The sequence below is a fragment of the Chroicocephalus ridibundus genome, chromosome 2, assembly GCF_963924245.1.
Source record: "Chroicocephalus ridibundus chromosome 2, bChrRid1.1, whole genome shotgun sequence".
Taxonomy (NCBI): domain Eukaryota; kingdom Metazoa; phylum Chordata; class Aves; order Charadriiformes; family Laridae; genus Chroicocephalus; species Chroicocephalus ridibundus.
The window spans coordinates 35,001,495-35,073,583 of NC_086285.1; the positions used below are offsets into that span (position 1 = coordinate 35,001,495).

The 72,089-nt window shown below is 40.7% G+C and overlaps 1 protein-coding gene across 2 annotated transcripts; it reads left to right on the plus strand.

Annotated features, from left to right (window-relative positions):
* Window positions 1-12,099: 12,099 nt before the first annotated feature.
* SP4 (Sp4 transcription factor) lies at window positions 12,100-41,150 on the plus strand. Of its 2 annotated transcripts, none has more exons than XM_063324989.1 (6): window positions 12,100-12,600; window positions 13,277-13,377; window positions 13,855-15,409; window positions 34,352-34,580; window positions 34,816-35,015; window positions 37,320-41,149. In XM_063324989.1, the coding sequence occupies exons 1-6, from the start codon at window positions 12,594-12,596 to the stop codon at window positions 37,565-37,567; spliced, it is 2,340 nt and encodes a 779-aa protein (XP_063181059.1). In that variant the 5' UTR covers window positions 12,100-12,593; the 3' UTR covers window positions 37,568-41,149. The 2 variants fall into 2 exon arrangements, with proteins under 2 accessions (XP_063181059.1, XP_063181061.1); XM_063324991.1 differs by lacking the exon at window positions 12,100-12,600 and adding an exon at window positions 13,095-13,172 and having other exon boundaries at window positions 37,320-41,150.
* Window positions 41,151-72,089: the final 30,939 nt, after the last annotated feature.

The window sequence follows — 72,089 nt, forward strand, 5'->3', positions numbered from 1 at the left end:
TCAGCTTTGGGGAGAGACTCTGCAGGAACTTTGCACAAAGCTTATGCTGGTCACACAAAACAGAAGGTGTCAGGTTTGACTTTGGTTATCCCTGTCATTCCCCTTCTCTGTCTCTGTTCGAAGCAGGAAAAATAGGTAGTGTCAGTGTAGGCATGGGGACCAGGGAATTCAAGCTATGGTATAATTTGTTGTCAAACTGACAAAATATTTTAGCCGCTCGGAGCCAGATCTTCCATCTGCATCACTGTGTCATGACAGCAGCCACTGCCCAGCTGTTTTGTGCCCTTACCTCTCCCTAGTGATTAAACACATGCATTCCCTCCGAGGGAGACTTAATGGCACCCAAAGAGTTGGGATCTCCATGCCTGCTCTTTAGTCATGAGAGGCAGCAGAGCAGTGCTTACTCCAGAGCTGTGAGGTGCCCTTGTGGAGTCTGTGGGCAGACTTTTCTCTAACGAGAAAATCTTCCATTTTTTTAATACGTAAAATATACACATTAAAACAGAAAGCTTATATCTCTTTCTCTTAATTAGCTTTTAATTATTATTTTTCAAGTAGGTAAAGAGAGAAGTTATTTCCATATTGTATTTTATGTTGCGCTTAGTCACTTGTTTGGCAAGTTTAGTGTTTCATTGTAGAAAAAAATACCAAAATATGAAAGATATCTTTCACTATCTAGTAACTGAATTTTGCAGTGCTCATACATTTGTCATTGCAAATATGTATTTCAGCAGGAAACCACACGAGATGAATTAGATTTCCTGTTCAGCTTAGAGAGTAGCAGAAGGCTATTGATGCATCTAGCTGGTTCAGGGCTGTTATCTACCGTTACAGGAGATACAACTCTGACATTAAAACTCTTTAGTTGTTCTTCATCGGAAGACTAAAGCGAGTGGGCTACATGGTGTCAAATTGGTTCTGTCCACTTCTGTGAGCTGCTTGTTGCAATGTACAGATATTGAGGCAGCAAAGTACAATAAATTTGCAGCCTAGGAAAGCTGCCTTTGATGTCAGGCAACTGTGCCTGTGCTCTAAAATAAAAATTTAACCACGCAGCTATAAATTGAGGTGCTCTTCTAAGTCAGATGGAGAGCTGTTCATGGTCACATTCTTTTGCCAAGCAGAAAAGGTCAAACTCTCTTATTTCTTAGCAACAGCATCTTACAGCATCACATAATTCCAAGGAGTATCCAAAAGCGATTTCCTTTCTTCTTTCTCATAATAACTAATACTTGATGAAAAGAGAAGACTTCTGTTATGATTTAGAATGTGACTTTTACACTTTGGAGGTGAATCTTAGCAATCTGCATAAAGCTCTTTATAAAGCAGAAGGGACTTTTTACATTTCCATCATAAATCAACACAAAAACAAGTTAAAAAATACTGAAACAAAATGACAAAAGGTGTCATTTTCTTCTCTGTTTTTTTGACAATTTTTCCTTAAAACAGAAGAAAGAACAGATTCAAGTAATCATTGGACCTTCCACAGCCCATAACATCAAATGGAGATAGCTTTGCTTGCAAGGCCAACAGTAAACAGGTGCTTTCCAGAGAGGTTTAAATTTCACTAACAAAAATCAGTTATGTTTGAAAGGTTCCAACTGTATTTTTTATGTTTTTTAGTATCCAGAGTCCCAACTGTGGCAGAAGAGCTATTCTGTGCTCACTTGTGTGATAAAGCTCACCTGTGTGTGATAAAGCTCACCTGCACACCCACAAAGATCCTCAGAAAGACAGTGGTAGCAGAAAGAACCGAAATAATACCCTTCCAGGCTACCCTCAGGCCCATCGCAGAGGGCTCACCGAAGGCCCACCTCCACAAGCCCAGGGGAGCACAGCGACGCAGGGTGGCAGGCAGGAACCTGAACCTGAGGAACCGGAATGACCACTGAGGAACAAACACCTTGCCCAGTCTCCCCCATGGGCTGTACCAGCAGAGCCTCACACCTGGTATCCAGGTAAAAAACTCATCATGATGAGGCACTGTGAGCGAGCATGTCTCTGGATCACCTTTTGGACAAAAGTAGCATTGCTGCCTAGGGATGCAGGAGAAAAGCAGTTTGGGATTATACAGGACTTACTACGTGATGTTTAGGGGAGGAACCAAAGGTGGGAAAAGGGAGACTTAGGTGATTTGGAAAGGAACAAGAGTGGGAAAATAGAGGGATAAGGGCAGAAAAAAGGCTGATTGTGTGCAAATAGTGTGTATTTCAGTATTTCTATATCTCACTACCTGCATACTAATGTTTTGTTCACCTTTTTAACTCCTTTTGCCCATCAACCTCTTGCCAGTCAACTTTCAAGTAAGCAATTTGGCAACCAGCACTTTAAAAAAACATAGTTTTGGGAAAGAAAATTAATAAGTATTTAAATGGCTTCTTGTAATAACTGTTGGCAATATTTAGAAAGAAAAGTCTGCTATGTTACAAAGAATACTAATGCACTGGTCATACAATTTTCCTTCTGATAAGTTATTCTACTTTATTCCTTTCTGTCTTGTAAATTTAGTCTTTAACAACGCTTACCTAATTTACCTTTTCTTACACCAAGAGTCAAATATTCATTTTAAGCACAGAGTCGTCATTTCTATGTTCACTCTTTATCTAAATATTCACCTTAGAAATTTTCTGTGGAGTGGTTCTAGAATTTAAACATTCATAACGCTTCATTGCCATCACTGTCTTCAAGAATTCATGGAAGATGGGTGAGTCTGAATAGAGGAGAATATAATATTATCTTAAGAAAGAAAGGAGGAATCAGCAGTCAACACAATTTCAGTATCAAGAGCAATAGTCAAATTAATTATTAAACAGCGACACTAAAAGCACCTGGACGGTCAGTGAAAAAGAAACAGACAGTAAGGATTTGTTGCAAACAACAGTTTGTTAAACTGCTGCATTTTCCTTCTTTAATAGACTATCTGGGCTGCAGCGAAAGAGGAAGTAGAATTGATGTGTATTGACTTTAGGGAATCTTTGGGCACTATCTTACATGACATTCTCATAAACAGCGTACAGAAATATTTTATTCTCAGCTAAATTGCTACACAGTAGGTGCACAATTGCTTGCAGCAAATACTCCAAGACTTATCAATATTGTGTTTTCAAACAAAAAGGATATATAATATAGAATTCCGCTGGGGTCTAGCCAAGATCTGATACAATTCAACATTTTCATTCATGACTTGGTTGATGGAAAGGAGCGCACGCTTACAAAATTTGCACAGGATGCCAAAGTGGAAGGGGCCGCAAGGGAGCTGAAGGATTAGAATTCAAAATGACTTTGATAAATGGGAGAAGTGGTCTGTAATCAATAAGATGAAACTCAATAAACACAAGTACCAAGTATTATATTGAAGCAAGAAAAAAATCAAATGCATAAATACAAAATGGAGAATAGTAGCAGCACTGTAAAAAGAGGCCTGGGTGTTGCAGTAAACCACATATTGAATATGAGTCAACAATATGATGCTGATGCAAAAATAGAAAAACTCATCCTGGGACATTTTAATACATGTGTCATATGCAAGACAGGGTTAGTAATTGTTTTTCTTAACTCACCTCTCAGAAGTCTTAGTTTGGTGTAGTTTAATAGGATATTACAAAAAGAAGTTAAAAAAAAAAGTGTAAAAGGTGGACAATAATTGAAAAAGGGAAAGGATATATTTGCTCTAAAAAAATAAAGGCTGATGGCAGGTGTGGATGTGATATGATAACAACCTTCTGATAAGTAGAAGGTTCTCATAAACAGGGTTACCACTGATTGCTCTTCATGACACTGAGGTCATGACAAAACCTAACTGGCTTCAATTGCAGCAGGAAAGGTTTAGGCTAAGACAGGAAAAACTTCTAACTCTAAGGACAGCTATGGACAGAAATAGGTCACCTAAAGACGCAGTATAATCTCCAACATTCAGCTTTCTAAGAAGAGGCGAAAAATATACTCATCAGAGATTCTCTGTTCCTTGGAGCAAGAGGCAAACAGCGCGAGATCCTGCAGTTTTTTTTCATTCTAGCTACTGTTGTTACAGTATCAAAGAAACAGAAACTTGTAACTTAAATTAGCTTTTTTATTTTAATACTAAATATGTTCATGCCAGTTTCTGACAGTGACTTGCCTTTCTTATCTGCAAAAAGAAATTCACACCCTGGTGGTCTGCTTCTTGTAAGTAGTAATGTCTTCAGAGAGGTTAGGTCTGCTGCTGACTTTGATCCGTTCTCTCAAGACAGCTTAATGCATCTCTTGATGCCTGCAGGTTTTTGATTCCAAATATTTATCTTATTTTGGATTTATTTCTGGCCACTTGAATTTTGTGTTTCCCCACAGAGCCCCTCTGATACACACATCAGCTACAGAATTCAGCTGCCACTGTTCATGACACTCCCTCCTGGCGTCACTGGGGCTGCTGTTAATTCTTCGTAGGCTTATTCATTACTTGAATAAGTTATCTAATGCAGTTTGTTTGTTGTTTTTACCATTCTACTGTGGTGTGATTAAATAGTTACCAAGTTCATTTAAGGATTTTATTTTCTTAAATGTTTTGCCTTTGGTTTCACAGCTTTATGCCTTTGGACACTCTTTCTGCAGTTAAGATCACTACACTAATCTTGACTATCTTGCTGCTACTGTGACAGAGGGAGTCAGCTGTAATTACTTCTTAAATCAGATCTCATTTGTTACTTACAACTAAATCTCTTGTGCAACAGCAAAGCTACCTGCTGCTTAAAGCAGTCATTTGTAGTAACCAGAATTTGCTACTCTTAGCTATATCCTTCAGTGGCATTTGAGCTACTAATCCTGGGTACTTGAAACTATCTATTACTACTAGCTTACTTCCATTTGTACCCTTCTTTGTGCAATTCTTTTAAAAGGGTCATTCTTCTACCTCAAAATGCGCTGAGACTTGGATCTACATAAAAATGGAGTCTATGGCTCATGTTCTCAGTTCTTTCACCTCAGAAACTTCATTAAAGTAAAACTGCATCATATTGAAGAGTCGAGATTAGAAAATATATTTGAGACTATGGAATGTGCTTGCTTTGTCAGTTGTTTTTTTTCTATTAGAGTTCAGGGGTAAAAATTCTACCTCACGTTCTCCTATACACCTGCTGTACTTGTAGACTTGAATTTACAGTTATAATAATGCATTTTCTCAAACAAGAACTGCTGTTATTGACATGTCTCTCGTGGAACATTTTTTTTTCATTTATTAATACAAGATTTGTGCAGAACTGGGTCATCAGTAGCATGTAAAAAAAATGGGTCACAAATTGCAAATTATGCAGAGCATAGGATATCCTGCCTATGCTTACCTGTATTTTAGGCATGTTAACTAGTACCTTAGATTGTACCGCATCCCACTTTCCCATCCTCTGGCTCTTTGTAAGCTGCCAGCCCTGTTTCGCGGCAGGGAACAGGGGAGAGGGATCGTGCTTCTGTCTCTGAAGCACACAACAGCTTAAAAAAAGCTCATATAAAATACCACAGAACTGTCACCACACTCACCATCAGAGCCTCTCCATTTTTGCAAGACGAACTGAGCAAGAAGCACGTATCTGGGCACGCAGCAGCGCTTTCAGGGGCAGTGCAGATGCATGCAGACTTCCTGAGACAGAAGCGTTGTTTCCTGCGCACAATGGGACACATGAAATGAGACTGCAAAGTTGGAGTTACATCAGGCATGACCTTCCCAATAGTCAGATATTGTCACTGATGACAAAGACGGGATCCCTTTGAGCGTCGTGCCTGGCTCCATGAGAAGAGTTCTGCAAACCCAGGTGGGGCAGCTCAGCAGCAAAATGAGATTTGTAGAACGGGAAGTACAATATTAATGGTAGATTTGTGATAAGTTCAGCCCTTATTTGGTGAGGCAATCACTAGTATAAGCCTGTTGTTGAACAAGTAGAGTAGGACAACTAGTCATGCAGAGACCCAAAGCATACTTCCACTATATTAGTGCTCCAGCAGTGTGTTGTGACTGGAAAATCAAAAGCAAGGAAGGTTATTTAGGAAATTAAAACAACCATTTCAATAAGAATTGGTAGCAGACTCTTCTTGGATACTTTCTCAGCTGTATCAGGGTCAATGAAGGGGAAAAAAATACTCTCCACATATTCAGGTCTCTGTGCTCGAGATCAAAAGGAAGGAGTAATTGTGTTGTAAGCGTTGAGGGATATTAATTGTTTTGCATAAATAAGGTAAGTTTTAAGTAGAATAAATTACTTAGGATAATAATTTGGTGTGATTTGTGCTGCTTGCTTAGCTCTACTCAACCTGAGCAGCTAGATCTGCTGAAACCTTTAGGCCGTGAGAAAGCTATTCTTCTCAGTACTTTTCCTAGCAGATGGTACAGTGTTGTTTAATCTTTTAGCATGGGAAAGTACTGGATATCATACTGATGTTTTGGTAGTGTTTCTCTCAAGTCCAGGACTCTTCAGTTCCCCATGTTCTGCCAACAATGACAGGTGCACAAGGAAAGTAACCAGAAGATGCAGAGGCTCTAACCCTTGATGTAAACTGCAGACCAACAAGATAAGAGCCTGGCAGCCTGGACATAGAAAAAGAATCCAATTAGATGTTAGAAGACCCCAGACCACAAATCACCATTGGACTAAAAGATGCATGGACAGCACATGAAGGGCATGTGAGGGGCGGGTGTATGGATCACAAGGGTATAATTGCCCAGCGATTTCTTTATTCAGAGTCCCTCTCTTTGGAGGCACCCAGCTCAGGCTGTTCTTGCTGCTGTACCTTTCAATTAAACTATTTTATGAAATCCAGTGCCTGAGACTGCTGCAGGAAACCTAGGGTTGAGCCTGAGAAGGAGGAAGCATGCCCAGGAGTAAGTGTGTGTGTGTGTGTGCAACACCACAAATGGTGAGTGAATGCTTGGGCCGCAGCTTCTCTTTTAGCAATAAGCTGTTGTAGATAACCATGGAAGACAAAGGCAGTGTCAGGTGATTTAGCAAGGTGCATGATGTCAGGGTGTCCTACAGCGCTCTCCCAGCCATATTGACAGAACGAGGCTATGATCCCCCAAGTTTCCAGCATGCAGAGATCAACAGACTGACCCATCAAGAGCCACGGGTGACTGTGCCTGCACCCCGATGTCCAAGCTCATGAGCTCATCCATTGGCAATCTCCACTGAGACCTTTTCAATTACTGCTTCAGTTGCTTGTCAAATGGTAGCTGGATGTGTGTGCTCAAAGAAAAATCACTGATCTTCTGTCAGACTTGATTCTAACTACGGCCTTCCTACCATTTTTTTTACATATTTAACAGTATCTATCTCCTAATTGTGAGGATTAGGATCCCAAGGTTTTTCCTTCCCTAATTAATTTTGCACTAATGATGGTAGGTTATGTCACATCGTTAGCAGCGGGGGCTCTCTGGCTTGGGAGAAAGGAGAAGGCAAGATGTCTGCAGAGACTTAGATTTGCCAGAAGTTAGTGACAGCAGAAGAGAAACCAGACACTCAATAATGACAAGCAGAATCAAGTAGCTCCTTGAGTTCAAACAAACTTTGAGCAAGACTTTATTTTAGTTTTCAAATTTGCAATAGGTCAGGCATAGAAAACTGTACAGAAGAGAATGATCACTGCTTTACAGAAGAGAATGGTCACTCTGCCTTAAGGTATGCACATCACTTTCATGCCGGGTGATGTGATTCTGGGTGATGAAAAAGGACATCTTTGACTAAGCCAGGAGAAGCTCACCAATGAATGTCCTGGAACTGATGTGCATGCTGTGCCTTTGGACATGCTGGATCGCAGCTGTGACAAGGAATGAAGTCCAATATCTTGAGTAATGTCAGGTGGATTCCACTTTTCTACCCTAAGCTAAAAGCTCACTTTTACAATATCTGACACAATATCACACAGTGGTCAGGGTTGATTTGGTGGGCCCTGTCTAGACTCACATTATTGCATAAATTCTGTTCAGAATAAATAAATGCTTGATGCAGTGTCTGAGACAGACCTGTTTTCTCATAATTACCACCACATAGTTATGACATGAGAAAATTCTAGGAGAATATCAGGCAAGAGAGAATGAGGTGCAATGGGCATAGATGTGGTAGAAGGGAAGGGGAGATCTCTGCTTCAGGCTTGGACAAGTTAGGGCCATGGTAGGCAGAACTGGAGCATTTACTTTTACCATTGGGTCTTTCTGGAGGCAAAATTCTTAACCCAGTCCCCCAGGCTGATGCATTTACAAAAAAAACAACACTACAGAAGAATTCATTCCTTGAGTTCCCATGGTGTTTTTGATAGATGTTTTCCACAGAATCCAATCAGGTCAAATACCTCTGACTTGGTCCACTTGGGTTCATGTGGAATAATGCCTATGGAGTGTGCTTGCCAAGTACACGATTTCCACTGTGGCTCTGGTCCAGGCTCTGTCTGATCAGTAACGCTATGCCGTCACCAAATTCTTCGAAGCTCCTGTTGTTGGAGCCAAGACATTTTACAACACAACACCAGACTCCAGCAAGGGCCCAAATAAAAGAAGAAAAATATGCACCCAAACCTGCACGTACACAAGGAAAGTGATTCCTTGGAAACTTTGGGTAGCATGACAAAGCAGCATCAACAGCAAAAAGGGAGCATGAAAGAATTGGCAAAAGAGCCTTTGGGCTGCTGAAGAAGGTTTGTTCAGAAATACCGACATCTGACACCTGATCTTGCATAACCCTGCCAGACAAAAATTATTCCTTCATTTGTTTATTTCTATATTCTTACCCCAACCTTCAATCAAATGGAGTGGTCTTATACTAGTTCAACACCTTGTGTCTAAGGGCTGCAGTATTTTTAATCTAGTACTAGCTACCCTACAACCAGATTTACAGTTTCGCAAAGCCACTGTTTCAGTACTGTCTCTGCTGTTTACAGCTGCTGGCCTCTCGGCTCTCTCTGTCCAAATGCAACCTATGTAAATGCTGGCAGATAGTAGAGAGGGTAACCAATGAAACTGGAGCACGCAGCCAGCTGTCTCTCCCTCCCCCTTCACACCCCCCTCTTTTTTTTTTCTTTGTAAAGATATTTAGGTGTTGTTCTGTTCAGCATTACAAGCCTCACTGTGCTCTGTAGAGCAATGCCTAAATATGCTGAAAAATCTCAGTCAGTGTGCTAGGTGAAAAATCAATGAATGCTAAGAGAGCAAGCCAGAATTAACATAAAGGAAGATAGAAGACAGTTTGGGAGCTTAAAAAAAAAAAAAAGAAATGCAAAACACAGGTAGGAATTTTGGGTAGAAGAGTATTTTTGAGGTGGGGAAAAGAGTGGGTATTAGAACCAGGAAAGAAAGAGGCAAAAAATAATGGGAAAAGTAAGATCCAGGGAGGTAGCTTCACAGGGGAAAAAAATGAAAAAATGGAGAAGATGATGAAATCATGGTACTAAAGAATGTCATCAAAAGATTAGAAAACCAGAAACAAAATGTAGAACTGATAAACAAAGAGGCAAAAAACTGCCCACATGAATACAGAGAAAGGATAATTAAAATACTAAAACCAAGAAGCTAAACTCTTTGTAATTAAACAATACATATATATATATACTATGAGAGATGCCAAACTGTACAGACTCAGCACTAAGTAGATTTTCTTAGTTTGGGCTGTTGTGCAAACCAGCCACCCTCATGTGATACTATGCCTGAGCTACATCTTGCCAGGAACCTCGCATTTCAGTGGGTCTCTGCTCACCCACACATTTCCACGTTGTGCTCTCTTCCTGGGTATCAACACACTTTTAAAGTTCTGAGCCTGAAAGACTGTGGTAATGAAAACCTTTTACTTAATTTTTCCCTATTTCTGATATTTTTCTTTCATCCATTCCAATAGCAGTTGGGGCTCCTGTATCAACAAATACACATCCTCAGACCTAATCCTACTTCAACAGGTGACTTCTGCTGACTTCTACGAGAGCCCACAGAGAGCAATCAGTATCAGGGTGCACAGGGTAGGTACTGGTTAATGTGGGAACAATGCTGAAAGAGGCAGGCTCAGAAAGCTTAAGTTGGCAGAAAGAATTTAAACAAGAGTGACATTTGGAATTTGGGAAAGAGTAGGTGGTATAGGAGTAACTGTGGATTGTAAAAATATATTAAAATTATGATGCCCCTACTGAAACCACCTACACCACCACCATCTTTTATCTGTTGCTTCAGTCACTTCCCAAATTGAGACAGAGCTTTTACTCTTTGCACTCTAGAGACAGATTTTTCAAAAGCACTGTACCTACAGCCACCGATCCAGTGGAATCCAGTGAAAGTTTAAAAACTGTCTCTCATGAAAAAAATGGCCTTGCTAATACATTTGCCCATTCTTCATGCAACTTCTCATTCAGGAAGCCCTTCGTATCCCGCCTTTCAGAGCCCTGAGGCAGGGCTAGGCTGCGGTGCCCTGACCACTCTCACCCAGGACCCCCACCTGCTGCCCTGGGGCCAGAGCTCCACCAGAGCTCAGACCTGGCCCCAGACCCAGCCCTGTGGTGGAGCTGACCCCATCTCCTGCTCATCTGATGACCACTGGACCATCGGCGGGTCCTGTTGCCACCCTGGCCCTGCTCGGATGTGGGGGACAGCACCCTGACTGCAAGGACACTGCCATGCTGGGCTGGGGTTGCCTCAGCAGCCGGCTCCCTCCCAGGGCAGCTCCACTCTTCCCGCTCCCTGGCACTGCCTAGAAGGCACTGAGATTTGGCTGAGCTGTAAACTGTGAGATATTACCATTTGCTTACCTGAATTTATTCAGCATTTGTAAGGTCATTTTCTGCTGCACCTTCTTGCGACCTGTCTGTTCTGACTGCATACAATGACTGGTAACAGCCTGTGTTATGTTTATTTCTGATCATTTTCTTACTCTGCAATAGACAAGCTTAACATTTCTGCATTTGCCGTCTTCCAGAGGGTGTGCTGGAGGCCTGGGCTGGAGATTGAGGGCGTCCTCATCCCTTTGAAGGATGAAACTCTTGGAACAGCTGGTAAAGAGATTCTTTGGCACTTTTGTCACTGACTTGTGGTTAGTAGGTGCTCTGCATTACTTGACAAAGAATTTAGGTATGTAGTATACAAAAAATTAAACTGACAGATCAGCACACATGTACCACTACCATCAAATTTCTTCCAAATTTGAATGGTGTTAACAGGCTTTGCCATGCTGCCAGTTTTTGCAGGTGCACCATTTCTTGCACCGCACCACAGCCACAACCAGTTTCGCTTTACCCAGCTGTCCTTCCAAACCAGCCAGGTTGAGCAGGCAACACCGGGGCCTGCTCCCACAGGGAGCGGGCAGCATGACAACTGGAAGAAACCAACACCACAACCATAATTTTTTCTTCTCGTAACGCAACGACGACCAGCCTGACCCACCGCAGGGCTGACTCCCGCTCTGTCACTCTGCAGCGAAGGCTACACAAAACGCTGACCCGCCGGGACCCGAGGCCCCGCTCCCTGAGCCCGGCCTGCAGTGCCGCACCTGCCGCCCAGAGAGCCCCCCCCGCCCTCTCTGCGCATGCTCCGCGCCCACGCCAGAACTACATATCCCGGCGTGCCGCGCGCGCCCGCCGCGGCGGCTGAGCCAATGGGGAGGAGGAGGCTAGTTCCCGCCCCCCTCGCCCCCGACTGCGGGAACTGTCCCCAGCAGGTGTGGAAAGGAAGCCCTGGGCCGCCCTGCCTCTGCCGTTACTGGGGAAAGCTGTTACAACGGAGGAGCGGAGCGGGGACGGTGGGGGATAGGCCCTGGCTTCCATCTGGGAACCACAGGGGTTCCCTCTCCGGCCGGGCTGGGGGGCGGTTTGAGCAGAGCAGGGTGCGGGGGCAGCGCCTCAGAGCGGGGGGAAGCTGCCTTCCCGCGCGCTTGTCAGTTACGAGCGCTCGAGGCCGGCAGGCGCCACCCGGTTGGCCCCAGCGCCGGCCGCGGCCCCGCCTAGCCCCTCGCCCGATTGGCTGGTGGCCTCGTCAATCCCCATCCCCGAAGGCGCGAGACGGCTCCGGCTGGGCTCCGCCCCGCGGCGGCCGGGCCCCGCCCAGCCCCGTCCTCCCCCCGCGCGCTCGTCGGGCCTCGGTTGCCACGCCCCCTCTGGCCCGGCCAGCAGACGAGGAGGAGGAGGAGGAGGAGGAGGAGGAGGAGGAGGAAGACGAGGGCTCTGGGCCTGCCCCGCTGCTTGCCGGGGCCGGGCTCGCCGGGCGTCTGCGTCCCGCCCCCGCCCCGCCTCCTCCTCCCCCCCTCCGCCTGCGGCGTGGTGGAGCCGGGCTGAGGCGGAGCGGGGCGGCCGGAGAGGCTGGCGGCTGGGCTCGGTTTCCTGCTCGGTGGGCGTCAGCCGGGCCCCGGCGGGCCCCGCCTCCCCCGGCCGCCCGGCCGGCCCCGCAGCCGTCAGTCAAGGCAGCGGGCTGAGGCCGGCGGCGGCGGCGGGCGGAGAGAGAGGCAGCTACGCCACAGCCCAGCGGCGGCCATTCGTGGAAAAATAGGCCGTCCCGCTCCTCCCAGCTCCGGCTGCGACCGGCCTTCTCCCCGCTACCCCCACCCCACCCTCCGCCTCCTCCTCCTCCTTCTCCTCCCCCCTAGAGCGGCGCCTCAGCGGGGCATTAATGCGGGATGAGCGGTATGTAACCCCCTCCCTCTCTCCCTCCTGTGCACACCCCTCCCTCCCTCCGCTCCTCCCTCCACCCTTCATCCCCCCTCTATCCCGCCCTCCCGGGTTCCCCCTTTTCTTCCCCGCTTCTCCCCCTTCTTACCCCGCGCTTCTCTTGCTGCCCCTCCACCCATCCGTGCTGCCTCCCCCTGTGCCCCCTTTCTTCTCTCCCTCCCATGCCTGCCCCTCCGACTTGCCTCCTCCGTACCTCCCTCCTCCATTCCCCCTTTCTTCGCTAACCCTCCCTCCTGTGCACATCCCTCCCTCCTTCATTCCTCTTTTCCTCCCTCTTTCCCTCCCATGCACAGCCCTCCTCCTGCCCCCTAAAGCATCGACGGCCACTCAGTGGCCGTCGATGCTTTAGGGGGCAGGAGGAGGAGGAGGGTTGTGGGTGGTTTTTTTCCTGCTGTCTCTGGGAGAGGAAACCAAACCTCCCCTTTCTGGGTGTTAACTCTCCAGCCCCCATGGGTTGGGTTTCAAACCACGTTTCTTAGGACTCGTTCTTTTGTAATAATGATTTGCGCTGTTGTTTTTATGAAGAGGTAAAGGCGACAAGCTGGGAACGAAAAAGGATATATGCTCGTAGGTTTTGTTGTTGTATAAATGAAGGTGAATAATTAACCTGTTACACTTGATATTTTTGCAGATCAAAAGAAGGAGGAAACTATGCCCACAGAGGGAGAGAAATCTCCCGAGGCAGAGAATAACAACAATAATAATAAAAAAGGGAAAACTGGAGGCTCACAGGTAAAGCACACACACACGAATAGGGAAGTGCCCAAACTATTAGCATTTAAAATGAAATGTTCAGCTTACAGCATTTCCTGCTCAAGGCATCTTTCTTTGGGTTGGATGAGGCGTAGTTGGTTGGGTGCAATATTTTTACTGCCTGGACATGTTTTTTTGATTGTATTTTGCAGTGATCAGCTGCAGTAGAAGCATTTTAAAAATTTTTGTTTATTTTAGGGGGAAAAGAAATACTGGATTGAGGATGCAGTTGATGTCCTGGCTGTCGCATATTCATCGATAATTGAGGGCTTTATGTTTACAGATTATATACAGAAATACATACTTCCTTTTTCAGAACCATATCATTGGTCTCTATGCAGAAGCCCTTTTTTTTTTTTTTTTTTGGCTTCCTGTGTAAACCTTAATGCTTACTTCTGATGGTTCATACTCATGCTTGTCTCCTGAATCTGTTCTGTTTTCTCTCTCTCCGGATAGGATTCTCAGCCTTCACCTCTCGCTTTGCTAGCAGCCACTTGCAGCAAAATAGGAACTCCTGGTGAGAATCAAGGAACTGGACAGCAGCAGATTATTATAGATCCAAATCAAGGTTTGGTGCAGCTTCAGAATCAGCCACAGCAACTAGAATTGGTAACAACTCAGCTTGCTGGAAACGCTTGGCAGCTTGTTGCCGCTGCTCCTTCTGCTTCAAAAGAAAATAATGTTGCTCAACAAGGATCTTCCGTTGCCTCGAGTGCAGCAAGTCCCTCCAGCAGTAACAATGGAAGTGCATCTCCTTCAAAAACCAAATCGGGCAATTCTTCTGCAACAACCCCTGGACAATTCCAAGTCATTCAAGTACAAAATCCAAGTGGTAGTGTCCAATACCAAGTGATCCCACAGATTCAGACAACAGAAGGTCAACAGCTTCAAATCAATCCCTCTAATGCTACTGGTCTGCAAGACATACAGGGTCAAATTCAGCTTATTCCTGCAGGGAATAATCAAGCTATCCTCACAACTGCAAATAGGACAGCTTCAGGGAGCGTTCTTGCTCAAAACCTAGCGAATCAGACAGTTCCAGTCCAAATTAGGCCTGGTGTTTCCATACCACTGCAACTGCAAACTATTCCTGGTACTCAGGCGCAGGTTGTAACGACGTTACCTATAAACATTGGTGGGGTAACCCTAGCATTGCCTGTGATAAACAATGTGGCAGCTGGAGGAGGTTCGGGTCAAGTTGGCCAGTCTACTGAGAGTGGAGTTTCTAATGGAAATCAGCTAGCATCAACGCCCGTCACTTCTGCCTCTGTTACTACAATGCCAGAGTCTCCTTCCTCATCTTCCACCTCTACGACCACTGCCTCAACATCTCTAACGAGCAGTGACACGCTAGTAAGCTCTGCAGAAACAGGACAGTACACAAGCACAGCAGGCAGCAGTTCAGAGCAGACAACTGAGGAACCTCAAACCGCTACAGACTCTGAAGCACAGAGCTCCAGTCAGCTTCAGTCCAATGGACTACAGAATGTCCAGGATCAGTCGAGTTCCCTTCAGCAGGTCCAAATCGTAGGTCAGCCTATTCTGCAGCAGATACAGATCCAGCAGCCTCAACAGCAGATTATTCAGGCCATTCCTCCACAGTCGTTTCAGCTCCAGTCAGGACAGACTATACAGACCATCCAGCAGCAGCCTTTGCAGAACGTTCAGCTGCAGGCAGTGAGTCCAACTCAGGTGCTCATCAGGGCTCCAACTTTAACACCATCAGGGCAGATCAGCTGGCAAACTGTACAGGTTCAGAATCTGCAGAGCCTTTCAAATCTTCAAGTTCAAAATGCTGGGTTACCCCAACAGCTAACTATTACCCCCGTGTCTTCAAGTGGTGGCACAACCATTGCCCAGATTGCACCAGTGGCTGTTGCTGGTACCCCCATCACCCTGAACGCTGCCCAGCTTGCTTCAGTACCTAATCTTCAAACAGTAAGTGTTGCCAACCTGGGTGCTGCAGGTGTTCAAGTTCAAGGAGTTCCTGTTACCATTACGAGTGTTGCGGGTGAGTGGTCTGACAAAGTTTTGGGGTTGTTTTGTTTTGCTTTGTTTTTGGTTTTTTTTTTTTAAAAACTATTGCAAGAATACCAGACAGTTTTGAATTATACTTTTTTTTTTCAGGATTTTCAGTAATAAATATTAAAACCTTAACTGTGAGGAAATATGTTATCACTAAAATTCAGATTTTAAAACAGCAGACGCTTCTCCTAAAAATTGAGCTAATATTACCAGTTGCGTAAATTGAGATGGAACTGTTTCTATTTGATAACTATCCTTAAATGATCCTATTCTCCATCTTATTAAAGACTGGTAGGCTTTGGGAATGAACGTGAGACTTTACTGTCAGAGCTTTCATGTGTTTAAAAAACAACAACAAAAAGCTTTTTCCAACGAGGTAGTATTCCTAATCTCTGCATGGGGGATGTAGGATGAGAAAGGTGACAGTGTGTGAACTGGCATGTCTTGTGTCATGGCATGCGTTTGTATGGAACTATTTGTTGTATTCTGCACTAGCTCCTAAAGTTGTTCCCTTAAAAGTTTGAGCTCTGCAAAGAGATTGAGTGGTATAAGGTATGCTTGTGCACAGCATAGTTCCTGTGACTTGTCCTTTTAAAAAAATAAAAACAACTGGTAATTGTACCTCGGTATTTGCTGATGAACTTTTGATACGTATTATGAAATGCCTGCTTGGTTATGCTGGTCTAATAGTTGGGAAAGGAGCTCTTGAAAGGCTCTAGGCTGAATAACAGAGTTTAGTTCTAAAATAAATTCTGTGCAAGGTCTCTGCAGTGTCTCAGTAGGGGAACTTTATATATAAAATTTGTAAACTCTTAACACTTCAGGTAAAACTTGATTTAGGGGTTCTCTCTGCCAGTTTGATAACTGCTTGCATAAGCTTGGTTTTATTTCGTATAGGTGAAAGTCTTCTGTTGTGGTAGTTACAATAAACTTTTTTCTTATAATAAACCGACAACAGATACAGTTTTTTAGTATAAGAAAGGAAAGTATATGGTAAGAAAAAACTCATGTTTAACTACTGTCCTGTCTGCATAAACAAATGTTAGTATCATGTTGACTCTTAATCCTTTTTTTTTTTTTTAATAATCATATGCTAAGATAAGAAATGTTTAACTAGAAAAAGGTTGTTCCCTTTAGTTTAAACACTTTAGAAGAGGCTAAACATAATTTCATAATAAGAAATTTGCCATTGGGAGAATTTCATCTGCTATGGTACTGTTCAGCACTTGATGGCATGAGCTGGGTTGGATGCACTAAACCTGGTTTACTTGCGGAGTGTTACAGATATGTTAATCTGGGTAATCGGAATTAAAATCTTGACCTTGTGTTTAGCTGTAATGGTTCAAAAAGAAGTTTCAGTCAGCTGGAGCTGACCAGCTGCTACAATATCTTGCAGTCCAATTTGCCTTGGAAAAATTTTTCTTGTTAAGAAGGTGGTGATTGACTAGTGTTGTTAGAAGTTCCTACTTTGGTAGGGGATTCTTCATAGCAAGCCTGCTTGGGAACAGCTTAGATTTGGGGGTACAGGAAGAACCTTTCTGTATGCAGGTTTTTGCTGTTTACTAATGGTGTACAACTGTTTAGTATGCCCTAATAGGTATTAGAACAAGAGATTCTGAATGTCATCTTGCTTAGTTATCTTGACTGCACCTCTGCTCACATGTCATATCTTTTGGAAAATAAAGAGATTGAAATTTGTAATTGAGGGTGAAAGAAAGGGAATGAGTCACAAGTATGGTCGTGGAGAAGCCAAGCCTTTGTCATACAGGGTTCATACATTAATTGAATTTAAGCTTTGTGACCATTGAATTCCCCTCCACGTTTTTTGGGTTTTTTTTTGTTTTGTTTTGTTTTTTTTTTCTTTTTTTAATCCAGGTAGGCCTTATGGCTGTTTCCGTAGCACTTACAATTTTGTGCTAGCAGCAGTGAATCCTCCCACCTTTTCTCCATTCCTTCGCACGTAAAATACTATTCCTGTTTCCCAAGGCTTGAGGTTATGGAGAAGAGCGAACTTTGAGAATGTGAGAGATTAGTTATCATTTTTTCCTCTTATTTGTCTCTACTTCTCTTCTGTGAAACTTCCTGATGCTATACTTTGGGAATGGGAGACATGGTAGCATGGAAAGGAGGGTGAAGAATGTCATGTGCAGTCCTTAATGCTATATTAAGTATTCAAGGAAAGAATGGTTATGAAATAGAAAATTACGAACACGTTGAAATCTAAACTTTGCTTGCCACTATAAGGAGTAGCCTGTCTTGATCAGAGGTATTAACTTCCTCAGAATTGCTGGGCTTTATTTGAAATGTTTTTTTGCTGTTATTGTTACAGGAAACCTTTTTAAAAAAACAAAATCAAACTGCTCAGTTACCTCAACATCTGCAGACTGGTATTTCCATTGTTTTTCTGCAGTACCTAAGACTGTCGGTGTGAACTCTTTTGTATATTAATTGAATTCTCCAAAAGTGGATAAATTGCTACAAATAAGCAGTAGAAGCAGGTGTTAGAAATAAGCCATATGGAGGATGTCCAGAAAGTGTCAGGGAAAAGACTGAGTGAAGGACTTATCCCATGCATTGATTCAGAAGCTCTAACTTTGTTAGAAAAATAAAGTTACTTTGTCCTTCAAGGAAACCCAACTGATCAAGCCATCTGAGTTTCAGGAAAAAAAAATTCACGATAAGTATTTGTCTGAAATAACTGTTTATTTGTGTTGTATTTCTGTCCTATGAACATTGTTTTTCCTAGTTATTTCTACAATGGGGTAATTTAGGTACCTTTTTCCTAGTTTTTCAGTAATAAATGAAATAGTAAAGCAACAGAACTCTAAATATTTAATTGCAAATAAAAATTCTCAGCTTAAAATTGTTAGGAAATGCTAAGCTATAGAACTCTTTTAGGAAAGTCTCTTTTTTTTTTGGTCAAATGGATTCTAAATTCCAAAAGAGACAAATTTCACATTGGAAAGAAAAATATTAAAATCGTCAAGTATGTTTTGGTCTGCTTTTTATAATCTGTGTTACTCAAAGTCTCTGGTCCCAAGCTGTGTAGGCTCTATTGTAAGCCAAGCAAGAAGAGTAAGTGTCTTTGGGTTTTCTTTTGTTTTGTTGCGTTTTTCAGTTAAAAGTTCAAACCTTGCTCTTGGTAAGTATCACACTTTGGGTTGTATATATATATATTGATGTATACAATATACACCAATATATTGTATATATATTGGTGTGGTCAAAAAGCAGGGTAAAGCAGAGAAGTTCTCACATCGTTTCACTTTCTGGCCTGAGGAAGAACTCTTTCAATATCAATGATATAGGGGAAAATTACTTTTTTTACTGTAAGAGTGACCAAGCACTGGCACAGATTGCTGAGGGAGGTTGTGGACTCTCCATCTTTGGAGATATTGAAAAACTGTCTGGACGTGGTCCTGGACAATCTTCTCTAGGTGACCTTGGTTGAGCAGGGTGGTTGGACCAGATGACCTCCAGAGGGTCCCTTCCAGTCTATACCACTTTGTACGTCTTCTCAGCAAAATTTCACAGAATCACAAAGTGTAGTCAAAGGAGTAATTAAATGTACAGAAAAAAGCTGGATGAGAAGATAGAAACGAAGTATCTGAGCTTTAAAGACAGATCTTTAAACAATTATTTTAATTAAGAGCTAATCAAACAACAAATGACATAAAAGCAACTGTGTTTACTTGAACACGCGAGGATCTACAAATACCTGCCTTGCTGTGAGATCAGAACCTGTCATGGACTTTAAACAAGCTCATTCTGTAAACTGCATTTCTTCTGTGCTGTGTGAATTGTTTTATACGTGATTCCCTGTGGAATGGGATAGCCTTAATGTTAACAGGCGGTGACTTCGTGAATGTAGCCCCTGTGAGCTTGGGGACAACCAGGTACTGCACAGTTCCCTTGCGTTTTTTTCAAGGCTTCTGCTGTGACAGCTGCAGATGCAAGTTTAAAGGATTCTTGTCCCGTCCCCCTGCCCCACCATCCCCTTCTTAAAATAAGGTATCACTTGCCTTTTTAAAGCTTATTTTCCAGCCCTTTCACTTGTCCAGATGTGTTAATTGACAACATAAATGACTATGTGGGAAAAACTTGGTTTAGTACTAGATGGTGCTAAGAAAAATATATCATTCATAAAGCCATTTCCTTTTGCTGGGCTAAGTTTCTTTGTCCCTCAACACATTGGGCTTGGAGTATACAAGTTTTAGGAATAGCACAGAATGTGAACATTTGTGTATGCTGAAGAATATGGGGTGAGATAAAACAGACCAGTTAAACTGTAATGCTGAGTATTAATAGCTTCCCGGTAAAAGTTTTATGTTCTGCCTGTAGGATTTCTATCACTGGAGCCCTCAGAAGAGGTTGCAAGCTTTTTCTGAACTTGTTCATTGTTTTTGCTGATAGTGGGAATCTATCGGTGGTGGAGATGGTGTCTTTTCAGAATAATTACCTGTTTCTTACGCAGAAAACAAAAAGTAATAGATCCTACTTCAATTGTACATCTCAAAGTAATTTTGTTACATCATGATGCAAGTGTTTGTCCCATACAAAAGTGTACAAGAGGCTTTTGTTTTAAAAATAGTGAAAAATATTAATTATATTTATGTATACTTAGTCCAGACTTTGTTAGTTGTTCTAGGCAAAAATCACCAGATTCCATCACCTTGCAACTCAAGTTCAAGCCATTTTGTTTAAGATGAGTGGTGACGTGGCCTGAATTAATGGGGAATTTGGAATTCATTCTCGAAAATAACCTGGAGGAATGACTTCTGTTCAGTGGAACAGTCCGTTGCCTGGCAATACTGGAACTGGAGAGTTTTAAGTCTTTTGTAGGGATGTGCTGTGGACTCTAAAACATTTATTAATGACAATGAAGTCTAATACCAAGCATTCTTATTGGGGCACTTTAAAAACATAATGAACCTTGCCCTTTTGTTTCATACTTTGTAGTAATATGAGTTACTAAGACATTTTTCTCCTTGACCACTACTTTTCATTGCACTGCTATTGGTAGTTATGCAGTCTGTCAATACCTCCAGATCTCCTACGATCTTGTGCCTTTTCTCGTTTGTCTGCATCCAACTTCATCCTGTCTTCAAGGCTTTCTCTTCCCTTTCCTTCTTTAATAACTCTTCTTGTGTAACAGTCACTAGTTTTGTGACATGCTGTTCAAAGACTGAAGACATTGTTTAGGTATTACTGTCATTCTGGTTCAAACTTTGCAGGGGAGTTTGAAACATTCTACCAAATTCTTTAAACAGGAATAAAATGATACACAAGATTTAATGCATGTAACTCCACAACAGTGACTGGAAAAAGGAAAACATGACACCCATTTTTAAAAAGGGTAAAAAGGAGGACCTGGGAACTACCAACCAGTCAGCCCCACCTCTGTGCCTGGTAAGATCATGGAACAAATCCTCCCAGAAGCTATGTCAAGGCATATGGTTGACAGAGGTGATTAGAGAGCGCCCACATGGCTTCACAGGGGTAAATCGTGCCTGACTAATGTGGCAGCCTTCTACGATCAAGTGACTGTGGTGGTAGGTAAGGGAAGAGCAGCTGATATCATCTACTGTGACTTTGACATGGTCCCATACAATAGCCTTGGAGAGATACGGGTTTTGTGGATGGACTATTAGATGGATAAGGAGCTGACTGTATGGCTACATTCAAAGAGTTGTTGTCAATGGCTCAATCTCCAAATGGAGATCAGTAATCAGTGGTGTCCCTTAGGGGTCTGTATTGGGACCAGTACTGTTCAATATCTTCATCAGTGAGACAGAGAGTGGGATTGAGTGCACCGTCAACAAGTTTGCAGACAACACTGAGCTGAGTGGTGCAGGTGATGTGCCTCAGGAACAGGATGCCATTTGGAGACACCTGGACAGACTTGAGAAGTGAGCCCGTGTGAACCTCATGAGCTTCAGCAAGGGCAAGTGCAAGGTCCTGCATTTGTGTTGGAGCAATCCCCAATATCACCCAGTACAGACTGGGTGATGAAGGGATTGAGAGCGGCCCTGTGGAGAAAGACTTGGGCATATTGGTAGATGAAAAGCTGGATGTAAGCCAGCAATGTGTGCTTGTAGCCCAGAAAACCAACCATATCCTGGGCTGCATAAAAAGCCGCAAAAAAAGAAGCGAGGCTAGCAGGTTGATGGGTGGGATTCTCTCCTTCTTGTCTGCTCTTGTGAGACCCCATCTGTAGTACTGCGTCCAGTTCTGGGGTCCCCGGTGGAAGACAGACATAGACCTGTTGGAGAGGGTCCAGAGGAGAGCCATGAAAATGATCAGAGGGCTGGAACATGTCTCCTATGAAGAAAGGCTAACAGAATTGGGGTTGTTCAGACTTGTGAAGCTCTGGGGAGACTTTATTGCAGCCCTTCAATATACAAAGGGAGCGTCTAAGAAAGACTGAGAGATACTTTTTACCAAGGCTTCCCTTGGTAAAAAGGGGCAAGGGGCAGCAGTTTTGAACTGAAAAAGGATGGGTTTAGATTGAATGTAAGGAAGAAATTCTTTACTGTGAGGGTGGTGAGGTTGCCCAGAGAAGTTGTGGATGCCTTATCCCTGGAAGTGTTCAAGGCCAGGGGGAATGGGGCTTTGTGCAACCTGATCAAGTGGGAGGTGTCCCTGCCCACAGCAGGGGGGTTGGAACTAAATGATCTTTAAGGTCCTTTCCAGCTGTAACCATTCTATGATTCTATGAATATGAGAGTCAAAGGTGTTTCTGACCCTGTCTGATGCTGACTGCAGGTGATGCATGCAAGAATAATCTGCTGAGATACTCTTTCCACCGTTCAGTGATCTGCAGCTCAGATTTTCCTGTGCCAGAACTGGGAATTTTTATTTTTTATTGTTTATATTTAATAATCCTTTATGGATTTCTTTGCTTCAGTGAATTTGTCTTTTTTGAATCTGTAAATTTTTTACATGTTCAATACTTGTCTGCAATAAATTGTCCAAATTGTTGTGTAAGACACAATTTTTATTTAATGTTCTCAAACTCCTGTATTAAGAAAAATTAAATTATCTGATTCACCTCTATACCACTCACAGTCTTCTATTATCTCTGTCACATATGCCAGTTATTAAGTGAGGGGAAGGTGTTTAATCAGAAGTGTAATATTCTAGGACTTCAGTTATTGTATGAAAGAAAGAGCATTTACATGAAAAGTAACTTGTGGGTCTCCTTGCTCATGTTAACGTAATAGTGAGTATGTGTAAAGCAGAACTCAGTGAGTTGTATTCTAAGCAAGGAGAGATGCCTGTAGGTGTAACAAGGTGAAAAAAGTTTAAAATAGCCACAGTATCTACAAGCAAACTGGCAAATATAAATACCAAGGGTGGAAGTCGAAGGAGCTGAAGGATAGTGGTTGTGTGATCTTTTGAATAACATCCAGTGTTTCCCTGGATGTTCATTGGCAAACAAGCTGCTGCAAATACCTTGAAAGAAACAAGCTTCAAGCTATGGAATCTGCAGTAAAAAGATAAGTACAAAGAACTGAGCTATTTTCCAAGACCAGAAAAAATGCAGGAGTTTTTCTTAGTTTTTTACTTCATAGTGTGTTACTTGGCACTCTGAGGGTGTAGTTGGGAGGAGTATAGAAATTTAGCATAGTTTTTCCAAAGTCATGAAAGGTCACCTGCAACTGTTCGCAGGTTGCCTTGAGCTGAGAATTGTTGCTGAACCACAGTGTTCTAAATATTGTAGCATTAGCATCCTTTTCAAATGCTTCAGAGCAATTATAGAAGCATTTACTTTTCTAATTACAAAATTGCTTTGGTTGTGGGATTTTCTTAAACTGAAATTCAAAATAGTGGCAGAAACAGTTTAACAACTGCTGGTGAAAACAAATGTTTGCCTTGATGATGGTAGCTTAAAAATAAAGTAACAATAAACTGTTCCTGAACTTCGTGCATAAGGAATGCATAATCTACCTGCTCAGCTAAATTGCTTGTGGAGAATAACCTGATAAAGGTGGCTTAGTAAAACAAGCTTTTTCTGCCTGACCTGTGAGTAGCAAGGCATGACTTCATCATTATTTTTAGATAAAGTGGGGAGGGGAGTAATTTCAAGTACCAGCTTTGCTCATAATTGTGAGGTGAAACACGTTTCTAATGAGTTGTTTCTATTCTATCAGCTGCAAGAATTAAATGTAAGTTCTTAAGTCTTCAAAGAAGAATGTTAGTAAAACTGTATTTCCCTGTTAGAGTACGTGGTCTTATAAAAATGTTTCATCAGTACAGATGCACTCTCTGAGAATATCGGGTTTTGACATCTGCGCTCTCATTCCTTATTGTCAGAAATTGGAGCATATAGACCAGAAAATGAGTTGGCTGAACTTTCTTTGTCAGAAAATGTCAAGCAAGCAAACTGAGTGATACTGCACATCTTCATCAGCCTGTTAGTATTATTTTATTTTTTTTTAAGGGTGCTTAGATCCACACAAAGCCGACCTTCTTGTTCTTCCATTACCACCCAGGGCAGGCGTGCGGTGAGAAGCATATTTAAAATCTGATTTCAATAGCTTCCCCAGTGTAACTTAACTTATAGAGTACTTAGCTTCATGTGATTTTGCTACTGGTAGACAAGACAAATCAATTCTTACTGTTAATATATTTAAAATGTTTCATGGCAATGGCGATTATTGAAAAATGTAACTATATGTGGAATGGGATGTCATGTTCTAAAGGAAATGTTAATTTCAAGTGTAAACATTTTTATTATTGAAAAACAGCTACATTTTTCAAAGATCAGTAATTTTTAATGGATAACTTAGTTAATAGAAGTTGGTTTATTCATATGCTGTAGCATAGTAGCTTTGGAAGTAGTCAGGACTGCATAATGAAATACAGTTTTTTATAGGGAATATTTTGCTCTTGTCATGACACTTTCACCAAGACAATAGCTCTGGATATCTGCGGTCTCTTGAGAAATGTAGCATCAGCACACGCTTAGGTTAGTTTGGGCAATAGTTCTATGGATTTCAATATGCATCCGTTCTTAAGAATGGAGTTTCGAGTGATGTTTTGTACTACTGACGGTGGCTAAAAGTCATATACCTTAATCAGCTGATTATTGGTAAACCATGTTATCCCAACATGCATAATTAGTCTTAATAGATTGGCAGTCTAGTATCATTTTGTTGTAAAGAGAAAATGAACAGGTAATATCCTTCTGCCAAAACAAACTTGGGATACATGTTAGGTACAAGTCTGACTTTTCTTAATTATAGACTACTTTCAAGTGATGATGTGACCGCTTTTACCTTGAGCAAAATACTGAAGTCTAAGAAATATGGGCCTTGGTTGTCTTGTTTCTTTGGTCATCAAGAAGTAACTCTGACTAAACCATCAAGGTCTTCAGTTGTTCTGAACCAAAAAGGAAGATTAAGCATACTGTTTTATAGGGATAACAATGTTACAGAAGGAGCTGGCAGAAATTCCAGGGGTTTGGATCCTGGAGATATGCGTGGCCCTTCTGTGATTCTATAATATGTAGATCTGTTGGTCCGTGCCTGATGAAGGCTGTAACAAAGTTACAGTTTTTACATTTTTGATAAACAAATTAGTCTTTGTATTGGTTAACCTACCTACCCATAGGCTGTTATAAAACCAAGGCTTGTGTCTCATGTTTAGTCTTACTGTAAAAGGTCTTTAAAAATGTTTTATGAATCTTGTTTTTCCCATTAATAACTTTTAATCACCTTGCCAGTGTGTTTTTTTTGTTCTGAATAAATTATCAACTGCTATACAATTTAACCTAGTTTTAAAATCAGCTATTTTCTTTTATGTTGAGAACATTTTGAATGTATGCATCTGTTAACTAATCCCTCCTGTGCATAGACTCGTGTTTATTTTTATCTTGATTAATGTAAAGATAGCATTTCATATTGCCAAAAAGTTTACTTCAAGGACATTTGTGAACCTTCTAGTGAGGTGTAAAATATGTAAGCTAGCTAAACTGTAGTAGAAAAATGCCACAAAACCCAACAAAAAATCCCCCACTCCTCCCCCCAAAAAAGCAAACAGGGTACTGGAAACTTACCTTGCATTTTTTTAATGTCAGCCTCATTTGGTCCTTTCAAGATTAGGCTATTACTATTTCCATGGTAGTATGCAGAAATGGAACTGAGATGGTGAAAAACAGGCTTTCTGAGACTACTATTTTATTTTCCATATGGTAGAAGTGTGTAAGGTAGGTATTTAATTATATGTTTTTTTTATTGTTACAGTTTGTCAGGTATTGAGCTCCTCTAGTCAAACTGTAGAGACTAACAGTCAACAAGTTTTTTTTCTAGTCCCATACCCAATACAGATTTAAGGGGAAGAGTTGGAAAAAAGAACTGGTCCAAGTTCTGTTGTGGCTGTAAGCTGTAGAATGACCTGACAGTTTGGGTGGGGTGATGGGGTAGATGGAGATGTTCAGTAAAAGTAAACTTAAAAACCTACATTTCTTAGATCTATTAGTAGTTTCCATGTAGTGCATCTGACATTTGGTAGCACAGTTGGTGCTTGGGTTTTCAGTTATCTGTTTACTCTAAGGTTCAGTACGCAGGGAATTACTTGTGTGAGGAAGTATTCCTGAACACTCATTCTAAATACACTTTTCTTTTTGACTGCTTTTTCAATGATGATGAAAATCAGGGATTTTTGTTATACTACTGCCTTAGCAGTAGTATAGCAGGTTATTTTTCCTCATTCCAACTCCTTCTTTAGAATACCTAATAAATTGACTGTATTTTCTTTCCATTTAAAGCCACAGCATCCAGAACAAGCAGAGACACTGCTTTGTTTTGACTGAAACCTCTACTTGGTTGTGCAAGACTAAATTTTGTGAAACTGTAACTCAGTGGTTAATTTTCATAGAATTATAGAATGGTTAGAGTTGGAGGGCACCTTAAGATCATCTAGTTCCAGCCCCCCTGCCGTGGGCAGGGACACCTCTCACTAGACCAGGTTGCTCAAAGATGGAGCATCCACAGCTTCTCTGGGCAACCTGTTCCAGTGCCTCATCACCCTCACAGTAAAGAATTTCTTCCTAATATCTAATCTAAATCTACCCTTTTTCAGTTTAAAAACATTACCCCTTATCCTATCGCTACACTCCCTGATAAACAGTCCCTCCCCATCTTTCCTGTAGGCCCCCTTCAGATACTTTTCTGTATTTGAAGGCTGCTATAAGGTCTCCCCAGACCCTTCTCTACCCCCCGGACCCAACTCTCTCAGCCTGTCTTCACAGGGGAGGTGCTCCAGCCCCCTGGTCATCTTTATGGCCCTCCTCTGGACTTGCTGCAAGAGGTCCATGCCCTTCTTATGCTGGGGACTCCAAAGCTGGACACAGTACTGCAGGTGGGGTCTCACCAGAGCAGAGTCAAGGGGCAGAATCACCTCCCTCAACCTGCTGGCCACGCTGCTTTTGATGCAGTCCAGGATACGGTTGGCTCTCTGGGCTGCGAGCACACATTGCTTTTTTATGTTGTTTCTGTATAGGTGTTGTATATTCTGGGTTGTATTTGTGGTAGCTCTTTCCTATGTTTAATAAAGTAATAAAAAAAAACCCCAACAACTGGCTTTCCATTTAAGGAAAGATACTACCAGCAGGGAAGACTTATTTTCTGTCTCAAAGTACTGAAGTGACTTCAGGTTGTCATAAAACACCTGGGGTAAAGCCTTACATTTTTGAAAAGTCATTGAAGTACCTTCATGAAACTTCTTGGCCGTTTTGTGTTGCCAATAAGATTCTTGCACAAAGGAAAAAGGCTTTTTTTTTTTTTAAGGTGTTTAAAACCCTTAAACTTATTTTTTACTGCATTAAATCTTGCACTTTTAAGTGATATTTTTCGCAGAAGTTAAGCTTAATTATGATGCTGTTCAGTAATTTTTTGAACACACTGAACCATTAGACATAGGAAGCTTTTGGAGGAAAGTATAGCAAGTTCTTAAAATTTTTGTCAAAGTTGGCAACAGGCAAAAGATCAACAGATAGAAACTTGCTACAATGTCCCTGTAGGAGGTAGAAGACACAGATGTCCCTTTTTTTGGAAAAAAATTATCTTGGAATAAACTATTGATGCTTTTTTTTTTTTTTAATTTTAAAATCTTGGTGAATCTTATTCAAAGTAAATTATCTGTATGTCATTGTGGAAGAAGAATGTTAGAGTAAAGAATGTTTGCTAGGTGACCGCAGTTGGGATATGCAGAGGAAGGAGAAATGAGAAACCTCTTTTCCCCCTTTGCTTTGCATCAGTAAGTTGTTGAATGAGTGAGCTGCTGCATCAGCTCCAATGCTTGCAGAGCTTTGGAACTCTACAGGCTGTCATTAACTTTACTTGTCTGTCCTGTAGTAATATACATTGAATTATGTATGTCATTGCAAACTTCTCTTTCATTTTTGGAATATGCAGTTGAACAAATTTTCTGTTTTGCAACGTTAGCCACGCTGGCTCTAGGTATGTTTTGCAAAGCGTTCCTCAGATTTTGTAGTAATGTGCATGCTACTGAGATACCTCTACGTGATTAATGCTGTCATCTTTCTGACTGCTGAATGCTGGTTGCACAACAGCAACAGGAAATCCATACAAATTGTTCTGGGGAACTAAGTACCAGAAACCAGAAGTGTCCTTGCCTAAGTCTTAAATTTCTCTTCCTTCCAAGGTCCATTTTCTAAACATTGACTCCCATGATTTCTCTGGATCATTAAAGTTAAGTCTCTTTCTTTCCCTTCCCTGCCCTGTTTGTCTCAAAGAGTAGTTTTCCATGCTTGCTGCCTCAGGTGAACTAGACCAGTGTGATAGCAATGCAGGTGCAATGTGTAGTAAAAAGAAACTTGTTCTGACTTACAGTGGATGGCCAAGCCTAATAACCATGATCTTCAGTGGCCAATCACTCCGTAGGAAAGTACTTCCTAGGTACCATGCATTAGCTTTCTTTAATCATGCAGGTGGTGTTATGGGAGTTATTTTGCAAATTAGCTTTGAAGCCTAAAATTGATTGAGAGGTGTATATATATATATTATTTGGATTCATAGTGATTACTTAAAATTGTTGAGTTTTCTTGCATGAGTGTGTTGTAGACTCATGTATACGGGAAAGTGTAGACGCAGTTTTACTACAAAATTCAAAAGCTAAGTGATGCTGAAGAACAAAGGATGTGCAATCCTTTATCTTGATAATTCTGGATCTTGTGATAGTAAGTAATGCATTTACTTAACTGCTTAAATGGGAAAGATTAGTGACTAAAATAATGCAGGTTCTTCTGTTTGAGGAGCTTTAAAAATTTCTATAATGTTCTTAATTACATTCAGTCATATATGCAATATTGCAGTGACTGAGAGTCTTGTTGCACTTGATTTGCAAAATAAATATTGTATCAGGTTGCCTTGTTGTTTGCATGTTGTCCTGTGGTCAAATAAATAGTTACTATCCAAAAGAAAGAGAGAACTTAGACCTGAGAGAAAATGGAATGCAATGGAGTAGTTTGTATCAGTGTTATTTTATACACTAGCATTTTGTTGTAACTTAACATTGTAACCTGAGAGAATGTACAATAAAGTTCAGTCATAAACAAGTTCAACGATTATTTTGTTAGTCAAGAATGTTTCACGCTTCTAGGAAAATAATATTAAAGAAGTCATAGGAACTTAACAAGAACTTTTTATCTTCTAAGAGCCGGTGTAAATGTGTGGTGACTGCTTTGAGAACTCGTATATAATACACACACAGATGAACTGAAGTGTGACTCTGTTCCCTCATGTAATGCTTTGTTTAGATCTCTTTCTGACATCTGTGTTGAAACATGAGATCTCTTGTTAACTGGAAGGTTTGATTATGAATGGTGAGGTGTAGTGATATCAGGTCTTGCGGTTTGGTGTGTGTCAGGAAGAAGTAATGTCAAGTGATCTCATGATTGTAGCAGAATTTCTGGGAGGCTTTAAATGGTATTTTAATGCCACTAGTAAGAAGTCATATGGATTATTTTAATAGGTCTTTTTTCTCCATCTAGAAGGTGTCAAGAGATCATTCTTTTCCTGTATGGATAACATTATCTCAGCCACCTGTTTTCAGAATAAGCAGCATTTCTTTCAAACTAAAAGCTAATTTGTATCTAGATCCTCTCTATTGAAAAATCCTCAATTTTATAAACTTTCAGAAGGTGCCCCAGTTTAATATTGTAGGCTGCTGACAAGCTTGTATCAACGGTTAAGTTTTCTCAGTATCTTTTCTTCAGTAAACTTAATTGAAGAAATAATGAAATAACTTTGTCTTCCCTTAATAAGTATAAATGATGTAAAAGTTGAAGCCCTTAGTGATCCGTAGTGGATTTCAGTATATAGTTTAAAAAAATCAAAACGCCATGCAACTCAAGACTATAGCAGGCTCACTTTGAGATTTAGACTAGTCAGTTGTTTTGTGAAAGCTTCCTGATTTTTCTTCAAGAGCAAAGATTTTTCAGCTGGTCTAAAATACATTCATTTTACTCTCAAAGAACAAGAATGAAAAAAGTTATCTTTAACAACTTTAAAATGAGATGCATTTATTTCTGTCCTGTATGCTACTAGTGTGCTGGCTTGTTGGGATGCTTTTTCAGGAGTTCAAAACAAAAATTAAGTCCAGGAATTACATTGTTGAACTTCCCAGTGTTTTCTAATAACTAATTAAAACTCTGGCAAAGAACATTTATCAGATATGTGTGCTTCCTTCAGTTACACTTTTACTTCAAAAAGTAGAGATTTGCTTATTGAATATTGTGGCCTGGATCTTTAAATAAGGCTACTTGTCTGATATTTTGAGTTTCAGAACCTTCTGTTCTGAATTTAGTAAGTGGAATACAAAGGAAGGGAGTTTAAAATAACAGCTCTGTGAAATTAGTTTAAAGAAGAAAATCAAGATTCACTTAGAAAATGTAATAACTTTGTTACTGCTATCTAAAGAGCAGTCATTTAATTACTGTTTAGCTGAAACCATATGGATAATGTAATTGTCTGCTTGAGACCTTACTGTTGGCATTTTCTCTTTTGTATTTTTGTTGTCACCTTTACAGTTATTGTGAAGAATTTCTACTCAGATGTATCACTATAGTATGTTTAATGAATAGATTAAGGTCGTAGCTCAGTAGTATGTATCCTATACTTCAAGATACGCATGGTCCTCACATGGGGGAGGGAAAGTTTGGAGCAGGTAGTTTGTGTCAGCAGTGCCACTTGATACTCTGAAGAAGTATTAGAAGACCCTTGTGTGATTGGTAGTCTCATGACTTAGAGACTGAAAGTTGGTTCATATCGAATCAGCACAATATATCGGATTTTTGGAAATGCTGAACGGGCTTCCTCATAAATGTGGGTTGGCCAGATCCAGCAGGAGTTATGTGCTAGACATTCATCACTCTAGCACTAGTTGTGGAGTGAAAAAATGAAGTCGTCCTCCTCGGGGTTCAAGTGCCTCAATTCACATCTTACTTGGAAAGCCTTGGTCTGGCAGCCAAGGGGAAAGTTGCATTGAAAATTTAATATCAATTCAAGAAAATCAGAGATAAAGGGAAAACTGAGAGAAAAATATGCTCTTCAGCTGTGTTCTGACCACAGCCTGGTTAGGTCCAGGGACTTTTTTTGCTCAAATAGGACTTTGTGACATGGATGGAGTCATTCCTCTAACAGACTGTAACGACAAAGGATAATTCTTATTAATGTACTTGAAAATGTGACTGATAATGAAAATAGCATAAGAGGCTGCAGTAGGTGTGGCCATAATACCTGTTGCATGTTTAACTTTTACAGCAACCATTTGTAGACTCATCATTTATAGTGCCGCTGTGTGAATTAAAGGAGTTTGCATCTTGGGTGCATTTAACAGACAGAAGAGTGGTTTGTGTTCTGCGAAAGACTACAAGCTGAGCAAGTTCTTCCTGTTAATTTATTTGCCTTTGGCTAACCAGAAACTGCAGCTGGTTTTCCACGCGAGCAATTACATTATCATGTTAAGATGAGCATTAGACGTGACAAAAATGAGCAGCCATCTTTGACTCTGGCTACTCACAGCACTTGGTCAGCACTTCAGCAGCTTAACAGCCTGACAAGGAATTGCCCCTGGACTAGCACTTTCTTTGGAAGCTCTTGTGTCTGCTTCTACCATTGTTAGACCCAAGCAGATATTACTATTTGCATTTATACCACAGTGTTCTCCTTACCCTGTCCTATTCTTCCTCAAGGATTTTCATCAATGCTTTTCTTTCCCATTAGAATATGGGAAATAAATTGATTTCCAGTACTATTCTGAAAAGAAAGACTTTTTTCTGTCCTAGACGCATGGAGGCTCTGCACTCAAGATTAAGCCTGTGATTCTTTTTCTGTGGTCCCTCTGCTGCAAATAGCAAAGTTTCTTTCGATTTTTTTTTTTTTTTTTTTTTTTCTTGTAATAAGTGTCTGTCCAACAGCAAGTGGGATTCAAACGTTATCTCTTCTGGGTTTGTCTTTGTTCTTCTCAGAGAACGGAAAGTACTCAGCATCTGTCAATGTTTGTGGCCTGCTTAAGAAAACAAGGAATTTGTATTTACTCATATCTAGGCAGACAGGTGCAAGTTCCAGACAGAAAGAGATAACCGGGAAAATTTGGTCAGTGCTTCTGGTGAAAATAACCTGGTGCTGACCTAGGCACAAGACAGGTTTATCCTATTCCTGTAGCCAACAGTGGTCTGTTAGAGGACAGTCAAGTCCCTTTGGGCAGTTCTCTGTATATCTTGTTCTGTAGTCCTAACCTATCTGTGTGTATATGGTGGCGTTACATGCTGTGTGTTAGGTTTCATCTATGGCTGTTATCGAGGTGTTATACAAGATAACATACATTGCTCCTCAGCAATCCTGTGAATGAAGTAGTCATTATCCCTTGCTGTGTTGTGTATGGATGCACTTGGTAGCCAGGCAGTTTAGACTTCAGAGAGAGTGTTCTTCTCAGTCTTATCCCTGTTGATGGTATCTGATACACATGCTTGAGAAGTAAGTTGGAGTACCCATTTGAATCTCTCTGAATCGTGTTACCTCCAAGGGATTTATAAGTTTTGAATTAATGCTTCAATACTGAGGACTTTCAAGTCTTAAAATATTATAGTCTATTCTAAGGAATTCTGGTTGGTTATTACACTCTCTGAATAAGTAGGTAGTGTTTCCTCTTATTTCCCATGTGTATGAAGGCACTGAATTTTGGAAACTATCAGCATCTAATGATATTTTGTCCCATTCCTGTTACTGGCAGGACAGGCATTCAGTGTTGTCAGATTGCAGCTGGAAGTCATATCTCTGTGTCAGATTTATTTTGTCATATTATTTTCTTAGACCGTATAGTACTAACTTTTTAAGCAAACATAATATTACTCTGCTGCTCAAGAAACTACACTTCTTACCTATATTGAAATAGTCTTTATTTTGCCTTCATATCAAGACGGTAATCCTGATTTCCTTTGATCAAGAAAGCCAATGAGATCAATAAACTTATGCAATGAAATTGAATTCTTAATTCATCAAGTGAATCTTAGAATTCCATTTAATTCAGTCAAGCTGCTTTCCCAGTCTTCTTGGAATCATACTCCCTTCTGCAAAACAGAATCATAGAATATCTCAAGGGACCCATAAAGATCATTGACTCCAACTCCCTGCTCCTCACAGGACTATCTAAAACTAAACCATATGACTAAGAGCGTCGTCCAGATGCTCCTTGAACTCTTGACAGGCTCGGTGCCGTGACCACTTTGCCTGGGGAGCCTGTTGCTGTGACCGACCACCCTCTCAGTGAAGAACCTTTTCCTACTGTCCAACCTGAACTTCCCTGACGCACCTTCATACCATTTCCATGTGTCCTATGGCTGGTCACCAGAGAACGATCAGCACCTCCCCCTCCGCTGCCCCCCTTGAGGAAGATGTAGACTACAATGGGGTCACCCCTCAGCCTTCTCTCCAAGCTGAACAAGCCAAGTGACCTCAGCTGCTTCTTGTAAGTCTTGCCCTTGAGACCTTTCACCATCTTGGTTGCCCTCCTTTGGACACGCTCTAACACTTTGATGTCCTTCTCATATTGAAGTGCACAAAACTGCACAGAGCACTCAAGGTGGGGCTGCACCAGTGCAGTGTAGAGTGGGACAATCACCTCCCTCAAACAGCTGGCTATGCTGTGCTTGGTGCACCCCAGGACATGGTTGGCCCTTTTGGCCGCCAGGGCACACTGCTAACTCATATTCAACTTGACATCAATCCAGACCCCCAGATCTCTTTCTGCGGGGCTGCTCTCCAGCCTCTCGCCCACCAATTTGTTCGCATAACCAGGATTACCCTGTCCCAGGTGGTGAATCCTGCAAAAAAAACCAAACCAACAAAGCTCTGGTATGTTAGCTTGTTCAAGTATAGTCCTACAACATTTATTTTTCGTTGTGGAAGTTCCTTTGTGGTTCAGTGTTGGTTCAGGACAGATTGTAGGAGAAGTGACAATTCTGTATGTGCCATAAAGCAACTTTTACAATTAGTTAATTTTAGTTCTTTGAATATAGATAGGTTTTCAAAGGTTATTAGAGGGACATTAATTGGCAATAGATTTAACAATCTATTTGTCTAAGATTTTGTTTAGCGTTTTCTCATTTATCTCAACTTCTGAGAAAAAGAAAACACTTCTTAAATCAGTTCACATTTCTTAATATCAGTCAGTAATTTTCAGTCTTGTACTGTTCTAATAGCAAATTACATAAAACAGGGCTACCTAAGGTAGCAGGTAAGTCCTCTGGTAGTGCTTCAGGAAAATGGGCTGGATTTTCTGTTGCTTGGTAGCTCTCCTTAACTTTTGGTGGGTTTTTGTTCTATAAAACGTGTGAAGTTTATTTGTGCATTTCAGTTATTGAAATGACTAAAAAAAGTAAAAACACTTTCTTATTTTACAGGTCAACAGCAAGGACAGGATGGAGTAAAAGTACAGCAAGCCACAATAGCTCCTGTTACTGTAGCAGTAGGTGGCATTGCTAATGCAGCAATTGGTGCTGTTAGTCCTGATCAGATAACACAAGTGCAGCTGCAACAGGCTCAACAAGCTTCTGACCAGGAAGTGCAACCTGGCAAGAGATTGAGAAGAGTTGCCTGCTCATGTCCTAATTGCAGAGAGGGAGAAGGAAGGTAAATGTAAATTTTATCAGTATATATTTAGGCGTCTTACCACAGTTTGTCTCATTTGGGCATGAGATTTTCTTATATTGCCTACATTTTTTAATGCTTTTATTAGAATGTATGTTTATATATTTCTTTTTAGACAGGGAATTGTAATTGTCTCTATTAGCATGAAATATTTTTCCTAATAATTAATAATACTTTAGAATATAATTGCCTGCCTGTTTAAATTTGATCATTTTAGAGGCAGCAATGAGCCAGGAAAAAAGAAACAACATATCTGCCATATTGAAGGATGTGGAAAAGTTTATGGCAAGACATCTCATCTTCGAGCACACCTGCGCTGGCATACTGGTGAAAGACCATTTATATGCAACTGGATTTTTTGTGGCAAGCGATTTACAAGGAGCGATGAGTTACAAAGACATAGAAGAACTCACACAGGTTGGTCAGCCTTCTCTGTATGTATAGTACACCAAGTCTGAATCATAGTGGCCATGGTTAAATAGTGTTATCAAAGAGACCACTTATTAGGAGCTCTGAAAACTTCTTTTAAATCTAAATAAAGTAACTTTAAAACAGAGTAAGTGGTAGGTTTCAGTTTTCATCAATGCAAGCTGACTGTGATATCAAATAAATAAAATGAGATCTATTCAAACGGTTCTTTACTACCTGTGTTAGAAAAAGATGACCGTTTCATCACAGACAGGTAATTTCCATTAGCTAATGAATGCCTGATCTAAATTTGGCAAATTTTCTTGAGCATGTAGGTAAGGGTAGCTTTAGAATAAATATTAGGAAGAAATGCTTTACTGTGGGGGTGGTGAGACACTGGAACAGGTTGCCCAGAGAAGTTGTGGATGCACCATCCCTGGAAGTGTTCAGGGCCAGGCTGGATGGGGCTTTGAGCAACCTGGTGTAATGGGAGGTGTCCCTGCCCGTGGTAGGGGGGTTGTAACTAGAATTTAAGGTCCCTACCAACCCAAACCATTCTATGATATGGTTCTATGTAGGATTGGCCATGGACCAGGGTTGTAATTTTCTCACTGGAACTAGCTCAATCCTTAAGAAATTTATTAACCTAGTCCATACATCAGATTTGATCTTCTTGGGAAGTTTCTTGAAGTTTCAGGTGAGAACTAATAAAGCAAGTTCTCTTCGCAGTTCAGATTGGAAAGGTGGACCTTTTAGAAACTGAAAAATTTATCAGCCTTCGTATTTCTAGCCCCAAGAAGGTTGCCCTCCTGCCCAACTTGTAGCATCAGAAGATAGCACTCAAAGTCTAAGCACTAATTACATTTGAACAAAGTGACAGAACTTCTTAGTACGGTAAATTAGAAGGACTGGTTGCGGATGTGAAGGCTGGGGTCAGCCTTGGCTGCAGTGACCATGAGTTGGTGGAGTTCAGGATCCTGCATGCAAGAAGCAGGGTAATAAGTAGGATTATCAGGACTTTGGCCTCTTTAAAGACCTCCTTGGAGGAATCCCATGGATTAGTGCTCTAGAAGGTAGGGGGGTCCAAGAGAGCTGGTTAGTATGCAAGCACCACTTCCTCCAAGCTCAAGATCGGTGCATCCCTATGAATAAGAAATCAAGCAAAGGAGGCAGGAGGCCCGCATGGATGAGCAAGGACCTTCTGGAAAACTCAAATGGAAGAAGAAAGTTTACAGAATGTGGAAAAAGGGACTGGCCACTTGGGAGGAATAGAGGAATGTTGTCAGAGTATGCAGAGATGCAATGAGGAAGGCTAAGGCATACTTGGAATTCACTCTGGCAAGGGATGTCAAGGACAATTAGAAGGGCTTCTGCAAGTACATGAACAGTAAAAGGAAGACTAGAGAGAATGTGGGCTTGGTGCCGAATGAGGTGGATGCCCTAGTGACTGAGGATGCAGAGAAGGCAGAATTACTGAATGCCGCCTTTGCTTCAGTCTTTATGCTAAGGCCCACCCTCAGGAGTCCCAAACCTCGGAGGTAAGAGAAAAAGTCTAGAGAAAGGAATACTTTCCCTTGGTTGAGGAGGATCGTGTTAGAGATCATTTAGGCAAACTCAAATGGGCCCTGATGGGATGCACCCACAAGTGCTGGGGGAGCTGGCATATGTTAGTGCTAAGCCACTCTCCGTCATCTTTGAAAGGTCATGGAGAACTGGAGAAGTGCCTGAGGACTGAAGGAAAGACAATGTCACTCCAGTCTTCAAAAAGGGCGAGGAGGAGGACTGGGAAACTACAGGCCAGTCAGCTTCACCTCCATGCCTGGAAAGGTGATGGAACAGCTTGTTCAGGATGTCATCATTAAGCATGTGGAGGAAAAGAAGGTTATTGGGAGTGGTCAACATGGATTCTCCAAGGGGAAATCATGCTTGACCAATCTGATAGCCTTGTATGATGGCATGACTCACTGGGTAGATGAGGGGAGAGCAATGGATGTTGTCTACCTCGACTACTCTGTCAGACCTACTCTGTCAGACTTATAGAAGTTTATGAAAATTCTCTGGTGACCTGAAAGTCAAAGCTTCTCACCAGATAATCACAGCGTAGCAAGTATTTGTTGAGAACATTTTAGTAGTGAAGAGTGGATTTCCAAAAGCCTTTGACCTGGAAATCAGACAGGTAGAGAAGAAAACATTGTATCCTTTTAAAGACAGTTCAAACGTTGAATAGAAAAAGGTCAGATTCAAATGACCAAGCAAAAAGTGTTCAGTGCTCTCTTTCAGTAACATTTTGGTTTTGTTCTTCTTTTAAAAAAGGTGAAAAAAGATTTGAGTGCCCGGAATGTTCTAAAAGGTTTATGCGAAGCGACCATCTCTCAAAACATGTCAAAACTCATCAGAACAAGAAGGGTGGTGGAACGGCCCTTGCTATTGTTACCTCAGGAGAACTGGACTCTTCAGTTACTGAGGTTCTTGGTTCTCCAAGAATTGTCACTGTTGCTGCCATTTCTCAAGATTCAAACCCAGCAACCCCTAATGTTTCAACAAACATGGAAGAATTCTGAAAGGATCATTTATATGGATGCCTAGTGCTGCACTTAAGTTTACATACCTTTCAGGATATGGAAGTGGGCTGGTAAAGTGGATTACAGAGCAGGAAATCATGTTTTCAGTCATGACTTCTGTAAGTGTTCCAGGTTGGAGGGTCAGCATGGGAAGTGTACACCGGTGCAACAAGACAAAAATTTCAAAAATACAAACAGCGCAAATTGATGTACTGGATAAACAGATGGGGGAATATTATTTCCATACTGTACTTTTTTAGTTATATGTCTGTATGTCATGTAATGATTTTAAATGAACTCCCCCCCCCCATTTTAGCATTGTATGTTAATGTGTTCATAAAATTAGATAATATCAATGTAAAACAGGGTGGAGCTTGACTAGGATTAATATCATTTGATGAAGGTACTTTGTTTTTATAATAAATTTGTAATATTTTCATGAGAACATCATTTTCCCATAAGGCACAGCAAAGCCGACTGAACGATAGTGGAAATATTTTAAGGTTTTGCTCAGTCCATAGAACACGTCAGTTGATTTTGGCCGTCTTTTCTCAAGTTTTGGAATTACTCAACTAGCAGCTGGATGATGCATGCTGCGAAGTGGTTCTGAGGTGGACCTCAGATTAATGTTGACCACTACATTATAGTAGTGTGTATAAATGACAATCAGTGAGTTCTAATTCCTCTCTTTGTTTGGAGAGCTAAGGTTATGTAGAATTAGTGTATACAGTAGGAAAGATAAACCCATAGAAAGATAGTAACATAAGATTTTACAAAAGTAACTGTATCTTTATGTAGGATGAAAAATGAATATGGCAGCTTTTGTGTCAGTTTTTGGTATTTCATTATATTTTAAAACATTTGTGGTCCATTTATAACCTTGTAGGTAACATGAATCATTAAAACTCGACCTTAAGTATTTAAGTGTTTTAATTTTGTTAGAATTCATGGAAATTAATGAGACAATTGAGTGTTGTAGCTCATTCTCCAGTATCTTCTCTCTGTAAATACTAGTTATTATATTGTGGTTAATGTGCTGAGTTCTTTATGCTTTGACTTAATAGCCAAAGAAAAGAATTAATTATCACATTTTAACCAAAAAAAGGTATTGACAGTAAACATTTTCTCTCTTTTCCCCTAAATATTACTGTCTTTGTTTTCTCTTCAAGGATAATATGTGGGCTGGTAATAAATATCTGTTACCTATCAGGTCTTACATTGAGCCTCCAACCACAAAACAAACTGGGGAAAGACAAATATAGTTATCTTTTTACTACATGACTTTTTGATTTCAAAGGTTTGGTTACATTTTCAGATGTACCAGTTTAATAGGGATATAGAGGAAATTAAAAACAACGATAACAAAAACAAACTGCATTTTGTATGTGAAAACTCCAGTACATACAAGGAGGAAAGATGGCCAAATATTTCATACTCAGGATTTATAATTACTTCCCATAGGTATAAAAATAACCTTTTACACATACAGTCATTTGGTAATAATTCTCATGACCATTTTTAGAAAAAATTTCTACACCAAAATATTTTTGATGTAACTAAAGGAAGTACAGTGCAAGAAGGGTAAGTTGGTTTTTTTCCCAGCAAATTCCAAAAGGACGAATGTGTTTGGTAGCTGTTGGTTTGAGAGACGTAACAGATACCTTGTGCATTCCCTCACGAAACATATATTTCTCATCTGAATACTTTATCAATCTTGTGGTGTTTTCTGTATTTTTGAAGCAAGAGAAATACCAATCATTGTTTACACTGTGTACACTTTAGGCCAGCCCTTTGTAGCAAAATACTAAGCTGAAGGTATTTTATACTTTCAGTTTACATAAAAAGCTTTGAGATTAAAGAAAAACAATTTTACACTGTGGTTATAAATTTCAAGTTTCTTAAAGCTTTTGTAGACTTGTAACAGAGTCTTTAAATTTTAGTTGGGTTTTGTACATTATTTTGTATATTTTATTTAAAGTACTCTTAACTGATGTATCTGGATTTAAAACATCAGAATCAATTAGATGTTACATTTAATACAGATGAACATTAGGTAGTATTAACTGTTAATTTTATTATATAGGAAATGAAACGTCAAATATATATTTTATCATTAAGCTTCACAATCAGTGCTATAAATTTCTTTATGCAAAGAAAAAACTTTCCTAATGTTAATACCATGTTTCCTAGAAATTAACAATTTTTGTAAATGGAAGTTACGAGCATTCTGCACAGCCATTTCATACATAATTTTTTCATGCATACTTATGTATGCAGATAGGAAACTGAAGTAATTTTTAATCTGCGATGAGTCCCTATTATAGATGTATCAGACCCTAAATCTGGTTGGCTTCATAGCATCTCAAGTACATTAACTTGTGTTAGCAGGTGCACATTTTACCGCTGGAATTAGAAGCATTTTGCCAGTCTGTTCTGCATACCATTCTGAATCCACTTTTCTGTCTTAAAAGGATCGTAAATTTCAATGTCCTTTATTTGACTCAGTGGGATATAGCTGTTGTAAGTAATAGGGCACAGATGTGCAGTAGTATCTTGTTTAATGGCATTTCATTGTTCATTCCCTTTGCCACTGTTAAAAATTTTGCTTTATTGTAATTATCAGTGCAAAGTGTATTTACCATGGTAGAACTCCAGTGTTAGAATAGTTTTTTTCTTACAATATACTTTCTTTGGTTAGGTTCGTGTATGTGTTGCCGATTACATTAGAAATTGGTGTTAAGTCATTATTTATCACATTCTTTCACGAGAGCAGTAATAAAAGTGTGTAATCTAGGAGAAAAAGTTAATTTGTCAAAGTTAGGTAAGCATGATGTTTAGGTCCTATTTTTCAATTTTATAACTGTTTTATTGCAACAATATTTGTATTTAAGTCTTCATTTTAATGCCTTGTGGTGTTTTTTTATGCATGTCACTGAATTGTCATCCCGCAAGAATTGATGTGCAGCATAGGGTATTAAATCTACATAATGATTTTGAAACAGAAAAATAGTTGATGGTAAAAATGTAAATGTTTTGCAAAAATTCCTTATAAAAAAGTTTTGTAGTAATATTTCACTTGTAAATTTTTCTAAAAAAATGGAAAAGGAAAAAAATGAGAGTAACGTTTCCCCACATCTAGAATTTAGAAATTCATTCTGCCAGAAAAGCCTGTAAGGCATTAATTTGACACTTTTACAATGCTGATTTGTATAATTTTTTGGTGGGTTTGGAACTAAAATCATGTACAAGTTGTTGCCTGCAATAACATTTTGCAAGTAACCTATTAAAATTCCCTTGAGTTTAAAAGGTTTCTTCATTTAATTACTTACAATATAAAGCAGCAATAAATTACGTTTGAGTGATAATCTGTTCATCAAGAAGAACACCAGAAAGCAAATGCCTCTCAATGGGGAAAGGTTGGCAGCAGCTTCTGGATTTGTGTAATTAAGACCTGTACTTGCTGGTCAGCGTTTCCCAACTGGCAAACTCCCAGCAGGGAATTAAACCAGCAGATTCTAGCTCAGCACGAATTCCGTGGGATTCGTTCGGCCCTTGGGAATGGAAGTTACGGTTATTCCTGAACATAGGAATAACCAAAGGAATAACCAAAGGAAAAACTTTTCTAAGGTAAGGAGTGTGAACGCACACAGAAATAAATAATTAAAAGTAAAAAAAAAAAGGGGGGGGGGGTGGAGAAAAAGATAATTCAGTTTGAGAGAGAGAGAAATAATAGAAGTGTCATGATTGTATTGCAGTCAGGGAATGAAACGAACAAATAAATGGAGATCCCAAAGTACTGACTTGAACTCATATAAAATATATTGAGTATTTCTTAGTGAAATGTAAACAGTCCCCTGCATTGTGTTACACCAAAATAACTTTGGTGGTATAGTAAATTGCTAATTATAATGTTTTTTAATACTAAAAAAAATTTTATGGAAACTTTGCCATGCTTTTGCAGTGAACAAGTAGTAGGATTTCACAAAAGAAGAAACAAATATAGAATCACAGAATCTTCTAGGTTGGAAAAGACCCTTAAGATCATTGAGTCCAAGCGTAAATCTAACACTGCCAAGTCCACCACTAAATGATGTCCCTAAGTGCCACATCTACACCTAACAACACCACTTGCTTGTTCCATCTTCCAAAAGAAGATGGAATTTAAAATTTGTGGCTTCTGGCCTCGTACTGCAAGACAGAATCATCTTTCCGCTTTCCTAATTGAGATCTAAAATCAATTGTCTTTATTGTACATTTGCTGAAATACCTGTTTAATTTTAAGTCTCATTAACCTCTATTTGAATTCAACGATTCTAACATCAGACAGACTTATTAAGTAAAGTCAAACTATGTCATAATTCAAAGTAACTGCATCTGACCAACTAATACGTCTTTATTGGCCAGTTCCTTAGTATTGTGGCACTGGTATTTTTATTGTTAATAAATACAGGGGGTTTTGAAGCAATTTCTAGATTATTGAGAAGAGAGTAGTCCTCTACTTGTGCAGCCACCATTGTACAATATCAGAAAACGTAACATAATCTAGCATAAGGACATTAAGGATGAATATGCATGTTGCATTTTACCCTTTTAGTCCTTTAAATGTGATTGTTCTACTCAGTGAAAGATAGAGTATAACACTAAATTGAGTCATTTCTTCTGCAACTTTGGATCCAGTAACATTGTTGTAATTTTCTGAAATTATATTTTATACATTTATTCCATTAGCTTAATTTTATGTACAGGTAAGTAGAAAACACCAGGGTGGGTTTTTTCTATATGTAATATTCATATTTAATTCATGTTGAAATTCTGCTGTCACTGTCATTTCCTTATGCTTTCCATATCCCCGCTTCCCCAAAGCCATTTGCATCGTTTCCCAATATCCTGAGATTTGTCAATGCACGTGGAAACAGTGTGGGGACCAGCAACTAGCACACGCTATCTTTGCTTGCCAGAATAGCTTTTGTGGGGAGAGAACAGCAAGATACCTTCTCTAGCAGGACTGCTTCTCTCTAAAAATGGCTAGACATTATTACCGGCAGCTCAACTGGTGACAGAATCGACTGATATGAATGTCGCTAAAGGCACTTTCTTCAAGTAAACCAACCTGAGGGGGTGATTTGGCTCCATGTGCCCACTCCGTAACACAAGTTATTCACCATTAACAAAAATGGTGAAAGGTCTCTCGCTGGGGTGGTTGCCCCACCATTTCATGGTGGACAACAAGTTGACCATGAGCCAGCAGTGTGCCCTTGTGGCCAAGAAGGCCAACGATATCCTGGGGTGCATTAAAAAGAGCGTGGCCAGTAGGTCGAGGGAGGTCATCCTCCCCTTCTGCTCTGCCCTGGTGAGGGCACATCTGGAGTACTGTGTCCAGTTCTGGGCTCCCCAGTTCAAGAAAGACAAGGAACTACTGGAGTGAGTCCAGTGGAGGGCTACAAAGATGATCAATGGATTGGAGCACCTCTCTTAAGAGAAAAGGCTGAGAGACCTGGGTTTGTTTAGCCTGGAGAAGAGAAGACTGAGAGGGGATCTCATCAGTGCTTATAAGTATGTAAAGGGCTGATGTCAAGAGGATGGGGCCAGGCTCTTCTCAGTGGTGCCCAGTGACAGGACAAGGGTCAGCGGGCACAAACTGGAACGTAGGAAGTTCCATCTCAACATGAGGAAAAACTTCTTTATTTTGAGGGTGGCAGAGCACTGGCACAGGCTGCCCAGAGAGGTGGAGGAGTCTCCTTCTCTGGAGATACTCAAAACCTGCCTGGACGCGTTCCTGTGCAACCTGCTCTAGGTGACCCTGCTTTGGCAGGGAGGTTGGACTAGATGATCTCCAGAGGTCACTTCCAACCCCTACAATTCTGTGATTCTGTGATTTTGCCATGGAATTGCCTGTGTATTCTCCAGAAGCATTTGGGATAGATGTGTAGCTTGCAAAGGATTTTTAACAGGCTCTGATACTTGGGAATTATTAAAGCGAAATGTTTCTTCAAATCACCCCACTAGCATTGCTGAGGTGTTTTTCTGTCTAGTTTTATTTTAGTTTGTTGGGTGGGTTTTTTTAGCAAGGATCGAAAATTACCTACTTCTGAATTGCCAGATCAAGGAACACAGACATTTCTATGACATATGAGCAGCAGTGTGCAATGAAAGAGTCATAATACGTAGATTCCAAGCTTTGCCTATCATTTATGCTTTTATGTATGGAAAATGCCCAGCCTTCAACCATTTAATAATTTCTTATAATAATGGGTTTTGGCACAACTTTTTCATTAAAAAAAACAACAACAAAACCCACAAAAATTATGTCAACTTTTAGAATTTCTCCAAGGAAGAAATCCTTTCTGTTCTAAATGAAGTGTATTGGAGACCATAAATACTCAGGAATTCCTTTACCAGCAATACATTTTATAGCATTTCTAGAATTTTTCACTTTCTCTGTCGCATCTGTCCCCTATGCTGTATCCTAGCCTAGGTTTCCATTAATACCTCTCTTACTGCATTCTCAAATGCTGTAGCCTTTTATCTCCTGCTTTTAATCTCCTGCTTCTTGCTAAAACCATTGCAGAAACACATAGACTGGACAAAAGAAGTACTCTGTGTCAAATATTTATATTGGAAAACTCTTTTGGAAAGTATTTGACTTGAATGAGGTTTCTGTTCCATCCCCACATATTATGGAAGCGTAGTCCAGGGCAGAGTTTAAAATGGAGTATAAATTTGCAGGGCAGGGGATGTTTCTCAAAAAAATATACCACTGGTCTGAAATTCTGTTGTGTTAGTTTTTAAGCTGTTTTAAGTTCAATGCATAACTTTCTGTCACTTGTATATATTTTAAAGGAAAGTCTTGGGACAAATTCCAGGAAGAACCCAATCTCAAAGCTGGCTGACCTTTTGGTGTTGATGCTTTGGTAAAAGTTTTGAAAGATTTCTAAAGCAACTAAAACAAGCATTAAGGGAAACATGCTCTCTGTAGACCTAGACACGTTCAGATTTTTAAAAAATGTAATTGAATTAATGAGGTAATGATTTACTTTCCTAGCTTGATTTACTAACTTAAGCTACTGCTGATAGGTAAGTGTGTGTCTGCGAAGTGATGCATATGCATCTTTCAGGTGTTGCCAGAAAGATTTTTCAGTTTGTCTGTCAACAAGTATAGAAAACACTACCCTAATTCTAACTCCTTTTAGCCGGTTCTACTTCGGTCTTACAAATACGCATCCTCTGCTGACAGTTTTAAAAATCTAAGAAACTAATACATAGAACTACACAGGTAGGTGGAATGAAATCAAGAAAGTGAAAGCCAAACCAACTGAATTAACGTTTTTCTAGGCACACGTTTTACTTTTATCCTGTTAGAATTTTTGCTTAGGCATGCCAAATTTTCATCACCTTCTTTTGTCAGTTCCTAGCAGGAAACTTCCATAACTAGATGTGGAAGAAGTGTTTATTTAAAGGAAAAAAGGTAGATAGAGCATAAAGAGGGTTCCGGTTGGTGTACCTTTTCCCCCTAAAGTCTTAGTTTTTTACTGGCAGCTGTCATTAAAGCTGACTGCTGCTGGTAAAGGGAAAAGAAGTAAAATAATTGGAGGAGGCAAGAATTACTTGAGAGTGGGATGAGAGGGATGATAAAATATCTAATTAGCAGAGAAAAGGGTGATATAAGAGAGTACATTACAAAACAGGAGACTGAAGAACAGGAACAAACCTGAATGGGATCTAAAATCGTAACAGGAGGAGGAAAAGTAGTAGTTCCCATTTTGAGCTAGAAGGAGGTGGAGAATAAGTAGGATTGGCCCTTTGCAAATACACATTGTTTTCTGCTTTTGACTTTTGAAACAACCCTGGTCATGCACATGATGCAGGCAGCTTCTTTCTGTCTTGATAAGCAGCAGAAGTCACTGAGTATTCAGTAGACTCACTACTGGAAGTTCTTCAGAAGTGGAAATCCTTCTTAGTGGTTATTTTTCTGAACTGCTCGATTTGCAGACACGGTGGAATACGTTAAAAGTAGAGTCCCCTGGGAGCTGTGCACGGACACAGTAAACATCAATCATCCCTCATCTGTTACCATCTGTTTACATTAAGACAAGCAATCAATTTTTACAGGCTGTCATAAAACAGAAAGATTTTTCTACTTACATGGAAAAAAATTCAATTTCCCTCAGCTTTTTTTCCCTCATCTTTTATAGCAGAGCGAAACTACACAGAAATCAAGTCAGTAACCTTGATGGAATAAAAATACAGTGGTTTAAATAGTAGGAGTTTAAGACATGAAATAGCAATACATTTAAGCTCCTGCTCTTAAAAAAGGATAGAACTGATTTCACTGTCTTCCAACATCAACTTACTAAAAAAGTTCAAGTGATGTAATTCAGATGTATTATGGTGAATATGTCTTTCACATTAAACACAATCCACACTACTTCGTTAACATTTACAAATTTCACTTCTGTTGAACTACACGCCTGAAGCCACTTCTGAAACTAATATTGAAACCTTTGGGTTGCCTTCTCTTTTTGCACTTTAAGCCTTCGAAACTAGTTTGCCATTGTGGATCACCTAGAAACCACTCTGATTGCTATTTATTATTGCTGTTTTACCAGTAATAATGAGTGATTGTACCTTTGGTCTTCCTTCAGTTACGACTGTTCAATAGCCTCTCTCCTCTGTTTCTTTTAGCACAGTAGTCTGTTACCACACTGTTAAAATAAATTTTTTTAGTCTTTTAAGAACTCTAGTCTGTATTAGATTGTTATCTAATTAATTGGTGATAGCCAACTGATCACCCAGTAGCATGCATGTGAAGAGTAGGGAGCTGGAGAGCAATGGAGTATGTCACAAGCCAATATGTAAAGAGGCATTACCTGCAAAAATGCTAAATTTCATCCTGTGCCTATTTGACCTCTTCCATGCTTTCAAGTTCTGCACGTGGCCTGCAGAATAAAAAAATCAAATCACTATCCTTGGTCTTGAGAAGATGTCTAGCAAATGCGGAGGAACACACGCAGTGAAAAAAGTTGGCTGAGACGAATATTTATCACAACCAACCCCTGACAGTTAGACAGCAATGATATGTTCAGGAAAATCAACAGTAAAATTTATTGGGGAAAATGATAACAGATTTCAAATATGTCACAAGTTCAGAGAAGGAATTTTGGGGGATTACCTTTTTGTCATATTGAAGAAATGAAAATTCATGTATCGCAAGAATCTGTATGAATCCCTTCATTTAAATGACATCACAGAATGTCCCGTGTAATCCCTCAGTTGGACTTGCTAGCCAAAGCTTTCCACAAAGATTCTACAAACAGGAGTTTATAATAAGGATCAGAAAATGACTTTTTGAAGGTGCCAACCCTTTTCATTTCAGAGAAAAAAGCTTGTATTCAACTACTTCACTGAGGTCTTAGGGATCGATATCTATTTCATGTATATCCAGTCAACTCTCACCTTATGTCCCTCAAGAGTTAAGATTATGATTTCAAATTATTGTTGAATTTCTGTTAATCATCTGTTAATTGGCCTTCTGACTGGCCAACTAAGAGATTCAAATATCCACTCTACATATCTTGTTGAATGTGTCTATTCATTGTGCTACAGCTGCAACAGCTAACTACAAATTTATGTTGAAGCTTTCAACCAAACTCTTGCTAAATTGCACTGCTAAAAGACCTTCTGCTTTGCTGAATATGTGAAGATTTAAAGAAACAAAAGCATTATCAGAAAACAATTAGGCAAATAAAACTTGAGGACAATTTTTGTCAGTCACTGAGATTACAGAAGAAGTTAGTAAAATACTTAGGGTCAATCTTTAGGATTTTTAGCCCTTGTTTAATGGTAGAATTATTTTACTTTCTTTAAAGAATATTGCACTTGGTTTCCCCCCAATGACATGGGGAAATTACTTGGCTTCAATAGATAGATAGATAGATAGATAGATAGATAGATAGATAGATGAGACTTTTTCACCGGTGCCCATTTAAGTTTGTAGACTGCTCTGGATGTGACTGAAGAGGCAGGTTTGTTTGCCTGTGGAGCAGCCTTGAAAAACCCCTGCACTTATATGAGGACGGCTATTTTCTGTGCTGCTCTGTGATCCCAGAAAAGAGAAGCAGATCAAGCCTGGCACTGAGGAGCTATATTGCACAGTTCGATAGCTCCAAAGAGCCAGAAGTTGAAAGAAAAGACTTCTCTTGCTGTTTCCTTGAGAAAGGTGGAAAGTGCTCTAAAAGTTGGTTACGTGCTAAATGTCAACCCAATGAAGCATGAAAAGGAAACGGATGGCACTGGTGAGAGAGCCAAACTCCAAGCCCTGGCAACAACGCTGAACTCCAGCTGGCCCCTGCAGAGTGGGAAGTAATCCCCGTTTCTAAGAATATAAGGACAAAGGTGCTCACAGAAAAGAAACCAGGGGAAGAAATGTAACGTCCCCTGTGCTGCAGAAGAATGAGAGAAAAATTCATCAAGGAGCACTACAGTTTCTTGCACAAAGTGAGAAGGCAAACCAGCTCCAAAGGTCTGTCAGGCAGCAGCCTGGCACACAGTGGATTGCTGTCATTAAACATTACTTTGCTATTTGTGCTGAAATTTTGAGAGCTTTCCACGTGGCAGAGCAGGGCTCTGCGCAGTCAGATCTTTGCCCACCTACTAGTTTCTATGGTACGTTGGTAGTAGAGCTCAACTCATAGTCACTGTTTTGTTTTACCTAGATGCAACCAGTTTTTCTTGAGAAAAACTCCATGATCACAGAGGCCTTCTAGATGCCCGTGGCAGGAGCATGCACGTATTTTATAGGGGTGTTTTTCCATTAGTTACATGGGACAAAACAACTTTTTCTGAGATGAGCAGGCATCTACAGAGGTGCTCTACAGTTGGGCTGACCAGCAAGTTGGCTGCCCACCATGGGCTCATAGAGTAATGAACGGCTTGTAAGTGCCTAACTGAAGAAAATACAGAGAGAAACCCATCACAAACCAAGTAAAACTGGCTTTCTTTGCAGCTGACATAATGGATGTTTTTTCTCAAACATCTGCAGATTTTTTTCTTTCTCTGGGTTGAAAATGTATATTTTGCAAGTATCTGTATTTGGTTTGTGCTTAATCAGATACGATTAGGCAGCTCTCGCAGCTGTGAAGCTGGGAGGGCAAACACTAGTGACCTGTTTCTCCTTCCTTCTGCAAAAAAGCAAACCAAGGAGCCGTTTTAAACCGCAATAGGGAATATTTATTATGCAGGGAGTGTAAATTCTTCAGAAAGCAGCTGTCCTCACACCACTGCGTAAGAGGCACGCGCTTTTCATATATCTAACTAAGAACTGCCCGAATAGAGTCTCTGTAGCCGCGCCACTTCCTTCCGAGCCCCTGTCCCCGTGTCCCCGTCCCTCCGCGGGAGCGGGGCGCGGCAGGACGCGGCCCGGGGGACGCGGGGTGGCGCTGGGCCCCGACTGGGAACCTGGCATTTGCGATGTGTCTGATTTCTAACCGCTTCCACCCGACGGGCTGCCCTGGCATCCCCAGGGCCTGCTGGGGAGCAAGGGTGGGCAGACAGCAAACACGTAATTTATGGCAGATTTAATTAAACATTTGCGAGGGGGGATGCTGAGGTAGGGACCCGTATTTCATATATTCGCGGCGGGGGAGTGGGGGGGGGATGATGATGATGATGATAAGTGTTGCTCCATAAGGACCCGATGCTATAAACGATCCCGAATTCCTTCAACTCCCGCCGCGCCGCCTGCGCTCTTCGCCCCCTCCCGCGGGGGCTCCGCGCCCGCCCCCGGGACTGCCGGAGGCGGCGGGCGGGACGGGCCGCCCCCGCAGGGAGCGGAGGGGAGCGGAGCGGAGCGGACCCCCGAGCTCCGCGCCCGCCCGCCCGCCCTCGGCGGCGCAAGTGGCGGTAGCGGGCGGGGGGCTGGGGACCGCCACCCCCAGGGAGACCGGGACGCCGTGAGTGGTAAATTCGGGGCGGGGTGGGGGGGAATAAATCGCCGCGGTGGAGGAAGCGGAGCGGCGGCCGGTGGTCTCACCGGGGCTCCGGCAGGAGAGCGGGGCCGGGGGCGGACGGCGGAGGCCCCCCCGAGCCGCCGTCCCGCGGGAGACAGCGCTGGCGGCCGCCGCGGCTGCCTCCTGCCGGCCCGCGGGGGATGGCGACGGGCTCGCGGTGGGCTTTTCCCAGGGAATTTAGAAGGTGTTTGTTGTCCTCCCACCCCGCGGTGAATAGTGGGAGAAAGCAGCCCGTTTGTGTTTCTTTTCTTTTTTTCAATTCCGGGGGCTGTGTTATTTTGAAAGTCTGAGGAGCACAGCGACCAGCAGCGAGGACAGTGAGTATTGTCATCTCTCAATGAAACTCAGTTGCAGCCTGGAACAAGTTGTTGTTGTTGTTTGTTTTGGTTTGGGTTTTTTTTGTTGGTTTTTTCTTTTTGTTTGAGGGGTTGGACAAAACCTCAAGCTGATTCCGTATTCTTGGTTTGACCAGCAGGCTCCAAAATTAACTGTGCATATAACTCCTCTTTGCATCACCGTGAGGCTGCACTTGTATCTTTTCTCAAGTAAGCTGAATGCATTTTAAGAATAGTTTAACTTTGCGATACCAGCCAAGGGGTGGAAGTGCTGATGCTTTACAGTAGCAGTCTTGCTTCTGTCCTCTCCTTCCTTCTCCTCCCTTGCGCGTATGCGGTTTTGAAGATGATCTGTGCCATTTACTTTGGCAAAGGTCGTTGATTTCTCCTCTGCTGTACTGGCTCTGTGGCATCTGTGTTGAGAACTGGAAATAAGAGAACTGTGTAAAGCTTGGTTAAAATGCTTTGTGGCAAATGAGTTGTTGATATGAATGTAGTGTCCAACTGGTAAATTTGGGAAAACTTTAACTGTGCATAGCATAGCTCAGCTCCCCTTCTCCCCGCTCTCCTTCTACCGATGGAGTTACACTTGTGCTATGGCCAGGACTCTTGCTGTTTCTTACCTCTAATTGCTGATCGATGCTAGGAGCATGCTGACCTTCTCCGGGGAGATTATTTCTCTGCTGAGGAGCTGCCTCTGTACATCTTACCTCTCTGCCTGATACCATTCAGGGGGCTACAACCTAACCATAAGGGTCACTTAATGCTCTATGTGCTTGTTGTGTGGCGGAGTGAACTGATCTAATGGCAGCACAGTTACAGGCTGCACCCAGTTCAGCCTGTACGCAGCTATGGCTTTTAACTTATTCAGGTAGGTTAAAACTATTTTGCTTCAATGAAAATTCAGATTCTGTATTTCTCAGTAAGCGGTTAAATTCACAGTAACTTGCTCAGCTGCCAAGTCATGAAATTCAGAGCCCTGGCAAACAAGATTTTGAGGAACTAGTTTATTTTTGGACATGAATACGTAATTGACAGTGAGAGTATGCTGTCGGAAATATTCTTTTGGTTCCCACTAACTTAACGAGGAGTCATGTGTATAGAGTTGAACAGAGTCAGGTCTGTGGGAGTCTCATCTCATGTCCTAAAATGCAGCCTCGCTGGTATCTGGAGGTGTGACCCTGAGTCTGTATCTGTGAGCTATAAAGAAGGCTCCCTGGAAGATGAGAATATATGGCTTTTTGGCAGAGCAGGGTATAGATGACTGAATGCAATTACGTACACTGAAATACGTCACCAGTGAAAGGTGGTGTGGAGTGTCCAGGGATGGTTTTCAAAAGATGATTTGCATAGTCATATTTCCAAGCCCAGAGGCTTGGAAAAGATGAATGCACATCCATAGGGAAGCTGGAAAAGCAGGTTTAGAAGGAAGACCAAGGCTTATACATATGTTCATGTAGTATAGGTGTTCTGGAAAACATTCTTTGGATTTGCAACTTGCCTATTTGCGTATTATGCCTTCTCCACACAGTCCCAATAAAACGTGCTGCGATTTTGACTTTTATGATGCATCAGTTGTTGGAAAGCTCTGATGGGTAGCCAAAGCTCTCCTCATCCTGTTTATTATGTCTAAGCAGTCGTGCAACAATGACACTGTCAAACCAATAACCTGCACCTTACGTGCTTCTTGTGCCCACGTGAGGTGGTGCAGAAAGCAGTCTGTGCTAGGAGGAAGACCGTAGAATGCCTTGGAATGGTGTGGGTGTCAGGAAGATGGGGCCAGTCTTTTTTCAGTGGTGCCCAGTGTCAAGACAAGAGGTAACAGGCACAAACTTGAACATAGAAAGTTCCATTGAAATATGAGGAGGAACTTCTTTACTTTGAGGGTGGCAGAGCACTAGAACAGAGAGGTGGTGGAGTCTCCATCTCTGGAGACATTCAAAACCCGCACGGACGCATTCCTGTGCAGCCTGTTCTAGGTGACCCTGCTCCGGCAGGGGGGTTGGACTAGATGATCCCTTCCAACCCCTACTGTTCTGTGATTCTGTGACCTTCAGTTTGGGGAGCTCTCTCAATCACCGCTCCTGTATACAGTGGCTTTCATAGAAGAGGTATTTATAGCCAAATACTTCTAATGAAGCAGCAAAACCGAGGATGAGATTTTCACTGGCACCAGAGACAACTGATGCAAAATAACTCTTATGAAAGGAAAAAAGTGCCCCTTAAAAAAAAGTAGCTACCCCACTCTCTATATAATCGTCAGAGATGGCTTGTTCCTGGAGGCTGAGTTCTGTGTGGCACATCGCTCTTGCTTTCTTCTTGTTGCTTTTCGTATAATGGATGTGACTGCTGTCATCTGAATTGTTTACAGCATGAAATATATATTCTTTCCTGCGCTCAAGTCTCTGGAGCCACCCTCGATGCAGTGAGAGGTGGTGTACTTCTTGTCCAGCGTACGTCGCTGTGGAAGACGAGGGATGAGTCACTTCCCTTGTGGGCAGTGGTGACTAACCGCCTCTCCTTCGGGAGCAGTGGCATGGGGAAGCTACCACACCAGCAGTTAAGCACCCAGGGAACCATCACCTCAAATCAGCTCTCTGCTGACTATGTGGCGTAAGAACAGTTTATTAAGCCACATGATTAAAAGCTTTTACAGCTCATAAAGGAGGAAATCTCATAAGAAGGTAATAAGAGACAGAAAAGTATTTAGTTTTCTAGCAGTTTTTCCGAAATTGTGCTGCTTCTGAAATGTAAATTGTAAGATGAGCAAGCTAACCTGGGGTTTCAAAACTTGTCTTATAAAAGTTATTAGGATTAAGCTATAAAAGCAACTACTTACATGAGATACTCTTAAAGAGTAAGGCATGAGTAATTAAATTCATATATGCGTAATTTCTTTTAGTGTACGTGTCTTAAAATTGCATAGAAACCTCTTGCTTTATTAACAACACTGTGTAGTAGACACTCAGAATTAGGGCTGGATACAAAACATCTGGGGTTTTTTTGGTCTTGTAAAAATTCTGGGAATAACACGAAACGTTTCATTTTGAAGTGTAGCTGATCCTATGTGAATATCATAAAGAAAAAGTACAGAGAGACTGTAATCCAGGTCTTTGCAATAAATCCTACCTTTGCAATAAAAATTCTCTGCAAACTGCATTTGAAGCTCTGCTTTAAACCAATGGGGAATCCACGCTTGGTACAAAAAGGTAACGTCATGGATGTAAAGGTGGTGTACTGCCCTTTCCAGGTCCTGAGTCACGGCTGTGGTCCTGACCCTAATTACCTGGGACCCTTTCCTAAAACTTTAAAAAGTGTTGGCTTGTCAAAATAACATGATTTTAAATGGAAATACTCTAGTTCTGAGGAAATTTTTGTGATTTCAGATCCAGGATCAAATTTTGCATTGAGGAAGAGACCAATATAGTGGTTCATGTCCATAGTTGGGATTCAGGAAAGACAAAGTTAAGGCGAGGACAGACAGACAGGTTTCACGGAACAGTTTTAGTTGTTACTCCTGCATTTCTTTGGAAAAATCGATCTTTCAAGAAGGGAATAAATGTGTGCCATTTATGCCACAGTATTACAGGTCCTGTGTATAAATACTGATGGCAACGACAAAAAGAATGGTTTTCATCTTCCTGTCTTTTAGTACTTTGTTAGCAGCATTGAGGTTTCAGGCTGGTCATTATCTCAGCGGTTTGATCTTGAGAGGCAGCGGTTATGAATAGGGGCAGGGACAGAACCGCAACTCTCCTGCCGAGAGGGAAATCTCTTCCTGATTGAAGCCCATGACAAAACTCCCATCGACTTCAAAGGAGAAGGATTTCAAGCACAGCAACCTGAATGCATCTGAAATCCACCGTTGGGCGCTCCGGAAAGGTCAAGGTTTTTTCAAAGATTAGCAAGGAAGAGAAAAAGACTGAGAGTGAATTGTGACTAGCATAAAGAAAAGAGGAAGTTGACCGCTAAGTTCACAGTTCGTCGCTAAATCTGTGTTTATTAAGGAAGCTGATTTTTGTGAAAGCTGATGCAGGCATTCAGATGGTTTAGGTATTTGTGCTTAAAATGAGAATGGGATTATTTCTGCTTTGGTTCGGTGTTATGGAAACAAATGTCTAAGATTTGGTTGTCACAAATGGTATGTGTAGCACTACTGTGGCTGTTTACTTAACTAGCATATTCTGCCGAGAGAAGCCAAAATTTCCCAGCAGTAGCACCTGCTAAAGTTTTTAACTTAAATATCTCATAACAATCTCCGTGTGTTGCTCATCTGTGTTATAAAAAAAAAATAGCCTTCAGCAAAAAGTGCTTAAAAACTTATTTTAAAATGCGAATATTTTAAAACCTTTTGCAAAGGGAAGACTAAATGAGAAATGAAAGTTTAGAGATTCTGACATGAATTTAGTGCTTGCTCAGTAAATACAGAAGGAGTTTCATTTATAGCCTTGATATTTAAATCTAGTCACCGGTGACGTCTCATACTCTGACTTCAGTGTTCAACAACAGAAGAATAACCTTCTAAAATGGCAGTTTTGCTCCTCCTCTTTGTATTGGAGCAAACCCAAACCCTATCAGATTTATGAAGTTTGGTTAGTTTAAGGGGTTTATTATGTTAAGGGAGCCTAACTTCCTTCTTAAAGCCACAGATGAACTCATTAAATGAATGTCTGTCTTACGAGTCTGTAGGGAGCGTACCGGTAGCGGAAGGCCTGTGTTCCTTATGGAGGAGGTGGGAACTGGCCTCCCGGAGTGAGAGATGTCGGGAAGGCTTTCAGGAGGGGAGGAAAAGCTGCCCTGGGAGCGGGGCTGGGCTGCTCTGGAGCAGCTGGTGGTGCTCAGGTGCAGGCATGGATGGAGGAGCGTGAGCTTCAAAGCACTGAAGAAATTGTTTGTTACTCTATCAGGGCCTAATAAATTAGGTCTCGGGAGAGGGATGATGGTTAAAACAGATAAAGAGAAGCGCTGTGCCGCTCATCCTAGCTTCTCTAGCTCGGATCTTGCTTAACGCATCGCAGCTGATAATAATTGCAAAGCAACAGGTATGCCGAGGCTGCTCTTGTGCTATTCAATGTCTGCACTGTCAAAGCAAGTAAAACTGAACCCTAAAAATGAACCTTGAGTTTGTAACTACTTGTGCAAGAGCAGACTTGCATCACTATTTTCCTTATTGCTTCCCTTTCTGTTATTTTTTGGTTTCTTGTTTGTGAATCGCTCCGGCACAGAGAGGAGTAAATGGGACATGCTGTGGATGTAGCAGCGTGTCTTTAACTGCACGGGGCCCTGAAACTGAGCTCACAGCAAGGAATCCATCTCCCTGAATTCTGTAACTCAGAGGTTACTCATAGATTTCAATGTTTGGCAATAAAATACTTTGAGCCTTATGAGGGCCTGAAGTGACTGAAGTCCCTACGCTGATGAAGACATTCCCACAAGAAGCTCACTTGGGATGCTGGTGTGAAGTTTTAATTAATCTGTCTACGCCTTGGGCCAGATTCAGCAAAGTACTTTGATTTGAGCATGTGCGAAATCTTAAGTGCAATCACAAATAGTAACATACTTTAAGCTCCTGCATGCTCTCCTGGGCAGGACTCTGTACTGACATGGCTTAAGAAGCAACGTGGAGAGGAGTTAGGAAATGCTTCTGTAGTGAAAGAAGCTGAAGCATTTAAAGTAAATGTGTGAACTGGAACAAAATTCATAATCAGCGTTACACGTTTGCATCACAGAAAAAAATGTCTTCCCAAAGGATGTCACAGGTGCCTCTTCCTAGGAAATAATTTAAAATATGAGCGTATGGCCTGCAAGTAAACTGGCTTTAAATAGCATTTATTAGCAGCTATTAAACCGTGTAAAGGAGGGTGTGTGCTACTAGTAGGATTTGTTTCTTCTGTTAGGAAAATACCGAGTATAGGGGGTATAGAACTATGCCTGCTCCTCTCTCCCCTTACTCACAATCCGTTTCTATTTCTGAGGGAAGGAGAAAAGATAATAAAAGTTGTGTAAACAACTTCTGCAATTCTGAAGCTGCTCAGTATTCACTTCCAGCTGGCTGAGAAGTAATACTCTCCCAAAACAGTACCATACAATACAATACAATTCAGCTGAGATTCAACTACACGTTTATGTTGGTAGAAAAAGAAAATATGAAGCCAATTTTGATTCAGATAGTCATGAGTTTGAGAAGTGTGGCTTGGGTTAGTTGCTTCATCTCCGATTTAAAGAAGTAGTTTGCAGTATGTCACCAGTAGCCAAGTTACTGTTATTACTGATTTGTAATGTCACTTCTCCCTCTTCACCTCTAGGTGTTAGTGCCTGTTCTATGGAATAAGGAAAACCATACGTCCTGGCCAGGCTGCGTTTCCCAAGATATGAAGCATCATGTGGAAATAATGAAAAATAAAACACCAATTATGAAAGGACAGGTGCTGGGAAGAACTCATCTTCTCATTCCCACAGGTGCAGCAAAGATTGACTTACATAAAATACATGCTGAAAATAAGTAAGGAAGGGCTATTATGTGACCTACACAACACAGGAGGGGGGAGAAAAAGGACAAAAGAAAAAGCTCCTTTTGGTGGTTTTTAGTCTCAAATGTAAACTGGTAGTAAATTGCATTAATGAGAAAGTAATTAAATAGTGTTCCAAACATAGTATTTTTATTAATCCATTTTTTTAAGCATCAAAATGTATTTTAAGGTCTTTTCTATGCGATTAATGTGTATTAAACACTGTAATTGCTCTGTCATATGAAAACATGAATTTCCAAGAACTTATGTTTTGGATTTATTAATTTCAAAGGCAAGACTTAAACTGTCTGTAGAGTCACCACAATTTGGAATCACATGAAACTATGCTTCCAGAGTACAGAATAGGGTTATTCTGTTGAATTACCTTTTCAGTGTGTTTCCAGTAGATTACACTTCTCTGTTGCCTTGAGTGTTTGATGTGAACTAAATTCTTATCATAAAACGCACGTCATATTGTTTTCAATTAGATGAGTACTAACGAGTACTAATCTCAAAAGGGAGTGCGGCACTGATCATTGGGCTGTGCATCTATTACCTATACAAACAGCAATAATATCAGCTATATCCCAGAGAACTCGCAGTTTAAGTAAACCAAAGGTTTGATTTCAGTTTAGGACTGACTGTGTACAGAGATGATTGACTGACAATCAGTCGTTGGATAAGGGAAGATTTCTAATCCCGTCGATAATAGATGATTTGGAAGGCCCTGGTGAGGGTCGGCTCCCTGCTGTATGTCGTGGCAGGGAAGCGGGGGTGCCAGGCGGAATAGCGTAAGTATGGAGCTAAAACTGAGGCAGAACAGATGAATTGGCTCAAATGAAAGGACTGAAGGTGGAAAAAATAGAGTGTGAAAGGGAGAATGTAAACTTTAATATTCCATTAATATTTTATTAAAATGCTTTGCTGTGTTTTGTTAGTTTTTCATTTTGTAAAACGCTGGCAAAGTTTAATAAAAATATATTAAATTAAATCTATTTAATATTTATGTTAACTATCAGTATTCATTCAAACACCAGATTTCCATGTAACTTACTTATTAGAAAATTAAACAGTAAACTCCAGATTTTTCACATCTGGAATAATCGCAAGGAGCCATTCAAATGATCTGCTACAAATAATTTCGGAGAGGGTGTTTGGCCATGGTTTCAATTAGTAAATACATCTGGAAGTGGGATCTGTGTCTTCATAAACAGCCTTTTTAGCTCTGTCTTCTGGGTTTTTTCTTATGATTTTTCCTCTGATCAGAACTGAATTCCCAATTTCGGTATTGTTCATCAACGTAAAGAGGAGCGAGGGGAGAAGATCTCTGTACAATACAGTACTTGCTTTGAAATTCAGGGTCTCTCTTCGTATTTTGCAGACAAGATCCTAATTCCAGGGCAGTGCTACATGCTATCAAATCAATGGTTATTAGGTGGTCACATCAGATTCATGACACTGTGAATAAGGATTCTGCCAAACCTCGTCTGCATGGCCTGCATCCAGACCCCCAAACTGAGCTAAACTTCTGGAAAGCAAGAAAAGACAATCCTTTATATATAAATCAGGAAGTAAGTGATTTCAGGTATTGTTGTAGACACCAAGGAAAACTTTCTTTTGGTTTGTCTTTCCCAACGCACGCTGAAAAATGAGACACCAAAATGACTTTTTGTTGTTTTATTTTTTGCAAATAGCTTATAGTGGTTTCCCAAAGTAATCAAACTTCACATAAGTTGCCAAAGAAAAACAGAGTTAAACATTAGAGGACAGTGAAAGTTAGCAATGAAGGGCTATGTAGCTGTAAGGAATTCTGTTGTTCTTTTCTAGATTTCTTTCCATGACATTTCTCAAACTGTGGAGAAAATGAGGTTGAGAACAAAGTTTATATTTGGGAAATTATTGCCAAATTTGGCTCTGAAACTGATACTATTGTTTAATGATAATAATCATAGCTTGTTACAAGGGAGACAGCTCTTTTTAATTGAAAAAGATATGCAAGGTTATTTACTTTCCAAATATGAAATGTTACTGGGAGATGTGTTGAATCCTCTGCTGCTTCTGTGCTTGTTACTAGCGATGTTGTGGCAGGTGAGTGAACATTATGAAGAGTCCAGTTCATTCCCCACTGAAAGCTTTTGGGGCCTTTTCATGGATTTTACCTGGCATGGATCATCCTTTATCTGCTAGTAAACTTGAGACATATTTGTTCATTAATTCTCTAAGTGCAATTCTAGTCTTTCTACTCTTTTGACAGGTGACCATGATCTTTAATTGCTTTTTTTCTCCTTTGTTAAATTCTACCTTCAGAGTCCTGTTGATCAAAAAATGATTAAGATCTTGGAAGCCAAAGAAAGCATCTATTATCCTACTTCTAAGGACGTTTTCAAGGAAGTAGAAGATGGTAAGGGTAGAGAGAATGAGATGTACATTTTTTTCTGTATTTGTACGTCTGTGCTATAGAATAATCTATAATTTGTCTTGACATAACAGTGTAAGTCATGATGGTGAGATATATTAGGGCTGCAAGAGCATTCACATGTTAAATCAAGCTCCTTTGTGGGCCAACAAGCAAGAAAAGATGAAAAATCTGAGCTCAGAAAAGAAGTGTAGAATATTTTTTTCTAATGTGGTTAGAGTAGTTGTGTAGGATGGGAGCAGTTATAGGTTCTGGTTGCTGCTTCTGGGACTTTTTTTATTCTTTCATGAGCCTGGAAGCAGTTGCAGTAGGAGTCTAGGCTGGCTGCTGATTCAGGTGCCCTTCTGGGAAGTGGTAGATTCACTTTTGGGATCTGAGCTGGGAAATGATGTACTTAAGGTCTTCAGTTATTTAGCTACTCGGCCTCTCCATCCTACCCCTTTAAAATACTGTCAGAGGGTAAGAAATCCAGTCTTACAGTGTCTGTCAGTGCCTGCCAGAGTGATCTCTGAAAGGGATTTGGGGTGAATGCATTGTCTCTTGGCTGTCGTCGGCAGGCAGACAGGTCGTGGTGCTCTGGCTGGGGGGTTGTTGTAGATGCTTAGGGACAGCATCCTGCGCCTGTAGTTTTGTGAGCGTGGTTGCTTCTACCCATCCGGTACGTCCACAACACATGAACTAACTCTTCCTGATGGTCTTGGTTCTTGACAATCAGATGGTCCCACAGAGGGCCCAGCCCTGGGTGGGCAGGTCCCTTCAGGGTGAGGTGGCTGCGAAGTCTTTGTAGATCACAAAACTGAGCCTAGGGGTCTGCAGGCCACCAGGAGTCTGCCTGGGGAACCCGCGGCTGGTTGGGTTTGCTCCTGAAGTAAAGAGGTTTTGCGCATTTCTAAACACACAAGGAACCAGTTATTTTCATCCCTTTGGGGCATAAAACAATTACTTCATTCAAGTGAAATCAGAGACCATGGAAATTAATTTGGCACATGTTACAAAGGAGGTTAAAGTAGGTTCAGTTTTACTCCTCTGAGAAAGATTTATCTTTAATTTTCATAGCAACATTTTGTGTTATGACAATAAATCATCTGTTTATACACGAAAGTATGCGTTTAGTAGTACTTGCTCTTTTTTGTCTAGGCCTCTTTTAACTTCATCTGATAAAAGTAAAATGAAGTTACATTTGTATGTTCTATGGGACAATTCGTTTCCATTTGTGTTTTAATCCTAGAAGTGGCTCAACCAGGATAAAGCCTTGATGGAATTACCTGTTGTTCCTCCATCTTTTTCATGTTAATTATTTAAGATGGCACACATTTGAACTTCTCATTCTGCCAAACTGGAAGAGAGAAGGTCAAATGAGGCAAAAAACATCTCAAACACAAGGTTTGTTACTGTTTGTTGTAGAGGCATACCGTTAATTAGTTTTGATTCATTTGATCTAGGAAATTTTCATTAACATGTTGGAATTTCAAAAGCTGGAAAGGATGGAGTTTGGTGGAATCAAGGGGAAAATTTCAAGTGAGCAGGTCTGCAGAATGAATTAAGAGTTTCTGGAAAGCTGGGAAGTTCTCAGAAAGAGAACATACAATCCTTCGGATTACAGGAACATGGTAGTACTGCACCTTGCACACAGGCATTTGTGCTGTTGTTTCCTTACTTATTTTTAAGTGTCTGCGAACTTGGAGGTTGTGAAACTGGGAATTTTATAGTGCTGAATGGAACTAGGCATGAGATGGGCTTCCCACACAACTGCACAGATGGGTTCAGTGTCTACCACTTCTTCTTAAACCAGAAATTCCTTTTCTTAAGACTTCTGGATGCTTTCTCCTAATCAGATGACTGAATTACTTAGAAGTGCCACATGTGGAGAAGCATTCAAATGGCTCTCGCCAAAGACATTTGAGTGAATATAATAAATTTAGGTGAATAAAATAAATTTGGGTAAAGTGAAACAAAATCCCCCAACAACACTGCCCAAAATCACAAAAGAAGAAAAAGGTTAATTAATTATTGACATACAATCTACAGGATTGACAGTTGGTTCTGTAGGCTTTTTTCCTGTGTTAGGATGTAATTTATATCCAGTTCTGGTGTAAATAAGGAATCAGTTGATTCTACTTGAAAAATAGAGGTTTTTTAAATATTGGTATATAGCAATGTCTTGTGATCATGGCTAAAATAATTCCTAAAACTGTATTCACTAGCGGCAATGGTATGTATATCTGATAAGATATAAGATAAAGATAAGATGAAAGAATGTTTATCTGTTCTTTCCAGAGACTTTTTTGGTTATTTTCAAGATTTTGGTGTTAATTCATAGCTTTAAGTATTTGTAAGTTTGGAAAATGGCGTTTTCTGAAGGATATAATCCACTTTTAAGATAAATTCAAATAAAGAACTACCCGATTGTGTTATGCAGTTGGCATTGCTGCCCACTGGCTGTAACACCTGGCTGCCTTCAGAGCGGTCCCTGGTCTCAGAGCACAGGATGCTCTGGGGGTTTGCGGTGGGTAGCCACGTGTGGGGAGGAGGAGGAGGATGATGATGAGGATGGAGCTGGTGAGTGAGTGCCCCAACCACGGGGCTGCTCCTCGCTCCTCCGCTTGGCATGGAGCCACATTCCCTCACTTCTCCTTCCTCTTGACCCCGATGCTTTGTGGAGCTGGGGCAGCATCTTTGAGAACAGGGAGGGACTGATTAAATTCCTCCTGGGATGAGGAGGCTGGTGAACCCAGATGGTGTGTGGAACACACGTGTGTGCCCCGGCCGGGGGTGCTGGGGCAGCAGCAGGGGGATGAAGAAGCCCCAGATGCAGATTTAAAGGGTGCTCTGTTAATGGCTGTTCTCTTTGCCATCCTCATCCAAAAAGTTGTCATCACAAGTGGCGTTCAATCACCCCAAATAATCTACGTTGAAAACATACTTTTTCTAACCTGTTTGCTGGCTGAACTGCATTTAAATGAAATTCTTCTTCTCTATTGGGTGACCAATTTGTTGTAGTTTTTTGAGTTTTTTGTTTTGTTTTGGTTTGGTTTGGTTTTTTACACTTACACCCACCCATTCCCCCTGCCCCACAAAAATCCTCTGGCCAGCTGATTTCCCTAGCTGTGTCCCTGCCATTTCCCTGTTCTCCTGACACCTGTGTACCCCCAAGCTGTACTGGGTTTGCAGAGATGCCGGTGATGAGGAGGGGGGATCAGCCTCCTGGTGGGTGTAAGCTTTGCTGGCCTTCAGGAGCCCCGACCTGCTGCGTGGTATTTTTGGCAGCGCCGTAAGGAAAGCGATCACTGCATGTGCAAAGAACAAATTTTTTGGGTAAGCTTATTTTAACAGGCAAACTTTCTGAAACAGACCCAGCTCTTAAAGTTGTTATTATTAAAATAATATATATTAATAATAATGTAATTATTAGCAGAATATATACATTTACTGTTCTGTTAGATGTGGTAGGAAATATATTATGTGTCTATGCACACTGATTTTTCTTGCAAATATGTGGCTTAATCTAGGTAATTAAAAACCCAGAGAAATGATTGTAAACCGGATTTGAACTAAATCATAGAATCATAGAATTGTTAGAGTTGGAAGGGACCTTAAAGATCATGTAGTTCCAACCCCCTGCCCTGGGCAGGGACACCTCCCACTAGACCAGGCTGCTCAGAGCCCCATCCAGCCTGGCCTTGAACACTTCCAGGGATGGGGCATCCACCACCTCTCTGGGCAACCTGTTCCAGGGTCTCACCACCCTCATGGTGAAGAACTTCTTCCTAACATCCAGTCTGAATTGACCCATCTCTAGGTTTAATCCATTCCCTCTAGTCCTACCATTACGTGACATCCTAAAAAGTCCCTCCCCAGCTTCCTTGTAGGCCCCCTTAAGATACTGGTAGGCCACTATAAGGTCTCCTCGGAGCCTTCTTTTCTCCAGACTGAACAACCCCAACTCTCTCAGTCTGTCCTCATAGGAGAGGTGCTCCAGCCCTCTAAATGAATGACACAAGTTTAATTCATGCAGAAACCTTGCAAAGTTATTAATGTCTTTGGAGTAAAATCCTGGTATACTGCTTTAAAATCCATAGCAAAGCTTCCTGTGTCTTAAGGTCAGGACTAGCTATACTGTACTTCTAAATCTCATAGTTCCTGATAAAATCCCTTACAATTTGCACTAAATTCCTGCTAATCCCTGAACAAAGCTATAAAGCTGCCTCGGAAAGGAAAAGTGAGTGGCATCAGAGACCTGCTGGTTGTTTTGGGGGTTTTTTTTTTTGCTTTCTGAGGCAGCAGGATGCTCTGAAGCATCCTCGTCTGGGGGAGATGTGGTTTCAAGACACCCGTTCTCGGGTCTGTATGTAGTTTTCTGGGTTTTGCCTTTATCTCTGTGGAGGCTTCCCTGCATATACATGTATATATTCCCTGTATATAAATGTAAATGTCGGTGAGACGCTTGAATAGCAATTTTAAGCTGCTAGGTAAAGTACAGCAATTATCATATGTGGCCAGAGATAGATTGTAAAGATGGTTTGAGCTGGTGCACTTCTGAGGCAGTGAGTCCTTCCTTAGTGACTTGACTGACTTAGGACAAAAGCAGCCTTTATAGCACGCTTCTGGACAATCGTTTTGCATTATAAGTGTGTTGACTTTCCAGCTTATTGCCAAGTAAAGTAGAGTTGATGAGTATCAGTTTTCAGGTTTGAGGCACTCTTACTCATGCATGCAGGCTTAGTGTTGACAGAAGTACAAGTGGAATACCAAGCACCAATTACTGTCATCGCTAAAATATTTTTTTTCCGGGTTCTTCAGAAACTATTTGCCTTTGGGTCTGACAGTACTAATCAGGAGCTTTATCAAACAATAGCTGTCATCTTACAGCTAATTTGTTTCTCAGAAGCTTCAAGGTTCATGTTGTTCAGTGTATGATACATGGATAGTGTCCACATATTTCCAAGAACAAGTTTTACGTGCTGCTGAATAGCCAATGTGCAGTACGGGACGGGTTAATATATGGATATAATTGCCCCAGATCCAGAACAGAGCAATGGTCAGGTTTGTGATGTGACTGGGCGTCTGACCCCGGAGAGGACCAAGGGATGCTTAGCTTTCAGGGCACAGATACGGGCTTCTCAGGCTGATTGTCTTAAGTAGATTTTTGATGTGTAAAATATAGATATTTCAAAAACATATCACACCCAGTCACAGAACTGAATCTCAATTTCTTCATTGGCTATGAAGAAGTGCATGTAGTTCATCAACCATGTGTTTTGGGTATATATGTGTGGTTTTGTGCAGTGTGTTTAAAAATCAACCAAACAAAAAACACATTAGCTCTGGAGCAGGGGGTTAGAAAGGAAGATTCTTAAATAAACAAGTTAATCTGATATGCCTTTCCAAAGAGGCTGGCTTTAATTTAACTATCCAGCTTGGCTACTGGTACTTCTGTTTTCTTTTTTCTGAGTGGCTTGCAACAGAAAAGAGATTTAACCAAGTTGTGAAGAAGAATATTTTCTCAGAGATGATCAATGTTTTACATATTTAACAAAGGAACAACTGGAGCTTTACTTGTGCATGTTACTGTTTGTGTTGCTAACAGGGCAAAGCAGAAGGTGCTGGAGCTCTCCCTTTAAAGCCAGAATGAACTTGCATTAATGTGCACCTGTAGTTTTGGCTCTGGTATATTTTTTCCAAAAGTCCTCCTCCGTGAACATGGTTAATTACCTTGAATATTAAGAAAGAACCAGTACACTGTAGAAAATGACTGTTGTTCTGTTGCCTAACACGTATGGTAGATGTGTATTCTTAAGATAACCTAATTAAATGTAACAACGAGTTAGAGGCAAAATCTTCTTAGTGACTTGATATCAAGTATTTGAGTAGCTGAAGTCTGACGCTCATAATATCCTACTTAATATGCAGAAATAATTTGGCCTTATAAAAACTTGAGAAGTTCTTTGTTTAATGGGAGAGTTAACAGGATAAAACAGCATAAAAGTAAGGAGCGATGTTACCTGGCGTAGATGGCCATCCCTCTTCTCAAGCTTCCTAAACAAAAGTATCAGTAGTACATACATACATTGATCTTGCACTGGTACACATACGTATAGATCTTATGCTGTTATTTAAAAATAATGCGTATTGCTAAGCAAGTGCTTCAGTTGTTAACTCAGTTTCTGTAAAAAAAACACACCAAAAGCATCACTGCTAGATACCTTTTATCATTGCTCATCGGTTAAAATAGTACTGAAAAACCTGAAATACAAAAATGTCAGAAGTTTGTTCAGTGACAGAGGCGAGCTGTTTAGCACAACCGCTTGCTGCCCATTAGTTTTTCTTCCCATTGAAAAGACATGCATTTTATATTTATTTTTTTTTAACGTTACAGGAGTATGAAGACGATTATACTGAATTTAAAGCCAAAACTCTGGATCTTGACAGACGTCTTGCCTCTGTTCTTTGCGTAGGATTTCATGACTGTTGGGGTTTAGAATCCATGTTCAAGGTCAGTATCCACACACACGAAACTGTTCTTCATTTATTATCAGAAAAAGTTTTGCACATGGCTTAAATTATACTTTGTATCTAGTTAAGCTATTTGTGAATTGAATGCCTTGGAATACTGACTAATATGTATTTCAGCTGCAGAATCAAACTGAGTTCTTTGATTCTGTTCTCATTTTAATGATGTTCTGAATACAGTTTTTTTCCCCCGAAGTTAACCTCTAGCTAAGGCCAGATCTGAAGTGTAATTCAAGGAAACAGAGAGGTTCCCTGCTCACTAACATTCTGCACCTGACTGTACTAGGCATGGAGGATCTCATGGATGGCAGATGCGTCCAGGCTCTCCATCCAGTGTAGCATATCATTAGCCTGGGTAGTTGGAGTGTGTCTCTGCAGTGGTAGGCATTGTTCTTAAGCAGGAACAATTAGAATGTAAGATAGGGAACAACTGATCAAAACCAGTTCTTCAAAATAGGATTTAGGAGTTGTAGAACCTGAGTAAGTGATGTCATGTTATTAAGAAAGAGGTCAGTATGTAAGATGTTCAAACACGTTATTGTCCTGAAAGGCAAAAGGAGAAATCTCACATGTTAATCACCCTTGATAAGGCCTCCAATGGAGTGTTGTGCCCAGGTGTAAGTGTTACACTTCAGGAAAGATCATCTGTTGATGATTATTGAGGCTGAAGAAGAAAAGACAGAGAACAGACATAAATCTTCAAATACATTAAAGACTTCTGCATACAGGAAGGAAATCGCCTGTTCTCTACATCCAGAACGTAATGGACTTAATTTAAAGTGCAGAAGGTTCAAGTCTGATGACTGGGAAAACCACTTTATGCCAAGTGTAATGAATGGCTAGCATAGATTGCTAGGGGAGGTGACAGACTCTTCATTAGTGAAAAATCACAGAACCACAGAATGGTAGGGATGGGAAGGGACCTCTGGAGATCATCTAGTCCAACCGCCCTGCCAGAGCAGGGTCATCTAGAGCAGGTTGCACAGGAACGTGTCCAGGCGGGTTTTGAATGTCTCCAGAGTTGGAAACTCCACCACCTCTCTTTCAGAGAGGTCTAGAAAACTGTCTCTTGGAAATGGCATAGGTATAGGAGACCTCATCTTGGGGCAGGAACACAGGCTAATTAATCTCGAAGTCCCTTTTAAGGAAACATTTCTGTGACATTGTATACATCACACTCAAACTCTGTCAAAGTACTGCAAATTAGTTGTGGCAAGTATAAGGCAGTAATAATTCATACCTAACTACACATTTGGAGTAAATGAATTTTCCTTAGACTGACACTTTTGGCATTAATAGCAGTTAAATGAGTATCTTGCATTTGATTCTGGGGTTTACGCTGTTTCTTTCCAACCTTATTTTCTTACTGAATTCAGATAATACATACAGCGTTAGGTCTACTCTTTCATAAGGCAGATAAATTGTCTTAACTTTAAACATAGCAAGGAAAATGGGAGGCATCCTCAGAGGAGTCTTCTGCTGGCCTCTTGTTTGGTAATTCTTTTACAGCAGTAGGCTGCTCTTCCCCTCTTCCCCCCTTCCCCCCCCTCAGAAAACATTAACAGTTTGAGGAACTGGATAACTGCGGACATATATGTGATGAACACATTAAAAAGGTATGCCACGATGCAAAAATAAAAGATTATTTTCTTGGTAGTTCATAATGGCTTAATTTCTGTTCCAATAAACAGGTGAAAGAAGGGAATTAAATAATTAACAAAAATACGCCGCTTGCTTCAGGAAGCCTTAAATTGTCTAAAGAACTAAAGGAACGAATACAGACATTTTGGTTCTGCTTCTCATCTCTGCCTCACCTGTAAGTGTTCGTAGTCGCTGATTTAAAGGAAAGTTAACAGCCTTTAAATAAGGCATTGCTAATCACTGAACAAGTGTGATCTGCATAAAATGGTCTCTTGCTCAAGCAAATTTAACATCCGGTTGTGCGTGTGCACAGTTCAAATTTTATGGCACGTTCTGGAAACTTCGTGTTTCTGCATTGAAATGCACTCGGTAGTGCTCTCAGAATTGCCTTTTTAATAACTGTAAGAGATTTGCTGGATGGTTGTTTGGATGAGTCAATAGCTAGCAGGAATTTCTCTGCTTCAGGACTAGCACTAACACATCCCACATAAACAGTATTATTGTTCTGTGGTGACAACGACTTCCAAAGGTACTTGGGGGGGACCTAGACATCCAAGTTATTTGAAAATTGTGACCCATCTCTCCCTCTTTTCTCGATCCTTCAGCAAACAAGCTTTCAGGTGGCAGCAGAAAGGTTGGAAAGCTCCTGTAGGAGCATTAGACGCACCTGAATTAAATTACTGAATAATAACAATTCCAACGGTTGATGACTGACATAGCTAGTAACATGCAAGTAACATGCAAGTAACATGCATATCCTCCTTTTTTCCCCCAGAGTTTTAATTGTTCCCAGTGTTCTCACTTCTGTCTTTATGCATCTTTTCCACTCTAGTTCAATTTGGTAAAGCTATGGATAGCTTAAAAATGGGCAGCGTACAGAGAACTTAATTTAAAAATGAAAAATGTGTGAAACTAAATCTTTTTACCAGCATTTGTTTGTGAATTGCTATCATTAAAAGAAGAAAGCTGATTAGGTGTAGTTTTTTCCATGTAGAGTCTTATGAAGTCCAGAAGCTGCTTTTATTTCTCAAAAATATGTGGAGATGTTGAAATTCCTTGACCAATATGAAGAGCAGACCTACTGTGAGTGGAAAGTTCAGGTGGATGAAATTTGTCAGTTTAATTTAGACCAACCTCTAATTAAGCGTAGTCCCAAAAATGGCTTTCTGAGTGTGAATTTTGATCCTAATGTATCTATTTGTAATTGTAATTAAATCTGTATCTGATGTTTCTCTTTGACTTCACATTCATAAGATTACAGTAATATTCTAGGGTATGAGTAAATCTTAAAATCTTAAATCTTATTTATTTTTGTTGTCTTTCTTTTCCAGTGGGGAAATCTAGTTGTCCTATATCTGTTTACGGGAGAGTTCTTACTTTAAACAGTGAAGAAGGTTAGTACAGTCGTACATGGTTTCCCCAGAGACACATGGAGGAATGTAATAATAAGTTAGCTCTTAACCCTGTAAAATACAGTGGTTCTTTAAGTTATCAAACTTCAAAAAGCCCTTAAATCCTTACCCTTAAATTGATGAATACTAATTAAAAGATGTCTCCTGTATACTTTCTTATACTCCAGTCATCAAAAGGTATTCTAATGCCTTTGATTCTGAGATTAAATGCAAAGTAAACAAAAAGTCATTGTGTTGAGGCTTCTGAAAGGATAAATAGAGAAAACTGTTTCTTTCCTTCTTCTAGCTAGTAGCTTTATTGAGAGATGTGAAATGATGTCAAACCAGCCCAGCATTACAGATCCTGCTTTAGCTATACATGAGAAAAGGAACGGTTTTGCAAAGGTTCATAATGGGGGGATACGTTAGCAAACTGTTTTGTTTTTCCTTTTTTCTTCTACTCATCCTTTGCAACTTGTGCAACGCATGTGAGCATGTGCATGGCTCTAGCTGTCCTGCTGTTGAAAGGAGCTATGACATCTATCTAACAGAATCCCACTCACAACTTATGCTTCAGCTGGCAACGCTGGCCTCAGCTGAGTGTTAGATACTTGAGGACACTGCCACTCTGGATCTTCCAGACTGTGGATCCAGTTGCCCTCCCGTGGCTTGCCTTCTGCCCGGCAGCCTGGTCTGTTTTGAGACATTCAAGGTTTGCATGGTTTCCCTTTCATAGTCTATAGACCTTCTTCAAATAGCTGTTCCGCCCAGCAAAGTGCATAATACCACGTGTGGGGCATTAGAGCGATTTCACCTCACCTGTGGTGTCTTTCCCATGAACAGTGTATGGGAAACCTTCGACTCGTCACTCAGCTGTACAGCAAATGCAGACCACTCTGGAGGTAGAGTATCCTCTGGAAAAGAGCTGAGAACTGTTGATGGCCCGTTACAAGAAGCAGAAGAGATACACACATGGTAGGCGACAACCTGCTGGGACTGCATCAAACAAGTGAAAATGTCAGTGTGTGATATGGAGCTGAGAGTTCGGCGATCAAAGGACAATGTTAGATCAATCCAGGGAATTGTGAGCGCTTGGATGGAACACGCCCTCTTTTTAGGAAAGGTAAAAAAGAAGCTCTATTATACCTCCATGGCAAAAGGGAAAGACTTGCTGCTAGAAAATGCTGCAAGAAGATAGCTACCAGATCTGTCATCTTGTTGAGGTGGTGGCCAAGTGAGCTGTATTTGCGTGTAGTGATATGAGTGTTAAATTAATATGGGTGAATATTAATACTTGGTCACCTCTATGTTTTTGTTCAATTATTTGTGTAATTGCACAAACTGCATAAAATTTTAAGGCTGACAGTTGAAGACAAGTAGGGAGAAGAGAGAACAATTTTGGGAACATTTGAAAAGAACATTAGGGCGTTTAAAAGTTGGTAGATTGGGACTGACTAGCAGGCTGCAGTCATGATAGTGCTGCGGTCTCATTTTTGTTACCCTGAGCTATGTTGTTCCTGTGATCCCCATGGGTAAAGTAATTTCTGCAGCTGGAGAAATTGTCCTGAAGCACTTTTTTGCACTAGATATATTGTGAAATAATTCTGATTTTAAATGTGAATATTGCTTCCTTTATATGTGTAATTAAAAATGAAGAAGAGGTAATTTAATTAACCAGTTTACTTATGAATGCTAAATCAAATTATAATATCCTTTAATATGAACTGCTGCTTTACATGACTACAAGAGACTGAGTCGAAGGAATTTGAACAAGATGTGAATGCGGAAGCAGGGGGTTTTGTCTCTTTGCCCCATTTTTGCTATTTTTTTGAGGGACCTGCCTCTGTGCCTACTGCAACAAATGTTTGTGTCTGTTGTCAACATTAACCTTAGCGTTACCATCTGCAAAGTACCTTCGAGTTCAGTTTCAGACCTAATTTTATTTGTATTATTGTCTTTATTTATACTATATTTATTTATACTGATATTTACTTAAAAGGTCCAAATAAGGTTTCTTTTTAATGTTTAGTTAACTATAACAAGCGTTGATACTGCAATGCAGAACAAACATGCAGAAGTAGTCTTACAAAATGTGGATATTCCATCAAAGTTACTGATTTGTCTGATAGTTTTCTGCCAGCCTGTAGTCTTTTCATCGCTGAGATGCCTTCATCCTTGCACTGGCTTTTGCTAATGTAAATGTGATTCCAAGGAGGTTCATGAGTCTCCTGTACTGACCGAAGTACGATCCAGGAGCACACTTAGTACGAGAAATATTAGAGTGTTGTTTTGCAATATACACCAATTATATAAAATTATACTGAAACAAGGATGTGTATTGAGTAAAGGTATACATTAACACAACCATTTATTAAAATACTTTTCAGATGTCTTTTCTTTGTTTGCTTATTTAGGGAAATGAAAAGCTCTTCAAAGCACATTCCTCCTCAGCCTCTCGGAAGATTCATATAGAGTACGTCGATGACATTGTCGTCGATGGTTTATACAACACCATAATGTATTCTTTAGACTTTTTGAGAACACAGAAGGAAGTTTGAAGCCAGCTCTACTTTTCAAGCACAAATGATCCTTAATGGCACAGAGATACAACTTAAACCTTCTCTAGATAAAGAGGCTCGTGATGGTTTTTATGACCTAGTAGATGAACTCCTGGGTGATGTTTTCCAGACGTCTGCCCAGGTGGAAAGGGTAGCAGCACACCTGGGATCAGAAGATTACCAGGTACAGCTTCTCCTCTTGTGTTTGGGAATAATGAATCCAATTAACTGTAAGCTGCAAGAACCTCATTTTTAGTTGCAAACTCATTTAATAGCATCAGTCTTCAAATCCTGAGCCTCATCTGTTCTCGCAGTTGTGCAGTTTATAGAGGTGTAGTCCCATTCATTTCTGAAAGCTAACTCATGCTTTCACCCACTTCTGCATCCATGAGCAACAGAATGAAGTTGTCCATTTTATGCAAAGCTAATTTAGATTGGCTGAATATTTATCTCGTGGTTCCCCTGCTGTGAGATTCCACCTCGGGTGCCATGTTGAAGTCTGTAAATCTGCACATAATGGTAACTGCACCTGTTAGACAAGTAAAGGAGTATCCACCAAACTGGTCACCCGAATTATGGATGGTCCCTGAAAAGTTCAGCATTGAATAACTTGCAAAGGGTATGTATTCAGTTTGGTTTTATATGTTTTAAATGTAAACCCAAAATAGTAACAGCTGAGTGGATTGTAATTTTTCTTGTTAATAGATCTCTGGGGAAAAGGGGTGGAATTCCAGTCTTTCATCTGCATGTAAATTTAACCAATTGGTATTACTGTCTCACTTACCGAAATAACAAAACTTTTCTTTTGATGTTAAGAATGATATGGCCATGTTTGATCTGTCTGAAATCAGGCAGGAGATTATGGAGAGAGTAGCAAATGTTACCAACACCTCCTGGAGTACAGGAGATCTCTTGCTAGCTCTGTGTCTCACTGGCTGGAGAACTGGTCTGAATTTATGAAGCAATTCCTTCTCCATGCTTATGGTTTAGCATCCACAAAGATGCCTCTTACTGACAAAGTCTCTCAACAGCCTCCCACTATTAAACTGTTTAAAAAGCAGGCAAGAAAGCCACTTATTTTAGTAACTGGCTATTTAGTCGGGGTGTGGGGTGTGGAAATGGAGGAGCACATGCATTGATTTCTCTCACTTCTGCTC

Excerpts from the sequence above, each read along its gene's own strand:
- SP4 (XM_063324989.1), top strand. Across the intron at positions 13,378-13,854 it reads GGAAAACTGGAGGCTCACAG|GATTCTCAGCCTTCACCTCT; the intron begins GTAAAGCACACA and ends CTCTCCGGATAG. Across the intron at positions 35,016-37,319 it reads ACATAGAAGAACTCACACAG|GTGAAAAAAGATTTGAGTGC; the intron begins GTTGGTCAGCCT and ends CTTTTAAAAAAG.